Source organism: Papaver somniferum, unplaced genomic scaffold, assembly GCF_003573695.1.
Source record: "Papaver somniferum cultivar HN1 unplaced genomic scaffold, ASM357369v1 unplaced-scaffold_15, whole genome shotgun sequence".
NCBI classification, from domain to species: domain Eukaryota; kingdom Viridiplantae; phylum Streptophyta; class Magnoliopsida; order Ranunculales; family Papaveraceae; genus Papaver; species Papaver somniferum.
Window position 1 is genome coordinate 3,381,656 of NW_020624376.1, and position 72,089 is coordinate 3,453,744.

The window sequence follows — 72,089 nt, forward strand, 5'->3', positions numbered from 1 at the left end:
ATTTTTGCAAAAGAGAGTTTAGTACATTCTAGAAAGGTTCTGTGACCCGTGTTCTAGTAGGGAGCATGCCCCATTCTAGGACCTTTTGGTGGTCCCTCTAAGCGTTGTAAGCTTTTAGGTATTTGATGTTCCATGGGCGTTCAAGTTCTTCGCCGTCATATTTGAGCAATCTATATGCTCCATCTCCTGCCTTAGCTAGGATTGTTAATGGACCTTCCCATATGGGTGCAAATTTGCCTGACTCGTGCTGGTAGGGTGGGATCTCGCGCCAAACTTTATCGCATGGAATTATCTCAAGTGAACACGTTTGTTGTATTCCCGAGCCAATCTTCTGTGGTAGTTTTCTATTGTTTGGAGAGCGATCTTTCTATTTTCTTCCAAGTTGTCTAACTTGGAGAGTATCATGTCGAGGTCAGGTTCTTCTCCCATGCCTCGGTCTTCGTTGTGGGGATCATTGCCTCTGTTGGTATGATTTCCTTTGTGCCGTATGTGAGGGAGAAGGGGGGCATTCCTGTTGCTTCCCTCTTGGTAGTCCGATAGGCCCATAAGACATTGTGCAACTGTTCACACCAGCTAGCTCCGTATCCGTCAAGTTTCTTTTTGAGTATGTCGGCGATGGTCTTATTTGTGGCCTCTTCCTGGCCATTACTCTCAGGATAGATCGGTGTGGATTTGTTTTTTATGATTTTCAAACAGTTAAAGAGAAGGTCGATGTTTTTCCCTCGGAGTTGGGCCCCATTGACAGATACAATGGCGGCTGGGAAACCGAAACGACATATGATATGCTGGAAGAGGAACTTAAAGACATCGTGGTCTCTTATGTGTCTTAGAGCTGAGACTTCCACACATTTGGTGAAGTAGTTTGTGGCCACAATTAAATATTTCCTTTGTGTCGTACCGGCTCTGAGTGGTCCAACAATATCAACCCCCCATTTGGTGAATGGCCAAGGGCTTAGGATGGACTTTAAGTCCATTGAGGGTGCATGCCTCCTTTTGCCAAATTTTTTGCACTCGATGCAAGTTTTTGCCATTTGTTTTGAGTCCTCGTTCATGCGAGGCCAAAAATATCCCTGAAGTCTCGCTTTGTGAGCGAGGGACCGTCCTCCACTATCACTTCCTGCGTAACCATAATGTATTTCCTTTAATATTCTTTGCCCTTCTGCAAACGAGAGGCATCTAAGGAGAGGTCCAAGGTAGGACTGTTTGTATAACACACCATCCCGGAGTTGGTAGTTTTCATACCTTCATATTATCTTGTGTGCAATTAGTTGGTCTCTTGGGAGGTATCCGTTAGCTAGATACTTGATGATTGGTGTCCTCCAGTCAACCTCTGGTAAACGTTTTTCCTGGGCCACTGAGTCTACAGCGAGGATGTCCAGGTTTCCTTCCAAGGGAATGGAAGGGAGTAAGACCCTTTCAACTCTGACATTGGTAGCCTCAGGGTTTACTGTCATAGAAGCTATGAATGCTAAAGCGTCAACATATTTGTTATTGATTCGATTTAGGTGGCGGAACGTGATATTTGGTATCTGTTCAATGTAATGTTTGGCGAGTTTGCGGTATCGCTGCAAACATGGGTACGAGGCTTGGTACGCCCCGTCTATCTGTCTGATAATGAGTTGGGAATCACTTGTCATACGTACGTTATGGATGCCCAACGCGATGATTACTCGGAGGGCATGTATTACTGCCTCATACTCAACGATATTGTTGGTGGCGGGGAATTTGAGCCTTAAGCTATAGACGATTCTTCGGCGAGTCGGGGTTGTAAAAACCATTCTGATGCCTGATCCTTCCGGGTTACATGACCCATCGACGAAGACTCCCCATCTGCTGGGGTCCTCGGAGCAAAGTAGTTCGGGAGGGTCATCTAGTTCATCTTCCATTCATGGGATTTCCTCGATTTTGTCAGCATCGTTGATCGGGAAATCGGCCAGGAAGTCTGCGACCACCTGGGTCTTGATGGCCATTTGGGCTTGGTATTTGACACCAAATTGTTTGATTTGGGCTCCCCATTTGGAAATTCTTCCTTCTCTGTCAGCATGATCGAGCACAGGCTCTATGGGGGCCTTTGTGATGACTATCACAGTGTGCGCATGGAAATAAGTACGCAGCTTTTGTGTTGCGTAGACCAAGATAGTACGATCTTCTCGATCTTTGAATAGTTTTTCTCAGCTGACGTCAGAGTCTTGCTGATGAAATAGATTGGTTTTTCTAATTCTGTATCTATGCGAGTGAGTACTGCACTGATCGAAGTATTGGTCGCCGATAGATAGATGTAGAGATTTTCACCCGGGTTGGGTTTTTGGAGAATTGGCAAAGTTGCCAAATGTTCCTTGATTTTTTGGAAAGCTTCCTCACAGGCACTTTTCCATGAAAATTTTTCACCCTTTTTTAAGTTATTGAAGAAGTCTCTGCATTTATCGGAGGATCGGGCGATAAATCTACCCATGGCCGCCAGTCTGCCATTTAGTATTGATCTTTGTTGGGGAGGGAATTTCTACTATAGCTCGTACCTTCTCGGGGTCGACCTCAATTCCTCGTTCGGTGACTAGGTAGCCCAAGAATTTTCCTGAGGTCACTCCGAAGGCACACTTTGCTGGATTGATCTTCATGTTAAATTTTCTCATTTGTGCGAAGATTTCTTTAAGATCGTATGCATGATCTTGTGGGAGCTTTCTCTTAACAAGCATGTCATCTACATATACCTCTAGGTTTTTATGTATCCATCCGTCAAACATCTTTTCCACTATTCTTTGGTATGTGGCCCCTGCGTTTTTTAGCCCGAAGGCATTTTGGTGTAGCAGTATATGCCACGGGGAGTGAAGAAAATGGTATGCTCTTGATCTTCCTCGGCAAGGGGGATTTGGTTATAGCCAGAGTATCCATCCATGAGAGATAGCAATCCATATCCTGAGGTTGCCTCCACGAGTTGGTCGATGTTAGGGAGTGAGAAGCTGTCTTTGGGACAAGCTTTGTTAAGATCGCTAAAGTCAATACATATCCTTACTCCTCCGTTCTTCTTTGGTACGATTACCATGTTGGATATCCATGTTGGATATTGTACTTCTCGTATCACCCCTGATGCTTCCATTTTCTTTAATTCCTTTTGGATGGCTTCATGATATTCCGGTGCCACCTTCCTCATTTTTTGCCGCATGGGCTTATGCTTGGGATCGATTTTTAGGTGATGATTGCATACTTCGGGGTCTATTCCTGGCATATCTTACATGCGCCATGCAAAGACATTGGAATATTCCCTTAGAACTTGTATTAGTTTTTCTTCTTCTTCCTCGTCGAGGAGTGTTCCTATTTATACCATACCCAGATTTTCGGGTGTTCTGATGTTGACCTCTTTGGTTGGCTTTACGGCCGAGAAATTTGATTTGAGATCCCCTACATCGGAGAGGTTCTGGACGGGTCCCATGGGTGAGTCCGATGGGAGGTCTTTTTTTGTCACGAATTCGTTGCCTAACCGTCTTACCTCGTTGGTTCTAGCTATGTAGGCATCGCTTTCGGCTTGGTGTTTGGCATTCTTAGCTCGCCTCTTTTTTTCTCTGGCAGAGTTTACTTTGTTCTCTCTGTATTGAACTTCTATCCCATAGCAGTACTTTGATTCTCCGGGATCTCCAGTGATTTCTGCCACCCCATCAGGCGTAGGGAATCTTAGCCTTTGATGGTAGGTCGAGGATACTCCTTTGATCCCATGGACCCAGGATCGCCCCACGATGGCTGTGTAAGGTGATAAAACATCTACCACGCAGAAGGTGGTTAGGGTGAGAACCTTTCCCACTCGAATTTCTAACGTTATCTCACCTTTCGGGCGACTTGATGACCCGTTGAAGCCAAATATATTATAAGCAGTGGGTACGAGACATTCGTCTTTGAGATCCATTTGTTTGAATGTTTCATTGAACAAGATCTCTACTGAGCTTCGGCCATCAATCAAGATTTTGGGTATTGCCCATGGTAGTGCTTTATTTCTTGCTTCCTCGCCCTCGTGTTCGGGGAGTGCAATGGCCATCATGACCATTAGAGGATCGTTGTGGCTGTGTCCTCCTTCTGATGCCTCCGAGGCTGAAAAGCTTATGGGGAGTTTCATCCACTCCGCCATTGGGGGTTCCCTGGCTATACTGAAAACTTCATCACCTTTAAAGTTGCGCTTGTGGATACGCCCTGTAATGTTTCCTTCTCGTACGGGGGTGGTAATCGCCGAGTGTGATATGGTATTGCAACCTAGGTACTGTGTCTCACGGGGGATTCCCACACGATGTAGGGGTGCCCCGGCGAGCGTGCCCTCGCTTGTCATATCTCGTAGCGCCTTCTTTAAGCCATTACACGAGTCTGTCGTGTGGCTATGGAACTGATGGTATTCACAGAAGTCAGTTCCGTTTTCGGTTTTTTCTGGTTGTTCACCATATGACACAATTTTGGGACGAGTTGTCCTCAAGCTCTCCAATTTTTTGGGGATTGTGACTGCGAGATTCTCAGTCTCGTAGTGAATTTGGACTTCGTAGATTTGGTCCTCTTCTCGCCTTTGTTTGGGATTAACGTCTGAGGACCTTTCGGATGGACTATCCTTGTGGTCAAGATCACCTTGGCTCCCTTTAGGAAATTGATCCGATGTTTCCTCGTTTGAGGTGTCGGGGACGTTCGCGTTTGTCATCTTGTAGTTGTCCAAAGGGACTTTCCTCCTCTGGGATTTCGTCGATAGTAGTGAGTGTCACCTTCTTCTTGGCTTTACGTTTTAGCCTCCTACTACGCCTTTCGAGTTTCACCATTTTCTCACCCTGAGCTCCTTGGGCTTTCAGGATGGCTGCTATGGCAGAATTAGCATCGGCGAGATCTGAAGGGTTGTCCTTCTTGACCTTAGTGTTTACTACTTGCCTTGGAAAGCGATTCAACCCTCTTGGTTGAGTAAGATGGATGTCTTCATGTTTCTCAAAGGGGTTTCCCTCGCCTTCGGAGCTAGAATTGTCAGTTAGTTCTTCCCGATACTGGTCACCGGGTTGTCCCTCGTCTGGGACCAGAGCTTCTCCTGGCTCCATATCGTCGAGTCCTTCTGTTTGGGCTCCACCATTTTCACCTTGGCTCACGCGAGCAGATCGTCGTGTAACCATTACCTTTCCTGCAACATATGCAATAATACATAATTTGTCTTTTCTTCAGAAAAGTGGGACCCTAAGTTTGCAGATCACGTGCAATTACAAAGCCATAGTTCATACTGGACAGTTTAGTACAGGAAGACTTTGCAGTAAATTTTGGAGACATGTGAAAATGTCAAAACATTCCCTCTTTGCATGAGGTGTTGATGATGGAGAAAAAGTTGTTTTTCTCGTCCCATTTTTCGAGGTAATATCTCCTTCAACACACCATACCCTTATAGGGAAAGAATCTAATTATGAAGATTGAGTACGTTTTCCCATTCTAAGAAATATACCTCATCATCTTTTAACTTTTGATTTCAAACAAACTTTGAGATGGATGAATGATTATATACTCATTAATTCCTCCCCTTGACTTAAACTTAGACTTTTAAGAAGGAGATCGGAGAGTTTGATGATGAACATCATGAAAATTTGTCTTTTCAACTCTCATAAGGTGATTTCTTCCTTATGTAGCTTACTGACTAGCATCTCTTCCCATCTCTTTCATGGAGGAGATCGTTTGAGCACCGAAGCGTTTGAAGCTCCATATTTGCTCCGATCTGCAACTCTCCTGAGCTACTTGAGGAAGGCTAAAAAAACCTTGAAAATAACAAGAAATCTTAAAGAAAAACGGCAGAAAATTGTAGATCTGTTGATTTTGAGGTTCTACTAGACTTCTTAGATCGTGAAGATCATTTTTGAGTCCGAGCTCAACTCATTCATCTCAACAGAAATCTACTTTGTAGTGTGAAAACACTTCTCTTACAGATATTATGAAAAACAATATAGTGATATTGTTAGGGAGGTAGATTAGATCTTCATACCTCCCTGTTTCTAGCGTCAAAGTGTAGTTGCATCTTTTCTGACTACTACACCCAAGTGAAATTAAAGACTACAAACTACTAAGACATACAAGATTCAATACGAACAAGATGTAAAGAGCATGAAATGTAAAGATTGACACAAGCATATAACGTGGTTCGGCCTTGAAGACCTACGTCCACGGAGAAGAAGATGTTTTCTTATTGATTATAAGGTCTTACCCTTGAAAGTGTTACAGATATCTTCTAGATTCCTCACTTTCTCTCTATCTAGATCTCTCTCCGTAATTCTCAGTAGAAATACCATCTAATGTTACATAAGTTGTCCATCTCCTTGTACATGGACTGGTATTTATAGTCTAAATAAACTCGTGATGGCTTGATCGTCCGAGTTGGGTGAGCGGTCTTCCATCGTGCTGGTTCCCTCGGGATAGTTCTATACTATCCCTTGTGATGGCTTGCTTGGTTCTCCCTCCGAGTTATCTCGCTCTCCCCTGGATCGTGTTGGCCTTCTGTAGAGAACCTCGCGCTCTATTGCCATGGGTTCATAGTATAGATCGTCTGAGTCTTCCGTCACGATGTGCAACTACCCCTGTCCTGTTCTTATCCTTCATTAAATGCGGTCTTGCTTTTTAGACTTGACCGTCTGAGAGGATTAGACCTTTACCTACACGCGTCATTCATGTGGCGCCTGTGAAGTTGCCTTGACTGAGACAAATCCTCCTTTTTAGAGAATGATTCGGTGATCCCACCTTATCATCTCATTATGTATTCATACCTTGAGATGTTGACACGTGGTCATCAGGTATTTTACCCACACAGGTACCGTCCAAGTTATTCCTTGTGTTTGATTAAAGACTCGCTATTGTTTAAGCTTGAGTAAATCAAAACAAGTGAGAGATATTGACTCCTTGAGATACTTTAATCTAGATTGAGTCTGACTGTCTAGTTGATTCTCTAGCAAAGTATTTCGAAGTTAGTCCATACAAATTTCTAAGCAAAATATTGGGTGGTGTTGTTAGACCCCCGCTTTTTCAATTGGTATCAGAGCAGGCAAACACATTAAAGACCTCAAAAGTCTGTGTTTGTAGCGATATAACTATATGGACTATAAAGTCTCAATAGACACTTCACCAGGTTTAAAAAACAACCGCAAGAAAAGGTCTGACAAACTGGTATCTCTTCAAAAAGGGTTGGATGAAAAAATCCGGATCAACTATGGTCTTGTTGCAGAAATTGCAATTCTTAAGGATTTGATATCTGGAAATACTCCCTTTGAGAAGTTGAAAAATCTCAGTTGTTCCTCTTTCAAGAAAAGTCATAAATCATATAGTAATCAACGGCATAATGTTGAGAAAACTGATATGACAAGGAACCAGACAGACAATCTTCAAAGCATAGGCTTATGTTGTGATCCATCCGATCATATACATCAATCTTGTATGTCTTTTCAAAAGAGTCTTAACGTTGCAAGTAATCTTTGTAAGAAATCTAAACAACTGTATGATTCTCTAAAAGTTCATACAACACTACCAGGAAACTATAAATTGAGAAGTACTAGTAGTATGGGTGCCTTTGCTTTAAGATCCACATCTCCCTTTCAATGGTTTCTTGATAGTGGACGCAGTCGACATGTGACATGTGATCTCACTTGGTTTGTTTCGTTTGTTGACTATGAAGGAGGTCCTGTAACATTCGGAGATGGAAGTTGTTGCTACATTAGCAAAAAGGGAACAATCAAGCTACCCGGTGTTCCAGAACTCCATGATGTGGTATACGTTAAAGGTATGACTGTTAATCTTCTTTCTATTAGTCAAATTTGCGACAAGGGCCATCGAGTTGTCTTCAATGCGAATGGATGTGACATTTTTGACAAATTTGAGAATGTGATTTTTCAAGGAACTCGTAGTAAAAACAACTGTTATCTTCTTGATACTCAGTTTAGCAACCGTTGCAATTTGACTAAGGTGGAATCTACACATATTTGGTATGAGCGTTTTGGTCACATCAATTATCGCCTTCCAACTAAGATCATTAACAAAAAACTTGTTAGAGGCATTCCCAAAATCAATGCAAAGATTGAAGGTGTATGTGGTGCCTGTCAAAAGGGTAAGCAAACGAAAGTTCACCAAAAATCATCTCGAGATATTCTCACTAAATCTCCACTTGATTTAATTCATATGGACCTCTTCGGACCAATTCAACAACCCACTGTTGCCGGTAAGAAGTATGCTTTAGTTACGGTAGATGATTACACAAGATTTACTTGGGTTGCATTCCTATCCCATAAGAATGAAACCCTTAGTGAATTCAAGATTATTGTTAAAAGGATCTAGAACGAACAAGGTCGCAAACTAAAGAAAATTAGAAGCGATCGTGGCACTGAATTCAAAGACACCAAGGTATTTGAGTTCTTTGACGAAATGGAGATCATTCAACGATATTCACCACCAATTAATCCTCAAGCTAATGGAGTTGCTGAGAAAAAATATAGGAACATCCAGGAAATGGCCAGGGTAATGCTCCACAACAAAAACTTACCTTTAAGATTTTGGTGAGAAGCTGTCTTTACAACATGTTACTTGATCAAACGTGTGTATTTACGGTCTAAAACCCTTAACACTCCTTATGAGTTATGGTATGGAAGGAAACCCAACCTACACTATCTCAGGGTGTTTGGAAGTAAGTGCTATGTTCTGAAAGATCGAGAACAGAAATGGAAATTCGACACCAAAAGTGACGAAGGTATCTTTCTTGGCTATGCTTCTGATAGTCGTGGTTTTCGAATTTTTAATCTCAGAACACAAGTCATGATGGAATCTGCTAATGTTATCATCGACGACATTAGTAATTTTCGTCAAGAGAGTTCTCCTACTGAGTTGCCTCCAACTGAGACAATTGAGAAATTCAAAGAAATTCCAGAATCAGTTGAAGTTATCCCAACTGTTACTGATTCTAACATTTCTAGTGACGAGGAGAATAGAACTGATCAAGTCATTCCTGATGAACAAGAACGTGTCCCTCCACGACATCTTTGGGTTCAAAGGAATCATGACCCCAACAGTATCATTGGGGGAAGGAATTCTACAACCAAAACAAGGGGTCAACTTCAAAATATATGCAATTTTGGTTTTTATCTTTCGCAGGTGGAACCAAAGAATATTGATGAAGCTCTGAAAGATCCCTTTTGGGTAAATGCGATGCATGAAGAGTTAAATCAATTTGAAAGACAAGATGTCTTGGAACGTGTACCTTGTCCTCCAAATGTCAATATTGTTGGTACAAAATGGATATTCAAAAACAAGTCTGATGAATTTGGCACAATTGTCATAAATAAAGCTAGACTTGTCTCTCAAGGATATTCACAGATTGAAGGAATCGATTTTGACGAAACCGTTGCACCTGTGGCACGTCTTGAGTCCATTCGACTTTTATTGGCCCATGCCTGCTTTTTCAAGATTAAGTTGTTTCATATGGACATAAAATCAGTGTTCCTGAATGGAATCTTATAAGAGGAAGTCTATGTCGCTCAACCTAAGGGGTTCGAAAACCCTGATTTCCCAGATCATGTGTTAAAGCTCAAAAGGGCGTTATATGGATTGAAGCAAGCACCAAGAGCCTGGTTTGAGAAACTTACTGCCTCTCTTATTAGAAAAGATTTTAAAGAGGAGGAGCTGATAAAACATTGTTTACCAAATGGAGTAGGAAAGATGTGGTCATTGCTCAAATCTATGTAGATGATATCATCTATGGATCAACTTCTGAAAAATTAGCAAAAGATTTCCAAGTCTCTCTTGCTAAAGAGTTTGAAATGAGCAATATTGGTGAATTGAAATTCTTCTTAGGATTACAGATTCAACAACATAAGGAGGGTATTTACTTATCCCAAGAGAAGTACGCACGTAATCTTGTGTCAAGATTTTGTCTGGATAAGTCGTCTCCAAAGTTGACTCCTGTGCCTACTACTGGTAAATTGCACAGGGATGAGAAATGAGCAAAAGTGGATCAAAAATTATATCGATCCATTATAGGTAGCCTTTTGTATCTTACAGCTACTAGACCTGACATTTCTTTCAGTGTTGGTTGTTGTGCCAGGTTTCAGGCGGATCCAAAAGAATCTCATCTTGCAGCTGCAAAGAGAATCATATGATATATAAATCACATTGTTGGGTATGGTCTCTCGTACACTTTTGATACTAATGATGACCTTTCTGCTTATTCTGATGTTGATTGGGCAGGATGTGTAGAAGACAGAAAAAGTACATCAGGGGGATTCTACTATGTAGGTCTTAATCTTGTAGCATGGCATAGCAAGAAGCAAAACTCTCAATCCCTGTCCACATGTGAAGCAGAATATATTGATGCCGGATCATGTTGTACTCAACTCCTATGGATGAAACAGATGCTTGCTGATTATGGAATTGATACTGGAATAATGAAGATCTTTTGTGATAACTCCAGTGCGATTCGAATTACTGAGAATCCTGTTGAGCACTCAAGAACAAATCACATTGACATAAGGTACCGTTTTATTCGTGATCTTTATGAAAATGGTATCATCAGTATGGAGTTTGTGCCTTACTAACAACAATTGGCTGATATTCTCACCAAACCTTTAGACACTGAACGTTTCAACACTTGCGGCAGTCTATTGGTGTTGTTTTGGTTCATTAAAACGTTTCATTGACTCTTGCCCCTATGCTTATCCTATCTTTTGGGCAATTGAGTCTGAAACTCCAGTAGGTACTTTCCAGTTCAGTTTCTGTAGGATTGTCGTTATTGTCTTTTAGTATCTCTTTAGTGCTTCAAAATCCTTCTTTTCTTTCGAAATTAAGGTCGCTCTTGTTGTTCTTTCGGGAATGACATCAAATGGGGGAGAGTTCTTTTGAACTTGTGCTTAATGGTAATATCTTGCGGGGTGTACGGCTGTGGAATTTTATAGGGGTTATCTTGTATCTTAAAACTCCTTGATGAATGCATTTAGATTCGGCTTTATGATTGCATCAAAATTAAGTTGGTATGTATTTTTGTTTTAGTCTATGAAATGTCTCTTGTGGAAATTTCATTATGATCCCGTTCTTTTACCTATGCCAATTTTATTGACAAAAAGGGGGAGAAATAATGTAGTTCACACTACAAATACATATGGTTTTCGGATCATTGTGTAAGGGGGAGTGGTTTCCATGATCAGGATGGAGTATTGACTAAGGGGGAGTGATACATATCACCATAGTATTGTTGTTAAAGTCGTGATGCAATTGGTCTTTGATGTTACATAATGATACTATGACATTGTATAATAATAATCGAGAATCTCGATTTCTCTCATTGTTATAGCTACGGATCTTCAACAACGGTGGTGCTAAACTTACAACCTTTGGGATCATATGAGTACTTGGAAGGACGAAGATTTCAAGGAACGTTGAAGATTAGACTATGGAATAGGATCCACTAAAGTTTATTTTTTTGTATTCCATATGTATTAATAGTTTTGTCACTAAAATTGACAAAGGGGGAGATTGTTAGAGCATAGATCGGTCGACCTCGCATCCGTTGCTATATCAAGCATGTTTGTCAATGTTAGTGATCAAAACTATGAGTCATCATACAACGACGAAGATCTACCCAAGGAACCGTGGAACTTCATCAACAAAAAGGTATGTGGAGACTTGAACTTATTTATCACTCAAAAGTCTATCTATTTTATATCCTACTTCTTATGAGACAAAAAGTCATATGCTATATAGACTGGATCATACACATTTGACATTTCGAGCTGAGTATTCACTACTTATCTTTTTCTCGAAATCGTGTGTTGGTAGAGCGTTTCGCTTTGATCAAGTTTATCTTCACCTAGTGACGAAAGTCATGAAAAGTTTCAATTACTTTGAGAATTGCTCTAACGTGAAACGGTCTGTGAATAACGGCTATATAACGTCCTCTGAGAATGTCTCAATGATTGGAATGAGAGTTTACATTACATAACCATGTATTCCTTAATCCGAAGTTTTCGAAGTTTGTTGATTGAGAGAAACCGGAAGAATTGGCTTTGTCAAGTCCGCGAACTGACGGAAGTTCTCTTGCCGAGAATTTCTGCTGGGATTTTCCAAAAACTCGTTTGCGTGTTTAGTCCGCGAACCTAGTCCGCGAACTGGCGGAAGTCTCTTTGCCGAGATTTTCTGCTGAGTTTGGAAAACTCAGCCGGTTTCCTTAAGTCCGCGAACTTGTTTGTGAGCTTAAGTGGTTATGAAATAAAGATGTGCTCTGAACATGAAACTTAAATTACTAAGGAATTCTTTATGCAAACCGTGGCTATAAAGTTCATGAGCCGATTCATCGAATTGAATCATCTTTGTTTCAATTGTGTCTTGTGTAGTTACATAAGATCTCATAGCAATTGAACAACTCTCTAACTAGTTCATTTGAGTCAATTGAACTAGTTATGGTGAAGAAGAACTAGGTTGATATGAAATGCTCATATGGTTAACCTTTTGGGTTACTATGTTGAACCAACATACACGTACACGTTTGGGCATGGTTTTCACAAACCCAGTAAACGTCTACCCTAGTATGTGTGACAAGCTAAGTTTTCGATCTAACGGTTGAGAAATATTAGCTTGAATCTAAATCAGGTTTTCATCTAACGGTGAATATTGATTGCTTTGTAACTAAGGCAAAACCCTGATTTGAAGGCTATATAAAGGAGACATCTAGCATTGTGCAAAACTAATCCCCACACGTCTGTGTGATACTAGTGCGCTCGCTAGAGTCGATTCTCCTTTAACCTTTGGTTTTCTTCTCTAAAACCAGGTTAACGACTTAAAGACTTCATTGGGATTGTGAATCCAGACCGATACAACTTTTATCGTAGTTGTGTGATCTGATCTTGCATCTTCTATCGTAACGAGTACAATCTTTGATTGTTTTGAGATCGTGAGAGTTCTCCGATAGGCAAGATAAAGAAGTCACAAACATCTTCGTCTCATTGTTTGTGATTCCTCGACAAACCGCTTGTGTAGTCAAGAAGGATTGTTGAGAGGTGATTGATTAATCTAGGTTGTTCTTCGGGAAAATAAGGTCGGATTATCAATTGGTTCCTGTTCACCTGGATTTTATATCTTAAGATGGAACAAAAACCTAGGGTTTTTCTGTGGGAGACAGATTTATCCTTTGATAGACTTTTCTGTGTGAGACAGATTTGTTTATTATCAAGTCTGCGATTTTGGGTTGGAGCAACTCTTAGTTGTGGGTGAGATCAGCTAAGGGAATCGAGTGCGCAGTATCCTGCTGGGATCAGAGGCGTAGGAGTACAACTGTACCTTGGATCGGTGGGAGACTGATTGGGGTTCAACTATAGTTCAGTCTGAAGTTAGCTTGGAGTAGGCTAGTGTATGTAGCTGCTTAATACAGTGTGTATTCAATCTGGACTAGGTTCCGGGGCTTTTCTGCATTTTCGGTTTCCTCGTTAACAAAACTTTTGGTGTATGTGTTATTTCTTTTCCACATTATATTATATATAATTGAAATAATACAGGTTGTGCGTTAAGATCATCAATTGGAAATCCAACCTTTGGTTGTTGATTGATATTGATTGATCCTTGGATATTGGTCTTTGGTACGGTTCAAGTTATTCCTTGTGTTTGATTAAAGACTCGCTATTGTTTTAGCTTGAGTAAATCAAAACAAGTGAGAGATATTGACTCCTTAAGATAATTTAATCTAGATTGAGTCTGAATGTCTAGTTGATTCTCTAGAAAAGTATTTCGGAGTTAGTCCATACAGATTGCTAAGCGAAATATTGGGTGGTGTTGTTAGACCCCCGCTTTTTCAGGACAAGTCATCTCTTACAGTGTTGGGCTTCAGATATAGCGGATCTTCCTTTATTCTTCGTGCCCTTGTGAGCGTTTTAATAGTGTCCAGTTTAGGTTACACTTTCCATGTAGTTGAGTGATTAGATGTTTGAGTCACCAACTGTTATTTGACACAGGTTTTTGGAGGGCAATATCTCGGTCAAGTGATTCTTGCGTTGGCCAAAGGTAAGTACCTTGATTCTGGATATCTCCTGTTATGTCAGGACATCATCTGATGTTATGATCGTGATGGCATTACCTTAGGGCTTATATCCATGCAAGGTAGCTTAGGTTTCTTACCCACATCATTCGTTGTAGAATGGGAGGTGTGGCTAGCACCATGCCATAGTCTTGATGGGATTTTGTTATAATACAAGGATGATGGGATTAATCTATATGCACATGTAAAGTAAGAAAGTAAGAAAAGAAAGCGAAAAGACAAAATGAAAAATGAAAAATAAAAAATAAAATCAGCTAAAAATACGCAAAATGAGTAATTTTATTATCTTCAAAAGAGGGCTTGGTAAAACCCTTAGTACATTTGAGTAAGGTCTCATGACCTATTTTGAAGTAGGGATTAGGCCATATTCTCATATGTTGACCTTCTGAGCGTCATCCTTAATGGGCTCTGTATAGTTCTGGGTACTTAGTGTGTTATGGGTGCGTTATTGCTTCCCTATTAAGTTTAGGCATCTTGTGTGCTTCATCGTTGGCCTCGGCAATGGTCACTCGGGCTTCTCCTTGGGTGGAGGTTGGTTCCTCCGAATCGTGGTGGCATGGTGGGATCTCATGCATAGTTTTGTTGTTAGGGTCAGATCGCGTCTGATGGACATGCTTGTTGTGTCCACGGGTATACCTCCAGTGGCGGTTGTTAGTCTTTTGAGGGACCAGATCTTGGTTCTCCTTAGGATTAGTTGGCTTAGGTAATGTCATCTCCGAAGCGAGCTTCCTTCCTCGTATCGAGGCTTCATCTGTTTGGACTGTTGTCTCAAATCCTGTGATTGCTTCTATAGCTGTGGTGAGAACGATTGGGGTTATTTCAGCCATTGATCTATGGATGATCGGGTTGGACCGTCGTGAGTGGTGTATCCGATCGCGCCTACCGTCTCTCTGTGCATTTGTGTTCATCTGAGTCATATGAGTGATTTCTTCGTTAGTGACTCTTTGAATGTGATTTCTTCGGGTTGTATTTTCAACCCATTTTGCAAAGTGGTCTTGTACAATGATCCGCTGTCCTGTGTCGGTCCGAAGGGGATCGACGATGTTGAATCCCCTCTTGGTTAACGGCCAAGGGCTCGGTATAAATCTTGGGAATTCCGAGGGGGTACGCCTTCGTCTGCCAAACTCGTGTTTCTCTAGGTTCATCATTGTTGCTTGTCCTATGGCTTTTTCTTGGTAAAGCCAAAGATGTCCTTGCATTATAGAATTTCTAGTTGGAGGGTTGTAGCCCGAGTATCTATCCATTAGGGATAGAAATTCGTGGGCATAACATTTGTGAGTTGGTTGAGTATTTGTGGGCTGTTTCGTGAACAAGTCCTCACAAGTTCGTTGGTGTTAATGCTGATTCTTCTGCCTTTATTTGTCTCTAACATCCTAGTTATGCCAAATGTGGTTGGCTTTGGAATGGTTCGCCATAGGTGTGCTTGGACCGGTTCCTCAGGGGCCTCCTGTTGGTGCATTAGTGTCACCTTGTGGTCTGGATCAGCTCTCAGTTGGTTTTGGGATTCTCCAGTGTTTTCTTCAATGGTGCCTTCTCTTGTGTTTTTTAGAATAAGGGCGGTTCCGACCTCTGATTGGAGGTTAGATTCGCGTTCCCCCTCATCGGGGATGTTCTGTGATTGCTATAACGGCCTTGCAGGCGACCCAGAGGTTACTGTATTGCACGAGGCTGGGGCGTGATCTGAGCGTCTTGGCTCAGTAGTTATTTCTTTGTAGTCATGAACTTCAGCTAGATTATTGGCATTTTCTGGCCCTCCTTGCCTGCGCCGTTGGGGAGTTTACCTTGTTTTCACCGTCCTGGATGTCCATCTTGTAGCATTATTTTGCTTCTCCAGAGTCTCGAATAATTTCTGCGACTCCAGCTGGCATGGGGAATCTTAGCCTTTGATGGTAGGTCGAGGCTACTCCTTTGATCCCATGGACCCAGGATCGCCCGACAATAGTTGTGTAGGGTGATAGTACATCCACTACACAAAAAGTAGTTAAGGTGAGGATTTTTCCTACCCGGATTTCTAATGTTACCTCGCCCCTTAGGCGAGTCGAGGAGCCGTTGAAGCCAAATATGTTGTAGGTAGAGGGTATTAGGCAATCATCCCTAAGACCCATCTGTTTGAACGTTTCATAAAACAAGATCTCAACAGAACTACCTCCGTCAATTAGGATTTTGGGCATTGCCCAAGGAAATGCCTCTTCGCCTTCATGTTCGGTAAGTGTAATGGCCATCGTGACCGCTAGTGGGTCGTTGTGGCTTCGTCCTCCATCAGGTGCCTCCGAGGCTGAAAAGCTGATAGGTAATTTCATTCACTCCTCAATCGGGGGTTCTCTAACTACGCTGAAAACTTCATCACCTTTGAAGTTTCGCTTATGAATTCGCCCTGTAATGTTTCCTTCAGGTGTGGGGGCTACGATTGTCGAGTGCGATATTGCATTGCACCCTAGATATTGCACCTCACGAGGGATTTCCACCCGATGTATGGGTGCCCCGGCTGCGAGTGGCACCATTGGTTGCGCGATGTACTCTTGAAGCTTTCCTTCGTCGATCATATCTTGCACCATCTTCTTCAAGTCCCTACACGAGTCTGTCGTGTGGCTATGGAATTGATGGAACTCGTAGAAGTCAGTTATGTTTTTAGCCCCCTCTGGTTGCTGACCTTTGTTCCATGGATAAGTGATTTTATGCTTTCCGTCGATCTGTTTGAGGATCTCGGATATGGAAGTGTTTATCTTCGTCACTAGTCCAGAAAGGGCTATAAATCACATTTTTAAATGACAGATTAATTACGTTAATAGGGTTTCACAAGCAGATTCTGTCATAATGGTGGGGTCCATCATTTAACACAGAAAAAATCGTAATTCTAAAACGTGATAATTTACTAGGTGTGTGATTTAATAATGAACAATATATAAATATTTAGTTTTTATACGCCCCACTAGTCTTCTATTTGCATGCCCAAAAAAAGGCTAGTCACATATAGTACAAGTTGCTATAAGCCCGAAAAATAGTTAACCACCGGCTTACTTGCCATAAATCTTTTCACCTGGTTCGATCCAACAAACCCCAATTGTTTCTAAATTTACTTCTGGACCTGGTAAAGGAGAAAATGGGCCATCAACACCCCGAAACGACAACTCATTCATATATTGACTTCAACTCTCTTTCTCATTTTTATTTTCCTCTCTAAATCTAGAGCCCTAACTTTTGTTACAGGTCGGCCATGGATTCAACTATGAGATTAGGTTTTTTCTTTATTTCGACAGATTCTTCTCCCATGTTCAATGAATTAGGGTTTTTCTTTATTCCCCTTTCTGAGATTAAGGTAAAATATCTTTATCTTTTCCTTTGAATCTGATTATAGTTTTTTATCCTCAGATTATAACTGATTTGATGTTTGAAAACGAATAATATAGACGGAGAATCTTAGTTTCTGTGTATTTATCTTAGGTTTCGTGAGATCGATTTGGATTGATTCGGTGGATTTATTCTCAACATCAGGTAATAATTTCTACTTATCTTTGTTTTTTCGTTTTATGTAATGATGATTGTCGTAGAATAAGCTGAATCTGTTGTAGTTTTTGAAGGAAACGAAATATAATCTTGTTACTAGGATTGCATATGAACAGATAATATCAATTTACAAAAAAGATTGTAGTTTTTGTGTGTAACTATTGTGTGTATGGAGGTGGTGATTCTGTTGTATAAGATGTCAGGATGTGAAGGCTACTGGAGTCAAAACAGAAGTAGCTGAGTTGATGTTAAGGTCTACACTTCTCTATCTGTTCAATTTTATTTATTTTTCGATTTCCTATGGCTCAAGCAATGAGGAAGGTGTGGCTAGCAGTTATAATTTTTTGAAGCTTGGAAGATCATTGAAACCAAGTCTCTCTTAAGATATCATCGATTTTACTCTGCTCAGTGCCGGAATACATATAACTGATTTCATATTTGTGATTTGGCTTCTTCTCGAACTTCCAAAACTTCTTTTGAGAGTTTTGATATTAGTGTTGTAGGAATGGTGGATGTGTTTTAATAATTTGGATGATATGCTGTTGATGTGGTGCAGACACTTGCAATACCATGGGCAGTGCATGTCAGACGTAGGCAGCACATATAAAACCTGAGAATATGAGATTAGTAGTGCGAGACAGGTTGGTATTTTTTTTTTCCGAATTTCTATAGTCGTGGTCTTGTTTACTAGAATATCCAATTCACATATTTCTAATAATCGTGGTAATTAATTTAGGTGATCCCATGGAAAGAATAAGGAAGTTGGTGCTGGCTCATGACACAACAACTGAAAAAGAGCTTAAGGTATATGTTTTATTAGTTGCGTTGTGGTTGTCACTTGTAGGCCAACTTCCTGGTACCATTAATCTTCGTTTGGTACTCATCCATTTAGATTACTCATTACTGAGCTTTTGGAAGTTGAGAAAGGTATGATTCTCCTATGTTATTTTTTTTCCTTCACTTGTCAGCTAGTGTTCATGGACCATGATTAAAAATAAGTGTTCCAACATGTCACATCAAGTTGTACAAATTTTATCCATTGGTGCTTTATCGTCTTGCATATTTCTAGATCTACTGGTGATGTATACTTGAAAAGGGCTAAGTTCAACATGGATCCTTTATTTGCTAAATTTTGCCTATACAAGTGTTGAACCAGCTATTTATGTTCAGCAATTGCAGCCACTTGATCAGTTTCTTATATTTGCATTTGATGGGATATGGGAGCACTTTATCTACTTGTTCAGTTTGCATCTAATGGGATATGGGCCCTTGAGTTTCTATGCGACGAGAATAAGGAAAATGAAGCCAGCTGGAGATATAGATAGGGAGCTTCAAGGTGATAAGGCTCGAATTGCACTAGGACAGTTTCTTACCCGCTTGTTCAATTTTATTTTCTTCTTTCTTTTTCCTTTGTAAATAATATTTAAAATTGTATTCAGAGAGAGATTCCGTTTCACTTTGGGTGATTAATAAAAATATAATTTCAACTTTTTTTTTCATTTTCAGTGTTTGTTTCAATTTCAAATAAGAATTTTGTTTCACTTCACAATTCAGTTGAACCAAAATAAGTTTCCAAGGACCAAATATGAAATTCAGATTCATAAAATCTGAATACCGAATCCGAATCAGCAACAAGAAGATGGTGTAACATTTTGAATTTAGTATTTTTATTTTTATTAATTAAAATCGCTCTTTATGGCGGATATCATCCGTTATTGTATTTAATATATAATAATGGTGGTATTAAATAACAGATTTTAATCGTGATCTAAAGTAACGTATTTTATTTGTCATACTTAAAATGACATTTTTTATTCGTCATTCATAAAGAGTCACACCAAATAAATAACGGTTCGAATAACATATGAAAACCGTGATAAATCATGTTTTATAACAGATTTCATTCGTCATTTATAGCCCCTTCTGGACTAGTGCGTGTACACTGGATCTACGAACTTTCTCTTCTTCTGCTGGGCCTGGTCTCGCCCTTTTCATCCCCCAGTCCGATGTTTATCGAACTGAGTTGATCCGTTGTTGGATCGCCCCGCTCCTTGGGCTGGCACCTGAGGGTTCAGTGGTTCTACCACATTTGCCCCTCTACTAGTTCATTTCACCAACTTATCGTAACTACCGTCTTGAAGTTCTTCCAGGGCTATGTAATCCTCTTGGATTTCTCTTAACTTCCCCAAATTCTTTGGCATGGTTTCGTACATGCGTACGAATATAGGATCTGTCTTCCTAAGGCTATTTTTGAAGCCCAATATTGCGTAAGCTTCAGAGACTTTTCCAATCTCGGCACATAGTTTTCTCCATCGTGTCACCAGGGAGCGGAGTGACTCGTGTGGCCCTCATATATCTGGAACAGTGCGTTAACTTCCGGCCGGACTCTGCTATTATGACTATATGTTTCTATAAACATCTCAGATAAGTGAGGAAATGACTTAACTGAGCTTTTAAGCAAGTTGTTGAACCACATCAGAGCTTCGTCTCTCAGGCTAGACAGAAAAAACTTACACAACACTACATCGTAATGATCCTATTGGATTAGCGTCATGCGGTAAGTCCTTAGGTGCTCGATCGCATCTCCAGTTCGATAGGGATCATTTCCTTGGAAATGGCAATTTCAATAGGTTTTCAGACAAGGTGAATTATCCCGATTCTTGCATGACCTCCGCCAGCTTCTTGCTTTCTAGCTTTCCCGTGGCTTCTTTGTACATGGACTCGAGCCTACTGAGTCGGGCCTGCAACTGATCATTGTTTCGCATCGTTTCGTTCTTCTTCTTTCTTCCTTGAGCCCTCTCGGGTGATAAAGATACTTCATGGTTGCGATACCTTGATCGCCCTGAGTCCTTGTCTGATTGTTCAGTATATGATACAATCTTAGAACGAGTTGACTTCGAGGTCTCCCCTCGCTTGGGATTAGCGGCTGCGAGATTCTCGACCTCACAGTTGGTTTTGACTTCGGCGATTCTACTCTTGTCTCGCCTGTGCTTGGGATCAACGTCTGATGACCCCTCGGATGGGCTATCCTCCTGGTTTATAACGCCCTTACTTCCCTTGGGAAAGCGATCCGCTGTTTCCTCGTTCGAGGTGTCAGGGATATTGATTCGTTCATGATCCTACAAGTTTTCAAAAGGGTTTTCCTCCTCGGGGATCTCATCACCGGTAGCGAGTGGCACCCTCTTCTTTGCTTTACGTTTCAGCCTGTGGTTTCTCCGTTCTAGCCTCCTGTTCTGTTTCTCTAATCTTTTCATTATCTCATCTCGAGCATCTTGTGATTTCAGGATGGTTGCAATAGTATCATTGGCATCGCCGATGTTGGAAGGGTTGTCCTTCCTGGCCTCGTTGTTTGCTGCTTGCCTTGGAAAATGGTCCAACCCTCCTGGTTGGGTTAGTTGGACATTATCATGCCTCTCGAAGGGGTTTCCCTCGCCTTCCGAGCTATAATTCTCAGTTAGTTCTTCCCGATACTGGTCATCGGGTTGTCCCTATCCTGGGATCACATCGTTTAACATGGTCTCGCCTGGCTCCATGTCATCTAGTCCCTCTGGCTGGGCTCCACCGTTTCCTCCTTGGATCGTGCAAGCAGATCGTCGTGTCACCATTAACTTCCCTGCAGTATATGCAATAATACTTAATTTGTCTCTTCTTTCAGAAAAGTGGGACCCAAGATTTGCAGGTCATGTGCAATTACTAAGTCATATTTCAGATTGGACAGTTTAGTACAGGAAGACTTTACAGTAAATTTTGGAGACATGTGAAGATGTCAAAACATTCCCCACTTGAACAAGGCGTTAATGATGAAGGAAAGGTGTTTTATCAGTTCCCCTTTTTTCGAGAAACATACCTCCTTCATTACGTCATACCTTTTATAGGGAAGAGACCAAATTATGACGATTTGAGCATACCTTCCCATTTTAGGAAATATTTCTCATCATCTTTTAACTTGGATCTTGGACAAACTTTTGAGTTTGATGAATGATTATGTACTCGTTAACCCTTTTTCTTGACTTAGAGTTAGGTTTCTTAGAAGAAATTTGTAGGTTATTTTGATTTCATTTAAGGATAAAGAACAAATAGCTCTTATCAACTTTCACATAAAGATATTTTCTTCCATGAAGTCTATTGATTAGCTTTCCTCTTTCCGACTCTTTCATTGAGGAGATCGCCTGAGTGCACAAGTATCAAACACTCCATTTTCACTCCGATCTTCAACTCTCCTGAGTTCCTTGAGAAAGGTTATTGAAAGTTGTTGCTAGACGAAAAATCTAAAGAAAACTAGCGAAAAAATTGTAGATCTGTTGATTTTGAGGTTCTTCTAGACCCCACAGATCGTGTGGACCATATTTGAGTCCGAGATCTACTCATGCATCTTAACATAAATCTACTCAGCAGTATGAAAACTACCTCTCTCATGGAGATTATGAAATCAATATAGACCTGTTACTAGGGAGGTAGAATAAAGCTTCATACCTCCCTGTTTCTAGCGCCAAAATGTAGTTGCATCTTTTCTGATGACTACACCCAAGTAAGATTAAAGACTAAAAACTACTAAAACATACAAGATTCAAGATGAACAAGATGTAAAGAGCATGAAAAGTAAAGATTAACACAAGCATATAACGTGGTTCGTCCATGAAGACCTACATCCACGGGGAAGAAGATGTTTTCTTTATTGATTATAAGATCTTACCCTTGAAAGAGCTACAAATATCACTTAGTTCTCTTACTCTCTCTCTGTCTAGATCTCTCTCAGGATTTCTCTGTAGAAAGACCATCTAGTAATATATAAGTTGTCCATCTCCTTCTACATGGACTGGTATTTATAGGGAAATTAAACTCGTGGAGGCTTGGTTGTCTGAGCTGGTGGAGCTATCGTACATCGCCTTCGCTGTTTCGGACTGGTTCTATAATATCCCTCGTGATGGCTTGCTTGGTTCTCCGTCTGAGTTATCTCGCTCTCCTCCAGATCGTGTAGCCCTTCTTTGGAGAACCTCGTGCTCTATCACTTCTGGGTTGCAGTATAGATCGTCCGAGTCTCCCGTCACGATGTATATCTTTCCCTTATCCTTCATTAAATGCGATCTTCCTTTTTAGACTTGACCGTCTGAGCATATTAGACTACTCCTTACACGTGTCATTCATGTGACGTTGTAGTAGGCGTCTCGATTCAGACGAATTCACCTTTTTAGAGTATGATTCGATGCTTTTATCTCATCATCTTATTGTGGATCCACCCTTTAGGATGTTGACACGTGGCCATCGGATATTTTACCCTCACAGACTGCTTTATCTTTATGTTGTGAGGTCTTGTCGATAACTGACAACTATGCATAAATAATTTTATTTAAATATCTTTATGACGTAGTCCAATACATCATAATTACATAAAAAAAAGCCTAACTCACTGTCGTAGGCAACGCGACTGCACTTAGCCGGTTGATCAAGCCTTTAAAACGGTCGGTGTCCCTAACGGCCGAGTTTAGTCTCGGGATGGTTTGCCAGAGATGCACCCACAAAACCTATCCAATACTTGTTGAACGATTAATCTTCATCACCATTTTGATGGGGATTATGTGGTGGTTGTACCACGCATAATTCCGTAAATGTATTTTTAAAGATGACGTAGCATTCGTAATACTTAAACTCTCTCCTGGTATTTATAGCGTACATAGTAGTCGCAAGAGTTTCCTATAGTCAGCAATAATTTAGGTAAGTAAAAGAAACAAAAATGGATATGAAGTGGATAGATGGACAAGATACACTTACAAGTCTTTCAATGGTCAATAAAGGAGATCTATTATGTTTCTCATAAATATCTTTTTGGATGCGTATGTATTGGCTCACTCCTTTTTTTATTACACCAGCCCTACTCTTTATATTTGCTTCTGTTCTTCGATGAACGTTTATAAAAACACCTCTATAGTTATCGAAAACCTGTCTCCAAACTCTAGTTGCCGGTACCAAATGATGACGAACCTCCGGGAGAGTAACAACATCTATCCAAGCATTTATGATGGCTATATCTTCTTCTGTGGTATACAAAGGCATTATAGATTCTTTTTAATTACTGACAGAAACGTTAATACAAGAAGATGAAGATATTTGTTAAGGAGATGAAATTTGTAGGAGAGGAAAATATATTCTTTTCTGTGTGTTGATTGCCTTATGGACAACTGAATTTATAAGGTTTACATATACTGTTAAATGATCGTCATGTCTTTCAAATGACTGAATGACCTAGCAGAGATAAAGTGACTTGTAAGTTACTGAAAAAAATAATAATTTTAAAAGTAAATAAACTAAGTGATGGAATGGTCTTGTCTATGCCTAGATGAACCAGACTGATGGAATGACAATACAATAAGTGTAGCACAAATAATATAACACAACACAATATATAGTTTTATTAAACCATGGATCAATTTCTCAGTCATCGCGGTTACAATTATAGCATAAGTACCAAGGCTTTAAACCTTTATGTGACCCTATATGACGAGTGCTATCTCGTGAGGGTTTACACAGAGGTGTACCCACAAAACCTATCGTAACCAGTATCCATTTGAATTCATGAATCACTTGAAGTTTTAATCTCTGTTAGGAAATCTGGGAACTTGGTCTTTAGAAATATAAAAACTTTCCGGTGGGGAAACTCAACGCCTTTAACTTGTCGGTACTTCAAATCAGCCAGTCTTTCCTGTAAGCAAAAAAAACAAAGCTTTAATATCAATGTTTATCTATTAAAACAAAACATCTACAAAAATTTTTATATTTACCATAATTTGAGTTGTTATGGATTGGGGATCGCGGCAACTCACGACAACTTCGTCTTGGTAGGCATAATATAATTGCATTTCCTCCTGAATTACTCCATATCTGTCATTTAAGTTATCCATGGTTCTTTGTCAGGAATTTCCAAACTCTAAATAATTATCCCACACCATCTCCCAAAAAGTTTCAGTTGGTAAGAAACCAAGCACAACTTCACGGCGGGAGCTAATTTTCACCCAAGATTTCATAATGACCAAATCTTCAGATGAATCAAACGCAACCATTTTCAAAAAAAAATCAGGGGAGTGATATGTTGAAGGACGATGGAACAAAGGATTTGTTATTTGGCATGAATTATTTAGAGGCTACACAGCCTTTTAAAGGATTCTACGAGATGAAAAGGTCTCTATGGATAAGTATGAACCATCCTTTTATTAAAGAAAAATAAAATCAATTTTAATGCAAAAAACAAACAATGTCAGATGTCATTATCCATGGATACTGTAGATTTGAAAAGAAATGTCACTGCACATCTACAGACAAACAATGTCAGAAGTAGTTATTATTTATGGATACTATAGAATTTAAAAGAAATGTCGTTTCCCATGAAAATTTAAAATCTATTGTAATAAAGAAAGACATAAAAGTTTCATACATATTTAAACAGAGTTTCATACATATTATAAAAGAGTTTAATACATACTAAAACAACAACAAAGTCATACAACTATGTATTTGGGAAGAAATCAAACGACCTTTTTTGTGTGTTCTCAACCTGGGTTTCAACAACAAACTCCGTATATGTATTTAAATCGACACTACTGTTGAATTAAGGATTTTCTTCTTGACTCAAAGCAGGGATTGAGTACTCAAGACTAATACCGGTGTCCCTGACAACTGGGTGATACCCTGTTCCATGATCATCCAAAGTAGAAGTAGATTGACGCTTACGACTACATTCACCAGATCCACCTAAGCCCAACATACGAAATGTCCCGTGCAGAGAAGCTTCATCTTGGGATTGGTTAGTGCTAAAAGCACTAGGAGATGTAACGCCAGTATCGGAAGGGCCATACGTAAAACGGTCATACAATAGCTTCTCGAGTGCATCATTATTTTCAAAACTTTGTTGTGCCAAGCCTTTCCACTGATCCTGTTACATTATTGATTGGTAAATAAAAAGTACAAGAATAAATTATATTTATACTAATAAATTTAGAAAAATAAGGTGTATTAATAACTAACCTCGGTGCCATGGATGTTACTCCAATCACGACGATGGGTGATATTTGGAAGATGATGTATTTCACATATTTCATCCGAGTTGACATAGGGAAATGACCACTCTACCTTAGGAAATGTAGATGGCGTCTCCGGTTGGGTATAGACAAATGTTTCTGCAAACTGATTTGGAGCAGGTACATTAGGAACGAAACGAGAGCTTCCAATGTTACCGATACCAACCTCTTCGTGGTTTTGAACACGAATCAAATATGGAAACAAAGGCCCCATGCTGACAGTTGTCCACCAACTTACATATTCGGAGACGGACAATGAATTGAAAAATCAGGAGGCGGACAAGGAATTGAAATTATACCTAACACCTGCCTCAAACATCTCTCCCCAAGATAAAGGACCTCATCTTTCGTTTCGACTACTCCCCTCAAACATATTCTCTTTCGACTAACCTCTCTTGCTAAAACTACTTCCTCATCTTCATAGTGGGCATTGTGTACCCATGGTTTCCAAACAATTGCTCCAGGTGACACTCTCAGATCCATCTGTCTTTTAGCATTGTTCACAGAATGTTTCCTGGAGTCTGATTGTTGCACACCCTCTTTATGGGTTGATTTAAACATATTAATCACATGGTACATTTGTTCTGGTACGAATGATCCAAATTTCAGTAATGGTTGACAATTACGAAAGTAAATATAGTACCAATACTCTAATATCATCCACATTGCTGCCATGTTATTATCAACACCACTAGAAACCTTGTCCAAGTTGTTTAACAATCTACCATAAATAAATGAACCCCAATCAAACCTACCAAGATTTAGTAAGCTTTCTGAATCTCCCAAAACAACCAACCATGCTTTTGAAGCGTTAGAGGAAGTCGTTCCGGTGAATACTTGACCAATAACCCAACGAAGAAAAATCCTAGTCAATTCCTCCCAGTTCTCAGTGTTGTCCATGAGTTTCCTACTGTTTATATAAGATGAAAGGTGAGAGAGACGTACAACTGAGGATTTATTATCCCAGTTTTTTTTAGAAGTCTTGGCTTCTCCGTGGGGGCGTTGGGCATCATCTCAGTATTTGCAGATGGACTATTTAGGTTGGCGATCACACCTCTAAAGTACAAATCATCTCTGGCTAACCTCTTCGAGTAATTTATAGGCTCACCTTTACCTATAGGAATTCCAATTAACATTACAAAGTCTAAAGGTGTCAATCCTATTTCAAAGTCCGGGAAATGGAAAGTCTTGGTTGTATGCCACCATTTAGCTACTAGAGCATTTGCGAGTTGCACATATTCTTAAAATTAAACGAAAATATAGAGAAAACCCCACAATTATCTAGTACCTGACGTGCGCGGGGATTATTCCATACAACGATATCATAATGATCCTTAATCCTTCCCCAACTAGTCCTTATTTTCATCTTCGGTGCATCTTTACCGGATATATGGCCATCTCTACCTTTTACAGACAAATTTTTGGTCCGTCGGGTATTCCATATGATTATCTAAATGCACCAAACAAACAAATAGAAACGTATGAAAATCAATTATTGAAAATCAACTAACAAATGTAAACCTATTGGAGGAAAAACTTAACTATATACTCAAAAGCATATCTTACTAACAATTTTTCATTCCAACGTTTCTATCAATTGTGTGTTATACAAATTACAAGACATGCAACATCATTAGGATAATTAAAACCAAATTTCACTATAAATCAACCGTGTTCATCAATAACTAAACAATCAATCATATTCATCAATAACTAACAAAAATTTATCATGTTAAATTTATTTTAAACAAATACAAAGGAGTAACTAATAGTTGTGGAATTCATTTTGTGTTAATAATCTATCAATTTTACCAAATTAATCCTAATTGAAAACAAATATGGAAACTAGGGTTTAAGGTTAAAATGGTTTACCTTTAGGGATTTAGTGGTTAAAACCCCTTTAAATCATAGGCAAATTCGAATTCACCCTTCCTTCAACAAACCCAAACAAAAAAAATGGAGAAAACAATGGTGTTTGATTTTTTACTGAGTGAAAGAAGATGAACTGAAGGGGAAAAAAAGAAAAAGGGCGAAGAACAAAACTTTGTCGAGTTTCTGTAACTTTTAGGTGAAATTGTAGAACGGTTAACGGTTAGCCGGTTCAACGGGAGTTGACTGGTCAAGATAGGAGTAACGGTTAATGGATAACCGTTTTCACCAAAACGGGCGATCAGTGACCGTTATTTGAAGAACGGTTGATTGTTGTCCGTTTATTTTTTTTCTTAAAACGGCTAACGGTTAGCCGTCCCTGGATTTTTTTGGGAAAAACCGCAAGCGCCAGACCCTTCCTAGACTGATGTGTAAAGATGTTTGGGAAGTGGTTGGGAATGCCCACTAGACCCGGTCTAACCCATCGACACCTTCTTCTTCTTTCCTTCTTTTTTTTTTTTCGTTCTTTTTCTTAATCTTCTCTCACAGGCCACATGCAATCACATCACTTTGAAGAGTTTGATGCTGATGGTTAATTTAAAGAGTTTAAGAATATGTTGATTAATGATATGGTGTGAATCATCAAACAAATAAGATGAGCTGAAATTTGAGTTTGTTTATATAAAATTGCAGAATTGAAACCCTGGATTTTTCTAAATTAATGATGTTGATTTCTTGTAATTGTTCTATTAATCATTAAATTTATGTGTTTCTGATTCTACTATTTGACATCTCTAATGGGTTTATATGAAATCTTGGTTCAATTTTATGGTGTCAATCTACCGTCAATTTTATGGTGTCAATTTATGATTTTGTTCGATTAATCATAAAATTGTAACTGTGTATGGGTTTGATTCAATTTACTGTCATGGGATTGTTTCAATTTGACAAAAATGGTGGTTCTGCTAGCGGGAGAGGTGGTGATTGTAGTAGGTGAAGAGAAATGATTAATGTTTTATTAGAAGGTGGTGGTGGTTCTTGTCCTGATGGTGGAGGTTACGGTGGTGCAGGTTATGGTATTGGTGGGGAAGAAATGATTAGTGTTTATGGTGGTACTGATGGTGACTGACTGATTGGAGGTGTCAGTGATGTTTTCTCTAAACTAAAGAAAAATAGCTGAAGCAGAAAGTGAGAAACGATACAGATGAGGAGGGTTATTTTCGTCCTTTGAAAAAAACGGACGTAATTTGAAATCTTATTATGAAATTAAAATTTTTTGTTAGGTTTCGTTTGACAAAAAAATGATTATAAAAAGGTGTTCCTCCCTCCAGGTCTTTCGGGCCTTCCGGTCGGTCGGCCCAATTATCAATATATATGGAGGTTGTCAATATTAGAAGTGTAAAACAGGCCCGCCCAGCACAGTCCACCTCACGAAATCACGTGCTTAGCGTGTTATATGTAGTGCTATGCTTTGCCGGGGATTATGATATGTCGTGATATGTCGTACGAGAAGGCATGCTATTCTGGGCTGTGTCAGAAAAAAAAAACGTGTTGTGCAGTGCTGTGTGGGCACTTTATTTATTTTTTTCAATATAAATTTTTTCCAAATATTTAGATATTATATGTGTTATTATGAAAATAAGTCAACATAATGATAATAAAATGTCTATAATTGGCTACAATAAAGGCTCTTTTGTGAAATATACACAAAATGTGACGTTCTTTCTTAACGTGATGTGTTGTGCCATGCCACGTGCTTATCCGTATCACGTGCTGTGCTCGGCTACTAGAGTCGGTCCTGTATCTAGAAGGGCCCTGTGCGGATTTTTTTTCGCAGGGCCTTTTATAGTATCGAATGTTTTATAACAATTGTAAAAAAAAAAGCTTCAATGTTTTTCTTATAAACGAATTTGCTGGAATTTTTTTACACTTAACCAGTATATTAACGGGTATTTTAAAAAAAATTATTCAGTTGAAACCTTTTGTTTGTTGATATACACCTGCAGGAATAAGAATACGCAAGAAAAACTCAAATGATATCGCCGCATGTATTATATCTAAGGTCTTGGGAGGTAATAATAATACCATAAATAAAAAACGTGTCTAGAATAAAAAACAATGAAGAGACTAGCACGATGGAAGATGCATTAACCAACACTAATTAGTTCAGGAGTTCGAATTTTCGAATTCGAATCTCTTCAAAGACAAAGAAGATATTTTTTTTTGTGGAAATTAAAAGGTCCTCGACAGAGCTGGGCCCTGTGCGGTCGCACATCCTGCACACCCTCTGGCCCAGCTCTGTCGGCTACTATGCCAATTAGTGAAACCCAGCTCATCCCATAAAACTAAGGTGTCATGCCGTGGTGGGGTAAGTCACGTGCTGGACTGGGCTGTACTCAAATTTTAGCGTGATGTGCCGGGTTGTGCTCATGCTGGCACAACCCAATTACACCTCTGAGACGTTAATATAATAGGGTACATCAAGAGAATGTAAATGTGTTTCTTGTTTTGGTAGTAGTCTATACATATCCAAGATTTGGAGGTGATGGATAACCTAATTAAGCCATACCTTGATAGAGAGTAAGAATCTAGTTCATGAGCATATCCATTAGGATAACTCCTCCTGCTCTGAATAATCACCTTTTTGGCTCTTCCAATGCAATTAGCCAGGAGATAAAATTCATTGAATAACACCACTACCCATCACCTTCAAATCCACTGTAGCAGAAGATTCAACCAGTGATCAAAAAAAAAACATATATATGATAATAATAAAATAAAACTGAAACACAATATCAAGATCAAGAGATGACTCAGAAGCGTTGCAGTAGAATGTTGTTGCTAGTTTGTGGTAGTGGCAATGGCGATGGTCGCGTGACAGTCATTGTGTTCCTTTAGGGCTGGGGTTTCAAGTAGGGGTTTTCAATTGGGTTAGGTTTCCAACAATAAGAGTTGGGCTTGGGTTTTCGTGTTCACATATTTTTAGCATATGGGGATAGATTTATTGAACCCTGTTTTAGGGCATATAGGAAAATTTCAGGACATACTGAATAAAGACAAAAGCGGGTTATAGAGAGGAAGACCGGGAGAAAGAATAGGAAAAATACGAAGAAAACAAAGTGTCCTTTCAAGATCGCTTTCAATCTCAAGAATAAGTCCTTCGACAAAGATGAAGAATATTGGGTTATGAATAAAACTATGGATCTTCGTCATAACCACCCACGTCCACGTGACCTTCACAGACATGCAAAAGTCGCGCGACTCAAACCCAACGAAATGCATAAATTAAATAAAATGACACAAGCATGTATGACACCGTCTAGGATTCTTAGTAAATTGAAGGAGGACGACAAGAATAACAAGTCGACTATGCAAACTATCTACAACGCAAGAAATGAGTTGAGAAGACTCAATTTACAAGGTAGGATGATGATGCAACAAGTGATGTGGTTAGGGGTGAAGCATAACTACGCTTTCCAAAAGAAGTTGGATGACTTCGATCAAGTCATACACCTTTTTCTTCCCCACCCAGAATACGTCCAATTGGATCTATGCTTCCCACAAGTTCTTATATTGGATTGCATGTACAAGACTAACAAATATGAGATGTCGTTGATGAACATTGTTGGGAATACATCGAAAAAGGCACCATTCATCGTGGCTTTTTATTTCTTGAAAAACGAGAAGAAATAAAATTACATTTTGGGGTTAAAACAATTGAAGTTAATCTCCCGAAAGAAGGGGGTCCCGGAAGGTGAAAAAGTAAGAAAATGAATAATTTGCAAACTAGAAAAGCCAACAAGGAATTATTGGATACCCATAGGGATCTATACGGTGTTGAGTAGCATGATGCAAGGTATATGAAAAGGCAAAGAAGGAAATTGAGAAGGTGATGAAGGGGGAAGAAGTGAAAGTTCCAAGAAAACGTGGTCGTCCGAGTATTCAAAAAGCCGAAACAAGTAACAAATAGGTCAAGGAAAATAATCGTCCGTCACAAGCAAAGGATAGTAAAGAAGACGTCAAGGGGAAGAGTAAGATGTATCCTTCACAACCCAAGATAAATGAAAAAAGGCCCGTACATGAAATTGGTAGGATGAGAGGACCCAAAAAAGATAAGTCTGGTGACTATTCGCGGTCAATCAATTTTATATACGATAACTACTTGGGTAGACCTACCGCCGGCAATTCATGAGCATATTATAGCAATGGACGACATAGAAGCTGATAAAAATTGTGCATATTACGTCACGGCGGAAAAACTTGGTCCTTTTAAAAAAGGGAACGATCTGGTACCCCAAGAAAATGAAGTCAATTATATTAGGCAACGATGGTTACAAACCCTACACCGGAACAAAGACTTCTACAAGACAATGATGGGAGGTGGTTCAAAAGGAGATGCAGGGGTGACATTGAAGTACATTTCACTCGAATGTCGTTTACATGGGGATTGCATCATCATACAAGAACATTGGATGTCAATTCCCATTTGAGGGTTTCTAATAGCGGAGGCATTCGATTGCGTGATATATTGCTTCGGGTGGACGAGTAATAGTTTTACTTACACGCCTCCAACAAAACCTTGTCATGATGGTGTAAAAGATAGAAGACTTGTTATTGGATTTATTCAAAATTATCATTTTATCGGCCTCAAACTTAGACCTGGTTGCCCATTACCTCCCTTGATAGGTTCATCCTTTTGGCATAGATTTGAAAATAATTACTCGATGGATTGGTGTGCAAATTATGAAGCGGAAATGGATATTTGAAAAGCTTTGAATGTGCCACTCACAAGTGGACAAGTAAATCTATGTTCAACTGATGAGGATGAAGACGATGGGAAAGAGGTTGGTGAAGATGATGAGATCCTTCTAAGATCTCCATAAAATGATATATGGAGGATTTTTTTGGTTTGTAGCGGCGCATTCAATCTATTTTGTTTTTTTTTGTTTTTTTTTTTTGCTTTTAGCGGATGGTGAGGATTATATAACATCAGAAAGGCGATTAAATGTTCCCTCGAGACACTAATGAATGGATTATTTTTATTTTTATGAAATTTGTTTCTTATTTTCTACAAACATTACAAGATAAAACACATGATATGCTTCTGCACAAACATTACAAAACGAACCACTTATATAAAGACCATAATATAAACCACAGGATATGGTATGGAACAAACATTACAAGCCTAACCACTTATAAATACCATAATATAAACCACGTGATATGGTTCGGCACGAACATTACAAGCCGAACCTAACAAAAAATAAAACCCAGGATTCCCAGTCAGGTTTTGGCTTATTATAGATTTGACGTACTTGCCGAACCTGACAAAATTTTAAACCCAGGATTTCGATTCAGTTTCGGCTTATTTTAGAGATAATATACCTGCCGAACCTGACAAATTCCAAAACCCAGAATTCCCTTAAGTTCAGCATATTACAGAGATTACGTACCTGCCGAACCTTGGTGAAAATTTCCTTCAATTCGAAAGTTTTTTCCTCTCATACGATAAATGATTACATTCCAAACTACATTCCCATTACATAGGAATATGGTAGCATTACAAAAGAAAACCATATAATATCCCAAACGGGTTATGAGAAACTTTCTAAGGATGTGGTAGTGAGCTTCGTATTTGAAATTTTTTCATTTCCATCTTCGACATTCTTCTAGAGGTCGCACTTCAATCTCGGAGGTTGTTTCACCCTTGATTCGATATTGATTCACAACCTGAACTAAAGATATAAAGTCGGTAACCTTTTTTTATAGATTCAATTCGGCAAAACAAGGATGCAGAATCCCGATTGTGAGGAAAACCTATTTCGGTGGAGAATGCCTCATGAATTCGAACAAAGTAGTAGATACTAATCAGACCCTTCACTCGTCGCTCTTCACCCTTCTTTGGGTAGTGTGCTACATAGTTTGTGCAAAGAGACAAATCTTCATCTAGAGTAAACTTAGGACTAGGGGGTGCTATATTTTTCAGGAGATGTGCTTTCTAATGTGAAACAACAGGTAGGTATATATATAAAATAGGTTTACAACAACTATATTTTTCAAAAAAAAAAAGAGTCGTTACTAGAATGTCATTTAAAATGTAAAGGTTCGGCTTGAACTATGTTTATAGTACAATCCGAACATGTTTAATCGATGGCTATATTTTTCAAAAGTTTGAAAATTCTGCTAAATTCGAGATATTATAAATTTAACTTATAAGCCGAACCACATCCTGTGTTTTGCTTAAATTTCACTTACTATTTTACTTAATTAGAAACTTTGATCACACTACTAATATCGATTTACATAATCGTGATAAATGGATCTCGACGGATATATCTCTGACGAATCTCGGGGACTAGTTCTCTAATAAATCTCGGAATTCTTCTCCCCAACCATGTATAACACATCATAAGCTCGTATCTTCCTCCATGGCAGATTTCCCAGAGGCGTTGAATTCTAACATCCTTAAAAAAGAAGAACTCGCAAGTTAGTATTCAAACAAAAGTATACCTTATTTCTTAACATAAGCGTGGTGGAATTTCTAATACTCACCTTCTTTCCATTAGTATTACTGATATGATATTCATTGACACATCTTAATATTAGGATGTAATTTTGCATAGTATAACGGATACTCTCAAATCTTTCAGCTAATTCCATCCACTTACGACGTTTTGGATTCCCATATAACTCAAACTAGGATTCTTTAACTCTTTTCTAAAACATCGAATAATGTTCATTAGGTCGTTCACGATAAGTTTGAATGAAAGCTCTGACAAGAATTTTTTCATCTTCAACGGTGAATGGTTCCATTTTTGAGTAGAAATGCAAAATAAAATTTCGTTTGGAGGAACAACAACTAGTTTACTAAAATAATTGTTAGAGAGGGAAAACACTATATATAGAAATTCCCCAACAGATCAATTGAAAAAAAAAAACTAGTCGTTGAGGAAGTTTCATTTGTAAATATGAAGGTTCGACTTATACTGAAAATTAGAGAACCGGCCGAACCTGGTAAAATTATGGTGTCTAGAATTTGTCAGGTTCGGCTTTTAAGGATAGTTACATAACAAGCCGAACCTGACAAATTCCAGATAATAGTTTTGTCAGGTTCGGCATACATGGAGATTTATAGAACTATCCGAACTTGATAAATCCAGATATTGAACTTCTTAATAGCACGATTAAAACCGAAAATTCAAGATATCCATAACACGATTAAAACATAAGAGTCAAGTTGTCGATAACACGAATAAAACATAAAAGTCAAGGTTCACAAACCAAGATAAAATTGTACTTAATAAAACACAAAAGTGAACTTGCAAACATAAAATTGTACGATAAAATGAACTTGCAAACATAAAAGTTCATTGACCACGGCCCCTCTTTCCGGTTCCACGACCACTTCCACGGCATCCTCTTCTTCCACCTTGACGTTCATCTTCCGCCCCGCCGTCATCGCCGGTTGGGCCGCTACTACCACCTTCGATTGTGCCTTCACCAGCATGTCGATCCTTCTTCTTCGTCGGCCTTTTCGTGGGTACTTGCGATCTTTATCCTTTATTTATAATAACATCTCACTCGTCGATGAGAAATTTTTGTTCCTCAGCCGTCATATGTGTTTTGCAACTAAGTTTCTTCCTCATTTTCTTCAATATTTCCTTACCCGCCCCAACCTAATTCTATTTGTCAACAACTTATAATTATGAGTAACTTATATTATTTTATATTTATGTTATAACAAATTCAAGAGTATAAATTGATGTAATAATTACCATTGTCTTGAAAGCTTTCGAAAGTTCTTCATGAGTAGACTTTTTGGAGATGATGGTGACCACTTCCTTGCCTTCAACTTATCAACTATCCTATGACTTTTCTTATTGGTAATCCAGGGGTGAGAAACCTGGTTGTAAGAATCCATGTAGCCTGGATCAACTTCGAAAGGACGTCCGCCATGGGATAATGCCCACATCGCTAGTGTTCTGGGTTCCACTTCATGTATATCTTCACCGTTGAGCCTATTTTTGTGATTCTCCATTAGTACAACAATGAATTCTGATACATGACGACTGATTAAACTAAAACGATGCGACAATAAGTGAGAATCACGCCCATTGATGTTCCCCGTTTCAGCGGCGAACATTCTATAAACTTTCTCCCAGAAACACAACGTCGATTCAACTACATTCCTATCGACAACATATTGTGTGTGAAAAACAAAGTCTCTACAAATAGCTAAATTCTCTTGTTGAGTGAATCTAATACTACGAAGTCTGTGAGGCATTTTTGTAGATGATTTGAGAGTGAAAATGTGTAGAATGTTTGAATTTGGAGTTGAAATGAGGAGTATTTATAGAACTCAATATTATAGCTGTTGGGTCACAAGATTTTTCAGTCGTCCAGATTTAGCCGTTGCAGTTTATGGGAAAAACGCGGGAGGGTTCACCAGAGACGCTGGCGTGGGATGGAAAAACTGGCGAGTTTAAGACACACGCCAGCGAGTGTGCCTCAACCGCCCGACGTTCCATCAAACACGCGCCTGTTCTTCCATCTCACTCAACAAACCCAACAATTTTTTTGGTTTGTTCATCCGTTTTTCATGTTTGTTGAGTCCATAGCGGGATCAAAATGAACAAACTTCATGTTCGTTGAGTCCATAGGAATTTATCTTACTATTGCATGATGTACCCACATGTTAATACTTCCAATGCTAATAAACATGTATGTACCCACGGAATAAACATGTACGACTTTGTAAAGCCGTTGAGTCATAGGTGTACTAACATAATCCATTAATTTAGATGTATTATTTTTTTTCTTATCAGCCAAACGTAATTCATTAATTTAGATGTATTATTTTTTTTCTTATCAACCAAATCAAAATGTCGTCTAATGTTATAAAGGGAACTCATATCAATATACAGAAGTTACTAATAGATAGCCTCAGTATACCATGAAGTTTTTATCATAACCACCTAATACTTATATTTGTAGGGCCAAATTTTATATATTAGTTTTCGGCTTAAGGTAGTGTAATTAATACCTATATTTAAAGGGAACTCTCAAAAATCCCAACTCTTTCACGTAAATTTGATTTTTCTACCCATTCACCACTAATAATTTAATGTTTAATCAATTCTTAAAATTCATAATTAATCAATTCTAATCATAATCATTTACACTAATTATATAAGGGTAGTGATGCCATTATCAAGAATGGTGGATGAGGGGTGATGTTGTTTTTTATTTAGTGACCCTATTTTGGCATTATCTAGTATGCCTCAAAAAAATCTAGTATGCCTCTTCAAACCGAAGGTTAACTCTACTAGGTTAGTGAAGGCCCAGTGTGCCTCAAAAAATCGTTCTTCTGCTATAAGGGTTCTATTTCCTTGTTCAAGAAGCCCATGTATATTAATAGCCCATCTCCTCATTCTTCTAGCTCTTTTTCGGACGAAGCTACTCCCTCGGATGTAGCTGTCTCTGTATCGTCGGATATCAATGAGCCTGCTGCTGAGTCACAATCTAGTAACTCTCAAATCGTGGAAATAAGACACGAATCAAATAGTGAGTCGGTGACTTTGGATCCAGACCTACCAGCTGAGTTAGAGGAAGGGGAGATCCCCAGTTCAATTCCTGTTTGTTTGGAGGAAGCTTCCCCTGCGGGTACCTAAATCCTCTTCCAGATTCTGGGTTGCGGTCGATAGCTATGTAGTTAAGAGAGACTAATGTTAATTCTCCGATTGATCCTCCGACGGATATCATGGTGGATACAAAACAAATTTCTTATCAGGTAAGCAGTGTCTAAACTCCATCAGATTCATGTTTTCTAGGTCGCCAATGTGATCCTGTCAAGTTAGATAAGGCTAAAAAATATTTGGAGTACAAATTTGGTACTTTGTTTGATAGGTTAAATCCCACTGGGATGGTTTTTCCTGATACTAAAGAAGAATATATAGAAATGATTGTCAAAGGGATCCAACTTCATATTGATGCTTTCAAGGATCAAATTCAAGATGGGGAAGAGGTCAACAGTTAATGTTGTTCCTACTTGGGGTTAATTGGTTATTCTTTTATGTTTAATTTAATTTCATGGAATGTCAATAGCATCAGGAAGAGGAAAAGAAGGGTCAGACTTCATGAATGTGTGAAAATTTGGAAACCAGACATCCTTTTCTTGCAAGAAACGAGGTTAGAAGATTGTGATGCTAGAATTATCAGTCAGATATGGGGTAAAGGAAATTGTGGGTGGTGCGCAATCAACTCAGTGGGTTTTTCTTGTGGCATTCTAATCATATGGAACAAGAGTACTATAGAAATGAATGACAGTATTATAGAGCAATTCTCAATTAGGTTAAAGTGTAAAATGCTTTTAGATGAGCGATCTCCGGGATTTATGCTCCTTGTGACGTTATTCAACGTAAAAGATTATGGGAGGAATTAGCTTTAAGTGAAAAATCAATGGAATCTTCCATGGTGTGTAGGTGGAGACTTCAATGAGGTCCTAAAGATGAGAGAAAGAGTGGGTTGCAGGAAAGTCTCGAGGGGCATGAAACAATTTATAAAATTTTTGGACACAAACGAATTAGTTGATTTGAGAATGTTTGGGGCTCAATTCACTTGGAAGAATCATAATAAGTTGGACCGGTTTCTTATTTCTACAGATTTCGATGCTCATTATCCTTCTATTTCTGCCCATGTGTTGGGTAGACCTATGTCCGACCATTCTCCGATTAATCTCTCTTGTGAGCAGCAAAATTGGGGCCCCTCCCCCTTTCAGATTTCAAGCTATGTGTCTGCATAACACAAATCTGCATGAATTAATGAAGGACTGGTGGGAATCATACTCATTCAGTGGTTCAGCTAGCTTCGTTTTGGCTAAAAAGTTTCAAACTCTCAAAGAGAACATAAAGGCTTGGAACATAGACGTTTTTGGCAAGGTTGATAGGCAGATAGAAAGCATCTTAGCGGAACTTGCTACTTTGGACAGCATGACTGATAATGGGAGCATCACTGATCTTCAAACTGAGCGAAAGGTGCAGATCCAACATGATTTTGAAGTTCTAGCAGATAGAAGGAACATGATGTATCTTCAAAAGAGTGGCAACTCTTGGAATCTAGATGGTGATAGAAATACGAAATTCTACCACAAGATTGTTAAAATGAGGCGTAGAAGAAACACAATTCACTCACTGAAAGTAAACGGGCAGCTGTCAAAGGATAAAGATCTCATTAAGTCTTCCATAACCAAGTACTTATCCTCTTTGTTTGCGAAGACGACATCTCCTAAGCCCTCTATTGTTGGTATGAAATTTAAAACTCGAAATTCAGCCATATCTTCTGGGCTGGAATCTGAAATTTTGGAAAGTGATTGCTTAGCGGCTCTTAAAGGTTTGGGTCAAGATAAGGCTCCCGGCCCCGATGGATTTCAGGTGGCAATTATCTTGAAATGTTGGCATTTTATGGGGTGCAAACATAATGAAAGTTTCAATAAGGGGGACTTTAAATTGGAGACTCAAAAACACCTTTTTATCCCTGATTCCTAAGAAAGATGTGGTAGAGGGAGTGAAAGACTTTAGACCGTTTGGGTTGATGAACAGTGTATACAAAATGATTTCGAAGGTGCTAGCGGAAAGACTAAAAGTGGTGCTTTTATCTCTTATTTCTCATCAGCAAGTTGCTTTCTTAAAAGGTCGACAAATTCTAGATTGTGCTCTAATTGTGAATGAATGCATAGATTCTAGAATTAAAAGTGGTAAACCAGGGGTGGTGTGCAAATTGATTTCGAAAAAGCTTTTGACCACATCTCATGGGAGTTTGTGGACGAAGTTTTGGAGAAGATGGGGTTAGGCGGTCTTTGGAGGAGATGGATTCAGGGCTGCATCTCCAATACTCCTATCTTTGTTCTTATAAATGGTTCGACTCACTCGAAATTCATCACAGGAAAAGGGCTAACTCAAGGTGATCCGCTCTCTCCTTTTCTATTCTTAATAGTTTCCGAAACTTTAAATATTATGTTTCAGTTAGGTCATGAAATGGGTCACTTGGGAGGGTTAGCAATGGATCAAAATGGCTTTAAAATTAGTCATTTGCAATATGCAGATGACACTTTGGTCTTCTTGGATGATTTTTACAGAACAAATGGACTTTCTTAGTTATTATCTGCTTGGTTTTAAAATGGTGTCGGGTCTTCATATAAACTTCGCTAAATGCAATCTTTATGGGATATCTAGTCCTATAAACCTATAGGTTGTGGCAGACATGTTGGGCTGCAAAACTGAAAGCATACCATCAAGCTATTTAGGTTTTCCTTTGTGAGATAATTCAGCCTCATCTCTTAAATGAGAGGAGATTGTGGAAAGATGCAAAGCCAAATTATGCTCCTGGAAAAGATCCACCCTTTCAAAAGCCGGAAAGTTAACACTAGCAAAGAGTGTTTTAGCGAGTATTCGATATACATGCTCTCTCTTTTTACAGCTCCACCTAAGGTGATTAAATCGATTGAAAAAGTGATTCGGGATTTTTTATGGGACCCTTCGGAGAGGAAGAAAGGTCACCATTATGTGGCATGGGATACATGTCACACACCTTTGAGAAAAGGGGGTCTTGGCATCAAATCTTTGAAGAGTATGAACAAGATATTGCTACCAAAATGGTGGTGGCGTTTCAACAAAGAGAAGACTGCCTATTGGAGGAAAGCCATAATCGCAAAGTACGGGTCTTGCAACTTTGACAAGGAAACAAAGAAGCCTAAAGATCCTAATGTCTGTGGTGTCTGGAAAGGTATATACTCTCAACTAATCTTGGTACTACTCTCACTGTTGGTGACGGAAATACCATCAGATTTTGGGAAGAAAAATGGGTGGGAGAACAGTCTTTTGCGGCAAAGTTCCGAAGCATATATGCAATTTCTGTCTCAAAAAACTGGACAGTGAAACAATGTGCAGAATTGTTAGCATCTGGAGGGAGTTGGAATCTGGGTTTGACCAGAAGACTTTATCAAAATCAGATTGAAGAAGTTTGCTCATTGCTTGCTCTTATCGAAAACAAGTTGGTAGGAACTGGGGAAGATGTCTTATCTTGGTCCTTCAACAAGAAGGGTCTATTTTCGGTCAAGTTGGCTTATTCTTGGTTAGAAAAGAAAATGAGGTTTTGTTGCCTAATCTTAGTGTATGGTCAAGATCTTGTCCGCATAAGGCAGGATTCTTCTTATGGCAGCTCTATCATAAACAAGTGGCAACAATGGATACGTTACACATAAAAGGAAGATTGGTGGTAAATGGTTGTCTGCTGTGTTGGAAAGATGGTGAATCTGCCACACATTTATTATTTCACTGTCCAACGGTTATTTTAGATCTTATGTAGGTATGGATTGGGTGATGCCAAATTATATCGACTTAATTATCAAAGGCTGGAGAGTTAAAGGTTTATCTACTACAGGTCAAGCTTTGTGGGAAGTTCTGCCCACGACTATCACTTGGACGATATGGAATTGCAGGAAGGATTTGGTCTTCAATAATGTTAATTTCGAAGTGGAACAAGTGATTGAAAAAATGAAAGCGCGGGCGTATTTCTGGTGTAGGAATAAAGAGTCTCTTAGTGGTATAACGTTGGATAATGTAAAGTCAAATTGGGCCCAATATTTTGTTTCTTAATCTCTTTAAGGGTGTAGTCTTTCTTGAGTTTCAATTTGCTTGCAAGTATCTGTAAGTTGGCTCCCCTTGGAGTTTGGTTTATTTGGAGTTGGGGTTCTATAACTTTGGTGGTTCACTTGGTTTACTCCTTTTGACCATGCGAACCTTTTTCAGTCAATTATAATCTTTGCCAAGGGAAAAAAAAACTATAACAATGTCAACAGATCCCATCCTTTATAAAATTTGGTAAAACATATGTAATTTTTTTGTAAACTTTTCACAAAATCCAATATTTTTTACATAAAATTGGTTAAAAAGATCAAAATCAACAATTCATGGATGAAAAGTACAATTAGATTTTGAAACTGTTTAAATGGATAAAAACGTAAAAATAGCCAGGATGTAAACAGTTTCATCCTACCCATTTTCAAATACTTTTTCTTATTTTTAATTTACATCAGGATGTAACCAGTTTCATCCTTATTATTTTTTAAGTTTAAGTCAGGATGAATCCAGTTTCATCATTGCTATTTTTTTATTGTCAATTTTACCCGTATTAATTTTATTCGTCCATTTGAACCATATTTTAAAAATATTTGGACAAATGACTCATTTTCCATATTTTTTATAAGAAAATATATAATTCAAAAATCGACCATCCATCGTTTCTTAAAAACCAAAAATGAGTCCCGATTTGGTCCACGAGTTAAAAACCTAAAGTCTGACTCTAAACACGACTGATATTTACAATCTTCTTTACTAATTCCCGCCTTCTAGGGTTTTAGTTCTTCTCCTCCCTTCTCAGTCCAAAAGGGGGTTTTAGGTTTCTGAATCTACAAACTCAATATCCAAACCCTAGAATCAAAAATCAACTCAGCCCTTTCACTTCTTCTCATCATAATCGTGAAAATGGATACGGAAATGGAGACTTCTCCAAGTTATTTCGATCCAGAAGATCTTAATTCCAGAGATACATTCCGTCGATACGGGTAAGTAATTTATTTTTTCCGATTTTGATACATAAAACCCTAATTAACAACAAAGAAAACCCTAAATTTTTTGATTGATTTTGTTTAGGAAAAGGAATTTTTCTCCGTACCAAGAGAGTAGACCTAATGGGGCATTACTTATTGATGAAATTAAACAAGAAATTGAGGAAGTAGGAGGGGATTATTGTAACAGGTTTGATGGAAGAATGGGGATGACGCCGTTTAAAAGACGATTGGGTAGTGTTGATGATGGTGATGATGTTGGTGGGGTTAGACGAGTTAAGTTTGAGGAGGATGTTGTTAATGATGTGTTTGGTGTTGATACTGGAGAATCGTCGACTTATGCCGTGTTTGCTTCGTTACTTGATCCTGCAATTCAAGGTGGTGTTTCACATTCTCTGCTTAATTTGAGATTAAGGTTTATTGTTTTTGTTTGTTTGTATATATTACTTGTTTTAGTTGGATAAGCATTTTAGATTCATTTCTTTAGATAAGAGTTTAGATAGTGATAATGTTGGAGATTTTACAATTTGGAAAAGGCACGAAAGAACTGTATGACACACGAGAGCTGCAAAAAGGAACTGAAAGTATACCTGGTAGTTGTTCTTAGGATAGTGTGGGACGACAAGAAAAAATAGGGGTTGAGATCGCACCGAGATGTCTGGGTCTAATAGATCCGGCGACATATTTTACTTTTAGAATCCCAGCAGCGGTATTTTGGAGTTGGAGTATCAATTTTGAACTCTATCAGTTAGTCGGTTTGCCTTATTCTAGCGTTTTCATGCTGATGGAAACTTGAAAATTTGTGTAAGTTGCAAGTACTACTAATCACCTTGAGATTTTTCAGTAGACGTATGATTACCAGGGCATAGGTTTTAGGATCTACTGACGAAATAATACTTTCTGGCCTTTCCCTGATTATCCAATTTACTTTCAATTGAACATAAACGCTTTTGTATCTGGTATATGAAAAAGTGAATAGCTCAGAAGTAACTTGAAGTAAAAAGAGGAATGGAACGGTAAGCTGTTAGTGCATGCCCTTTTGCACATATCAAGAAGAGATGCTGATTATTTAAGGTAGGGTCATATGTGATTGGACCCTCACACTTGGAAATCAAATTACATGTGAATTTGTAACTGATCTGTCAAGCATATCGCGAGTGCCATTTGCAGTTACTGAAATCCTTACTCTATCTGCTTGAATGATCCCACTTTGTCTTTATACTATTCAGATGTGTTGTTTTGAGAAGGTTCATTTATAACTGACGTATCTCGTATTGCAGGATTGATGCCTTTCCCTGACCTTATATTGCGTTTTGAGGAGTCATGTCGAAATGTATCAGAGTCTCTTAGGTGTGTATTGTATGCCTAACTGCTAAAAAGCAGGTCAGGTGGTATGAGTTGATTATACACTGTTGAACTTGTTTTAAAAACTCACACATCCGAGTTGCTTTTTTTTTGTTTTTGTTTTAACGCAGAGGTTCTTTGTCTCCATAGTGTGCCTTTTAATGTCATTTTCGGGCTACTTGTTGTTCTTATCAGATGGTTAAGATTAAGTACCGAAACGCAGTCTGCTTTTAACGTTATTTGGTTCCATTTTCTGCACTACTCGTAGGTATGGAACGAGCGGAAGGCATCGAGTTGTAGAAGATAAGTTGATAAGGCAAAAGGCTCGTTTACTGCTTGATGAAGCTGCTTCTTGGTCTCTTCTGTGGTATCTATATGGAAAAGGAAAGAATCTCTATCCATTTTAATTATATGTTGTTAATCTAACTTTTCTAATTATGTACATAACTTTCTAATTTTAGTTATGTAAATACCTTTTTTCTTGAAATATGTTTGACAGAAGCTTCTTGCTCTTGGTTGCTTCATGTCTTACATCCTTTTTGTTTGAATTTCTCTGAAATTACTTTTGGCCATCTTGCAGGGAATGAAGAGCTTCCACAAGACTTGATTCTGGTATTATTTCTGTTGTTAGCATTTCAAAATTCTTTCCAACATGCTTTTTATCTGGTTAAGCATCAGGTGTAACGACTTATCTCTTAAACTATATGTCGTCTTATGACAGTCTCCAACAACTTCACACCTGGCGGCATGCCAGTTTGTCATGGTTGACCATGAAGCACAATCATGCCTTCGAATTGTCCAATGGCTTGAAGAGTTGGCCTCTAAAGCGCTGGATTTAGAGAATAAGGTAATAATCTGGTGTTTTTTTTTTTGTTGATGTTGATGCTAGTCTATAACCCATAAGCAAATCAAAAAACAAATCTAGTCCATGGAAATAAGATCTGTTATCTATTCTGAGTCTGACAGTGCGTGTCAGGGGAATGATTTGATTAAAGTATATTATTTCATACTCAACTACAACATGCATGATACGTTTCATTAAAACAAAACAAAAAAAAAAACCTGAACAAGCCACGATATTTATAGAAGTCATATTTATGTTGCAGGTCAAAGGATGTCATGTTGGTACCCATCTCCCAAGCTCTGGAGTTTGGCATCAAACTCAAAGGTGTCTAAAGAAGAGGCTTGCTGATGCTTCCATTATTCAACACTTGGATTTTGATGCTCCAACACGTGAAATGGCTCAAATAATGCCTGATGACAAAGTATTTTAAAGTTCATGTTAGTCCCATCTCTTTAGATATTTATCATTCTGCTAAAGCTGATTTTATTTTCTTGCTTACATTAATCAGAAACAAGATGAATCACTTCTAGAAGATGTCTGGACTTTATTAAGAGCAGGTAGACTGGAGGAGGCATGTGAGCTTTGCCGATCTGCTGGGCAGGTATGTAGCATGTACAAGTCTCAGCTAATTGAATTACAACCATTTTCTTTCGTGATGCAAGGTTGAACTCTTCCACCTGATGTGACAGCCATGGAGAGCTGCAACTCTATGTCCATTTGGAGGATTGGACTTATTCCCCTCAATTGAAGCTTTGATGAAGAATGGGAAGCATCGAACTTTGCAAGCCATTGAGTTGGAAAGTCGTGTTGGTCACCAATGGCGTCTATGGAAATGGGCTTCTTATTGTGCCTCTGAGGTAGGAGTCAAGATTTTCATGAAGAAGTCCTTTCACCTTTTAGTGACACTTGTGTCCATATGAAATGCTTTCATGTCTTTAGCAAAAAGTATTAATGAATTTTTGTGATTTCTTTTTTATTGTTTTACTCATTCTAGTATATCACATGCTCATGCAGAAGATGGCGGACCAAGATGTTGGGAAATATGAGACAGCTATATATGCGGCCCAGTGCAGTAACTTGAAGCGCTTGCTTCCTATATGCACGGACTGGGAGGTATATTTTTATTGGTTGATTGTTAGTGGACCTCAATATACCTTATGATTGAATATTTCGCTGTGTTAAGTAAATCTGTAGCCTCAGAAGTGGGAGGCAACTGAAAAGTTAATTCAGATGAGGCTATATCCAAAGATCAAGGAACGACTGATGAGAAGTAGCAGGTTTTACTTTTGTTAGATACTTGTGAGATGATGCTTGGTGAAGTCTTACTTTGATGTGGCTGCCAAAAGCCACTTCACGAATCCTATGGTTCTGTAGATTAGGATTAACTCATAAAACAGTTTTTATCTGTTTACGTTGATACAGATTAATACAAACGTGAGATGATGTGTCTGGCATCAGACAGTTACACACTACTACTACCATATTTAAACAAATTTGGACCAATCTCTTTTTCCTCTTTTATCATTTCCTCTCATACTTTGTCATGTATTTTTTTATTTTTTCTCATCTTATCTTTATATTAGTTATTTATTTTATGCTTTTAATGTTGGAAGTCCTTTTGATCTCCTGGATTTGTAGTCGGCATGCTGGGCAATGTCAAAGTCATGGCTTGATGTTTTGGTGGATTTAGAGTTGGCCCGATTAGAACCTGGCAGACTGGAACAATTGAGAAGATATGGGGATGAAATAGACGAAAATGCTGGACATGGAGATAAGGCCCCTTCACTTGGTACAGAAAGCTGGCCATGCCATGTTCTCACACAGCAACCACGAGATCTTCCTGCCCTTCTTCAGAAACTCCATTCAAGGTATGACACTTTATTTGAAATATTTGGACCACTTTTACTACCGTACCACCTTGATATTGTTCTGTATCTGATTTCATAACTTTCTAAGTGCAGTGATTTGGTACATGAAGCTGTCTCCCGGGGATGCAAGGAGCAGCATCGGCAAATTGAGGTAATAACCTCAACCTCTTATTGTAGTTCTGGGTTTGGAATATGGGATGTTATCAAACTTATTTCAGTTGTGATCTTGATATTCTGCAATTCTGGGTGATATTATGTTCTTTTCTAACTAACATATAGAATTTCAAATCTCTTGATAAATTCACACTTGTTTGTTCTATTTAGGTATCAGTCTTTTTTTGGGTTGAATATATGACACTGCACGTCATAAAACTCATGTTGCTCATCGATTACGTTCCTCTTTTTCATGATTCTCATACCTGACAATATCTAACTGGAACAGATGAATCTCATGGTTGGAGATATTCCAAATGTTCTGGACCTTCTGTGGTCATGGATATCATCTTCAGATGATGATCATTCCGGATTCAGGTAATTAGATATGTTCTGAATTCAAGGAACCAAATATTGTGTTGTCAAAACGCTACTCACTGGTAGCTGTTCCTTAAAATGTGCTTCAAAAGGACCTTCCATGGGCATATTATCGAAATTGATCTTTGTTTAGGATCTTAACCATCATGTTGGAAGTGAAAGTTCTAAAACCCTGGTTTGGAACTTTTGTGTTCCTCCGTACATCTTGTCCCCTGTTTTTAAAAAACTGTATTTTCGTCTTTGAAACCTTAAGTTGGCCGCCATTTAATGTATCAATTTTGTTTTCAGGCCTCATGGTGATCCTCAGATGATTCGCTTTGGTGCACATCTAGTGCTTGTTCTTAGATATCTTTTGGCTGGCGAAATGAGGGATACTTTCCAAGAGAAGCTTAGGACTGTCGGTGACATCATTCTCCAGATGTGAGTATTATTGGGTTCTGGGTTATGTTGTATTGCTGATCTGCAATTGGTTTTAACGCCAAATTCATAAATTATTGCTAGCCAGTTATTATTTTCTTTTTCAAAATATGGACTGCGATATGCATATAAATAAAGGAAAAACTTTTCTGGTGTCTTAAACCCTAGGCAATCATAAACACGGACACATTTGGATAATATATATGAAATGCCTGTCACAGGAAGTAGTTTTTATTTACGTGTCTCTTTTTGGGAAATACAGGTATGCGATGTATCTGTTTTCGACGCAGCATGAGGAGTTGGTAGGGGTTTATGCTTCTCAGCTTGCACGCCACCATTGCATTGATCTTTTTGTGGAGATGATGGAAGCCCGACTGAACGGAAGGTGGTTTGTTTATCCTAGACTAAACTTATTGAATGTGATATCTAGAACACAATGGTTACAGTTATAGTATTATGTCATGTATAGTAAGAGGACTTCTCACGAATCCGAGCCAGACTTCATGTTCTCCTGTTTAATCTGCCCATTTCTTCTAGACAATCATAGTTCAAACTTCTAGACAATCATAGTTCAAAAGATGATTAGGATTTTCCAGTCTGGCTCTTTTTTAGACATCTCCATTATTAAAGCCATTAACCCTTACTATTTCATGTTTTCTTAGATGCATTTTATTCCTATTAACAGGGTTGACGTCAAATATAAAATCTTCCACTCTGCAATGGAGCATTTACCATTTTCTCCCGATGATACAAAAGGAAGTTTTGAGGAGATTATTGATAGGTAAATAAATTTATTTTTCTTCTCTGGGCCGGAGAGCAAACTGCTTCCTATTCAATACGTTAGACCAATGCAGAGTTTATATTTTCTGGCAACAGGGTTTTGATGAGGTCTCGAGAAACCAAACCTGGTAAATACGACGACGAAACATCAGATGTTGCTGAGCAGCACAGGTTGCAGAGTCATCAAAAAGCTATGGCTATTCAGTGGCTCTGTTTCACGCCCCCATCACACATCAGTTACGCCGAGGCTATCACAGCGAAACTTCTTTTAAGAGCTTTGATACATAGGTAAAGAATCCTACACCTTGATGCTTCTCATTTATTTAATAGTTTATCGTATCTCCACTCACTACCTCTATTAAGTGATTTATCGATTCCTTAACTTCAGAGAATGACTCATTATGTTGACCCTATTATACTCCTTTTATCATTTCATATATAATGACTACCATGCCGCGTCATTCTTTTGTCTTTGAGAACACTAATTCTTTGGTACTTCTGCAGTAACACACTGTTTAGGGAATTTGCTCTGATTTCCATGTGGAGAGTTCCGAAAATGCCCATTGGAGCACACATGCTACTCAGCTTCCTTGCTGAACCTTTGAAACAGCCTACAGAGAATCTCCATTCGCTTGAAGACCATAATGCGTCCGAGAACTTACTAGAGTTTCAAGACTGGGTATGCATTCCAAACTGTCTTCAAATTGTTCTATCCCTGTGTTTTTAATTATTTTACTCGGAGATTGCAAACTATCAATTTCTGTTGTTCACTTGAACAGAGGGAGTACTACTCTTGTGATGCAACATATAGGAATTGGCTTAAAATAGATTTGGAGAATGCGGAGATTCCTCCCGATAATCTTTCTTCTGAAGAAAGAGAGAGAGCAATTGCAGCGGCAAAAGAAACGATAGACTCATCATTAACATTGCTACTAAGTGAGTTGAAGGAACCAACTGTAATTTTTCTTTTTTCTATTTGAAATTATGGATGTAACTCTCTCATAATTTTCATAGGCTAGCTTAAAAAACATTCTACCTCCGTTTCAGGAATAGTGATACTTGCACTATTTCATTTTTGCCTAAAAATAGGCCAAATTGAAAAAGTGAAAGCATCACTTCTCCTGAACTGGAGGGAGTATGATTTATGCGACCTCTGTTTATTCTGATTGCGATTTTTTTCCCCTGAATAGGAAAAGAACCATGGTTGACTTCCTCCAAAAATCACATTACCGAATTGTTGGAGTCTGTATACCTCGAATTACATGCAACGGCCATGTTATCTTTGCCAACTGGAGAATGTATGTGTCCAGATGCCACTTCCTGCACGACATTGGCGAGCGCTCTTTATTCTTCTGTTAGTGAAGATGATGTCTTAAAACGTCAGCTGATGGTATGTGCTAATCTCCCTTTTTCCCTTTGCACTTGAAAACAAATGTTGCTTGATTTTGATAAATGAAGCTTAGATTCATCCTCAACCCTTCTGCACTAAATGGTGAGAGCATTCAGAAATCCAAGGTCATCTAAGATCCAATCCAAGGTCATCTAAGATCCAACTAGTGATCCCATATTGAATCTTCTCTTGCTTAGCCCTTAAGGATCAGAATGTGTAACCATTGTTCCTATTGTTGAATATATATCAGTATATTATTTTTAAATTTAATGAATTCCAAAATTTGAATATTTATTTAAGCTAATTCCTTCCTGTGATTTTGGACGCATTTAATTTCTTTCTCTTTCCAAGTTGGTGATGCTTCTTCCTGATGTCTGTGGGCAGATTAATGTTTCCATCTCCCCTAAGGACAAGTATTCTATTGAGATAGTGCTTCGTTGTTTGGGAATCGAAGGTGATGGAATTGGTCGGCATGAGAATAATGATGGTGGTGTTCTTGCTACTGTCATGGCAGCAGGCTTCAAAGGTATAAACGCGAATTCAGGCTTCATTTTTGCCCTATATATGGTAAACCAACGTGGGGACAAATTTGTTTGTTCGTTGTTATTGTACAAAGAAGCAGATAATAATCTTCGGTATACAATCAGTTAATTGGAAGTTAATAAATCATGCCTCAAATGTAACAAATGTTCTTAATGGTTCAAGCAGGTGAATTAAGCCGATTTCAAGCTGGAGTTACTATGGAGATATCTCGATTGGATGCTTGGTATTCAACAAAGGAGGGATCTGTCGAAGGCCCAGCAACGTATGTTTTGCATGGCCTTTGTCGCCGATGCTGTCTTCCTGAAATTGTTCTCCGTTGTATGCAGGTAGTATTACATTTTTCAGTGGCAAAATTATCTCTCAGTCGTCAAGACGCGGAATTGCTAATTATGCAGAATTATATGGCAGGTTTCTGTTTCACTCGCGGAGTCCGGTAGTATACCAGAGAACCATGATGAGCTGATTGAGTTGGTTGCTTCCACCGAATCCGGTTTGCTCCATCTGTTTAGTCAACAACAGTTGCAGGTACCTCATACTCAATCCTAGTCCTGTTCAATACTATATGAGTAAAGCCAAAAGAGAATGAGTGATGAAGCATCAATGGATACCATTGTAATATTATTTTCTTGACACCGAGAGTTGTCACTTGTACTTTTCGCCAATGCTCCAAGATATGGTTGGCTCAATGGGTGTACAGGTCAAGAAATGAGAAACAGTCATTTTTTGAAGTCTTGCAGATAATTAACCAATAACTGTTGTGGGACTGACATTCCTTTTCTCCCAGGAATTTTTAATATTTGAAAGGGAGTATTCAATATTCAAATTGGAGCGGCAAGAGGAATTCTCTATGGAGGATTCTTAGACTTGGATTGCAAGCTTATGCCATCCTGTAGGTATTACGTATAATTGTTTTCCTATCCATCGGTACATCTTTTTTATCACTTTTTATCAAAGTGTAGACACTTGGTGTTTACTGAACTTGCAATCCTCGGTGCAAATTATCTATTTTCTATTTCATTATTTTGCAGCAAAAGAAATGGAGCTTGGCTTGTTATTCTTTTAGCAGAATCAAGTATTTTGACTACAATATTCAGCAGCTCAAGATAAATCTGAACTGTTTGTATGCAGAAAAAGTACTGAAAGCATCAACTTTACTGGAGACCTAAAATCTCTGCTTCAAGAATTTGGACATGATACAAATTTGTAGCAGCATCAACAACTCATTAATGTGGTTGGTTTGTTTTGTTTCTTCATGGTGTAATTTTTCTGCTCATTAGTATCAGTTGAAGGCGATCACAAGATAAGATCAAGAAGCGGTGTATTAGTGTTTGCTGGTTGCCATAGTATTTGTACTTGTCCGCAAGAATGGAAGGGAGGGTACATGTTTATACTGGTAGACATTTTTGGTAACGTAAATGGGTATAATTGAAACTTCTTCTGTACAGAAACTTGACATACATTTGCCGATTCCTAGTTCATGAACAAAAATGGACATTCCTTTTGATAAAAAAGAAGAGTCCTGAAAAGATGAAATTTCCATATACGACTCCAGAGTCCAGACGGCGGTAAAATGGAGAAACGATTACAGATAAGGATAGAGGAGCTTTATTTAGTATCTAAAAATGCAAAATTAATTAAGAAAAGTATTTATTCTTGAAAACAACGAAAACACAGAATATGGGATAAAATGTAGAATTAATGTACAAAAGATGAGTTAAATGCCAAGAAAAATATATAGAAATATGCACTTTTTAGCACTCATCACTGTTGTGCTCCTTACGTCTCTGATCCCAGCAGGATACTACACACTTGATTCCCTTAGCTGATCTCACCCACAACTAAGAGTTGCTACGACCCAAAGTCGAAGATTTTAATAATCAAATCTGTATCACACTGAAAAGTCTACAAGGATAGATAAATTTGTCTCCCACAAATAAACCTAAAAGTTTTGTTCTATCTTTTAATAAAAATCAAGGTGAACAAGAACCAATTGATAAACCAGACTTATATTCCCGAAGAACATCCTAGTATTATCAATCACCTCACAATAATCTAAATTATATGGTAGCGAAACTAGATATTGTGGAATCACAAACGATGAGATGAAGATGTTTGTGATTTCTTTTTATCTTGCCCTATCGGAGATATAATCTCAAGTCAATTATTCAATTGAACTCGTACGATAGAAAATGGCAAGATCAGATCACTCAACTACAAGAGAAGTAGTTTCGTCTGGCTTCACAATCCCAATGAAGTCTTTCAGTCGTTAATCGACAGGGTATCGAGAAGAAACCTACGATTAAAGATGAACCGACTCTAGAAAACCAACTAGTATCACACAGGAGGTGTGGGGATTAGTTTTGCACAGTTGCTAGACGTCTCCTTATATAGTTTTCAAATCAGGGTTTGCAATCTAAGTTACCCTGGTAACAAAGCATTCAATAATCACCGTTAGATGAAAAACCTGATTTATCCAAGCTGATATCTTTCAACCGTTAGATCGAAACTTAGATTCTCATACACAAATTAAATGTATTCATTTAGGTTTGGTTATCCATATGAGAGCTTTCATATTAATTGTATTCATCTTTCTCATAACTAGTTAAAATGACTCATAACAACTAGTTCAAGAGTTGTTCAATTGCTTAGGTATTTATACATAGACACAATTGAAACAAACTCGGTTTGATTCATTTGAATCAATTCCTGGACAATATACCCACGGTTTGCAATGATTGCATTCCTTATAATTTATTGTTTTAAGTCCATGAACTACCGATTTGAGAAATAACCAGCTTGGGTATGCGTACCCTAGCTACCAGATTTTGAGTTGGTTTTAGTTTCCAAAATCAGCAGACTTTTTCGGGTGAAAAAGTTCCGCCAGGACGCGTAGGGTACGCGTACCTAAGGTGACTGGTTTTTGACTTCGTAAACTTCAAACTCAGCAGAATTTCACGGACATGAATTTCCGCCAGTACGCGTACCCAACCTGTCTCCTTCACCAATACCGCATGCACACATATGCACGCACTTGGTTTCCGGCACATGGATTTATACACTAATGTGCGAACACACTATATGCTTACATCCATAGGTGGTTATATATTCTCAACTCTACATTTCAATCGCTGAAACATTCTTCTATAATGTTATAACATTCGTTAGACATAAAGAATCGACTATCGTCATCAAAGCTATTTTCAAGATTGAAACGTCGTCATGACTTTCGTCAGGGTAAAGATGAAGATGGTTAAAGCAATAGCTCAACAAAACGTATTTCGAGAAAAAGATAGGCGAGTAAACTCGGCTCGAAATAGCAAATGTGTATGTATGAAAACTATCATACTTATACGACTTTTGTCTCAAGAGTAGGAGATAGAGTAGATAGACTTTTGAGTGACAAGATGAGTTCAAGTCTCCACATACCTTTTGGTCGAATGAAGTTTCACTGGTTCCTTGAGTAGTTCTTCGTCTTTGCAAGATAATCTCCATGGAGTCTGGAGCTCAACTATTCCTAACTATCCTAGACCGAGACTTAGTCATAAGTATATTATAAATCAAGACATATAGTTTTGATCACTCATATTGACAAACATGCTTGACATAGCAACGCATGCGAGTTCGACCGAGCAATTCTCTAATCCCCTTTGTCAATTTTAATGACAAAACTATCAATACATATGGATTACAAAATAAATAAAACTTTGTAGCTTCTCGTCCGCATGCTTGATCTCCTTGGTGCTTCAACGTTACTTGAAAACTTCGTCTTTTACAAGTACTCCCATGATTCCATAGATGTTCAATTCAGCATCATAGTTGTTGAAGTTCGGTAGCCATAACAATGAGAAAAAAAATCTCTCGATCATTGTTATACAGTGTCATAGTATTATTACACAACATCAAAGTTCTCATATCACAACTTCGAAAAAAATACTATGGTGATATGTATCACTCCCCCTTAGTCAATACTTTCGTCTCAACATGAAAACCACTCCCCTTTACATAATGACCCGTAAAGCACGTAAATCATATGTATCTGTAGTGTGAACTACACATTAATTCTCCCCCATTTTGTCAAAAACATTGGCAAAGGTACGAAAACGGGATCCTAATGAAATTTCCACGAAGACGCTTCAAGACCAAAGAAAAGTACATATCAACTTGTTTAGATGCAATCATAAAGCCGAGGCTAAATGCATTCATCAAGGAGTTTATAAAGATACAAGATAACCCCTAAATAATTCCACAACCGCACTCCCCACAAAGATATGGAAATTAAGCGCAAGTTCAAAAGAACTCTCCCCCATTTGATGTCATTCCCAAGAGAACAACAAGAGCGACCTTACTTTCAAAATAAAGGAAGGATTTTATTGGACACCAAAAACCATAAAGAAATGATTTTCTATATCCAAAATTCTCAATTAAAATAACCACAAGAGAACCCATGATTAATTTAATCGGAATACACAACCAAAATAACCACAAACGAATCTATGATTAATCTAGTTGGAAATGCTCGACATAAGAGAGCTTACGGAGCTACGACTAAGTTCACCATAAAATAATGATTAACTCAATCGTCTTATGCTCAACACAAGAATGATTAGATGTAGCAGACAGTTAATCTCTTGGCAGGGAGACGAAGATAAAAAAAGAGATGGAGAAGAAGAAGAAGAAGATGAACTACTTTTCTACTTTTCTGAAGAAGAGAAAGATAAGGCACAACTCGTAAAGAAGAAGAGATATTTATCGGTAATAACGAAGTCTCTTCTTCACGATCCATTCATCCATCTCATCTCGATCAATGGCTCAAATCTCAAGCATCTTCAATCGTTCATCTAATTACATATGCATCATTAATCATGGGTAGCGGCGTGGGTCCCTGAATAAGGCTAAAATAGTAAATATTCAGAGACGGTTTTTAACCGATTGGGAACTTTTTCGTGTTTTTTTATATCCTAGACGGTCTTGATTAGTCAAGGGCCAAACTACGGTCAATGAGAGTCGCGGATGTGGGTTGGGAAAACCCATTTTCCACTAGTGAGTAGTTCTTCGTCTTTGCAAGATAATCGCCTGTGAGTCTGGAGCTAAACTATTCCTAACTATCCTAGACCGAGACTTAGTCATAAGTATACTAGAAATCAATACATATAGTTTTGATCACTAATATTGACAAACATGCTTGAGATACAACGCATGCGAGTTCGACTGAGCAATGCTCTAACAGTTGATTTCTTCCAGAGTGTTATCTGTGCGGACAAGTTGCGTTTGTTTGGATGTTATTTAGACAAATGTTTCTTTTTTGTACTTTTGTGCAATAACTAGTTTCTTCATGTTTATTGGTCTTCGTTGTTCTGCTGTAGCACTGTCTCTGTACTATCTCTGCCACCTTTTTATTTTACATTCTTGATTTTGTGAGATGGGTAATGATTTTGCTTGTTCGGCATCTTTTTCTTCATGTGATCAGTATTTTGTAGATATGTTTCTGCATTTTTTTTTGTGCAAGTGCCAACTCCTTCTTCCATTATCTGTAGACGAGCTGTTGAAGTCTTCTCCCTCGTATTTTTCGAGTATCAATGTTTTTAAGGATGTTGATGTAAATTTTACGTAACCAAAATAAATAATTAAATAAAACCTGATTATATCTGCAAGGGCACATGCATGTCAATTGTAGTATAAATAGCAAATGCGGGTCATTGTCCACGAAGGTTTGAATTAAAAATGATTTCCCTAAAACTAATTTTGAACTAGCAAAGATGATTTTTAGTATAAAATATATTTGATTAAAAGCAAAACTAAAACGAAAAGACGATAACAATTTCAAAAACAACTAAGGCTATGGATTCCATCATTAATCATTTCAAGTGGTTTATAAAATATAACAATCCTAGTAATTCTAGCAAATATAATTGACTATATTTTCCTTGCCAAGATGGTGAGATTCTCAAATAATTATTATAATTCACAGGCGTGACAAATTAAAAGACTAAACTTAAGAATGAACCATCAAATAAAATTACAATAAATTTAGAAGATCACTTGTTTCAGTTAAAAATAATGCAAAAACTCATAACAAAATTAACAGAATTACCACTTAAACACTAAGTCATGGCTTGCTCTTTTGCCTTAGCTCCGGAGAAGTTAGCTACTCATAGTGAAATAAGAACATCTTATTTTAATTTTATTAGTAATAAAAATAAAAGTTATAGTACAATTGTTTGATTATTGAAACTCCAAAACTAATAGCAGATATTACAAAGAGATGAAAAGGATAAAGGCAAAAGTTTATCTCTCTCCAAACTTACCTGCCATATATATATATATGGGTCCTCGAAAATTCCATCACTTATAAAATAAAATATTGGTTTCAACATTGTATAATTATGTCAAAATTTGTTTGAAGCTAAATTTGGTTTCAACATAAACGTGTTATTTCATCAACACAATATTTTCTGGTGATTCAACATTTTGTATAGTAATTGAAAATTAAAATGAGGCTGAAGTTGTGTTGGTAAAGGATCATGCGGGGTGATGTTAGAATAAGAGGAGTAAGTGTTGGGAGTGGTGGTGGGAGAGTGAGGAGGCGGATATAGACATGGTGGTGTTGGAGAAAGATAAGGATGTGTTGATGACGTTGGTGGGGAAGAAGGTGGTGGATCCCGAGCTGTTGTTGATGGAAAATCAGGACATTTGATGGGTTTGGTGGTGGTGTGGGATAAAGAGAAGGGGGTGTTGGTAGGGAGGAGCAGCAGGTTATATTGGTGGAGGATCTGGACATGATCGTTGGTTTGGTAGTGGTACGGCGGTAGGAGAAAGTTCTGGTGATGGTGGTTGGGGAGGAGGTGGCGGAAGATAAAAGAAATAAAAGAATGAGAGAAGAAAGGCCAACGAGAAAAAAAATGAAGAAGTGAAATATTTGTGCGGGAAGGGCAGTGGTTGTATTATTAAAAAAATTAAAAATAACTAATTTAAATTATTTCATAAAATTGGAGTTTTTGTTTTATTTTTGTCGAAGATGGAGAGTTCTTACAGATCCAAACTTATAGTTGGATTTTTTGTATGGTTACCACCGTGTTCTACACCATTTCATGTATATAAAATGGTGGATGTTGGAACTAATAACCCCACGTTGATCAAAACACCAGCCTTCATACTCAGTATATGACATGAATAAGGCTAACCTCACTCATTGTCAACAAATTTTGGGTTGGAACTTGGAAGATTAGACATGTTATATATTGAGCATGAAGGCTAGTGTTTTGGTCAACGAGACTATTCTTATAGTGGAGTAACTGGAGTTGAGATTCAGATGGAAAAAGATTGCACATAACTTAATATTTCCATTTTTGCGGTCAAAGTTAGACGTACACTCGTACTATAGGCATCTAGCGAGCTCACGGATGATTTTTACAACCGTTGTCTTTTGAGACAAGAAATATATGATTGATTACGATTTAGGAGTTTTAACAACTTCGTTAATTCCATGTAGTACTAGGTGTTTGTGCATGAAGTTACCTTTGCAGCTCTCAACCAGCTAAAAGAACTCATGGATCTCCGTGACCTCTCTTTTCTTTCTTTTTCCAGCATTAAATTCTTTATTTTCTGTCATAATCATCAGGACTAATGGGATGAAGATTTCATGTTTTTTTATATTCGATGGAATAACTCGTGATCATTGCAGGGTCCCTACCGGCCGTGCATGATACCCTGCTTAATAAAAAACCTATGTAAGAGTCTGATTTAAGCCATGACTGACTCGGTATATATGGTATGCCATCTTTTTGTATGTCTGTTCTTAATTTGGTAAAGTGTGTTTAATTATGGAACTTCCAACTTGAAGGTGTTGTGCGCCCTTCTTCTTGGATTTTGTTTTTTTTGTTTCTTTTTTCCTTTTAAGTTCTTAAATTAAATAATTAAAAAACTAAAGCGAGAGATCACTCACTTAATTAGCTGTTCAAACCAGAAAACATATTTAGGATCAAAAGATTATGCTAAAATTGAATAAAAGATTTGTTAGCCAATCATCCACCAGCTAGTCTAATCAAGAATCTATTATCATAGGATCAAACTTTTACTTTGTGCATGAGTTTAATAATTAATTTCCTAATTAGAGTTAACCTTTAAACACGTGGGGCCTAATTAGCACTTCGCCGGGGCCTTAAACCATCTTAAATACCTCCATCATCACAATCACCACTGCAATAAAACTAGATCTTCCCACTCTTAGATAAGCTTTGAGATATCGTGAGTAGATCATTATATTTTACTCAACAACTAGGAAGTGTTTTTGCTCAATCTACAAAAATCCTATACTGATGATTATGACATTATCATCATCGTCGCACCAAACCCTAAAGACAGGTATCTTTATTTTCTTGCTTGTAGTATTGCAGCAACACTGTTACTCAGCATCCGCTCGCAAACTAGAATTACATACCTCCGTATCTGGAATACAAGAAATCAGCTCTTTGAAGAGCATAAAGTCACCTCCATCTCCTACTATAGAAGAAAGTAGACAAACTTCACCGATCATCCACCGCTCCAAGAAAATGATGGATGCATTTCGGCCCACATCCCCTGGTCACAGTCCCGGAGTTGGTCATGGAGAAACTCCTGGCCAAAAGGTATCACCATAGGGGGATAAATACCATTCTCTCTATATATATATAAATATGCATGTCTTAATTAATTAGGTGTAGTTAATTAAGGTTTTCGAGTTTTAGGGAAAGTGAAGGAATATATGCTTGGTTAATCAGTGAAAGAACTGATATAAGATTTGCTGATCGATGCACGTGAAATACACAAGCTGTCAAGTCTTGGAGTTTATATCTGTTTACATGATCAAGACAGGATCATGGTAAGAGCCGAAGCTATGCAACATGAATCATATAAGGTAATAATAGCGTATTATTACTGGCATGATGAGCTTTGGGCATGATGCATGGGATATATGGATCATCATCATATATATGTTATTGTGTTTTGCGGTATTTGTAGTGTTTTTTCTTTCTTTTTTTGTTTTTGCTTTTTTTCCGTTGCAATACTATTTGAATAATGTTGTAACTGATTGTAACAATTTAAATTTATGATTTCTTTTTTTTTTCTTTTGAACTCTCTACTAGATTTGCCACTTATATGAATTTAACGTTATCTCTACTATCTCCACTTACATTTGATTTTGACAGTTGATACAAATGTTTTATCTTACATGATTATCCATATATTGTTAATGTTACACTACATAATAGAAGGCCTCTTGGGACAGTCAAAAAGCGTCCCAAAAAGTCCTAAAACCGTCCCAAGAAGCATTTGTGACGGTTTTGTGTCCGTCTCCTATTTCACCGTCACTAATACTTTTTTGTCATACTTTCTTTTAGGGACGGCCTAAAAATAACTTTAAATTAGTTATCCCGTGACCTATAGGGACGGTCAAATCATGAGCGTCCCAAATAACCATCTTTAGGGACGGTTTTGAAAAAATGGCCGTCCCTAGAAGCCACCTGTTTTGTAGTGTTACATACTTTTCTTTTCCTTTTTTGTAAGCACACATTTATTAAAAGAAAATTATGTTGTATTTAGTATTTATGGAATCATGGAAAATAATTTAATTAAAAGAAAATTATGTTACAATTACACGGGGTATTTAGTTTGTGGTTTTCTTGTGGTTTGGTTGAATTTCAGGTTTAGTAACTGCTTTATATGCTAAAAGGAAACATCTTGGGAATCTAGTTAATTATATGCCAATTGATGCAACATGCACCCATGCCTCGATTTTTCACCGGCTAAAATTCATATGTTTCTTAACAGCATGCGTTGTGAGAGTCTCTCTCTTAAGCGCACAAATATTTGTTCATTCTTCTTTTGATGATTGCTTAAAGAGATTATCTTAATTAATGCTAATATTAATCGTCCACAACAACTGATCAATATCCTCATCTTTTTTAAATGTTTCAACTGAACTTAATTTATGGTCAAAATATATCTTAAAACCTAGGCCAATTAAATTTGTGATCTCTATATTCTTTTTCCAACCGTAAATATGTCTACCTATCTCTATATCTATCTATCTATTTATCTAATCTATCTATTTATCAATCTAGATGATAATTGAAACTCAATACTTGATTCTCATTCATTCTGGCCCCACGAAAAATTGATGTGGACAATTTTGATTTGAGTATTGTAAAATCAGTTTTGCTACACACAACGTTGTGTACACCGAGAGGGGATCCAACGGCAGAAAGATCACCCTCTCTGCATCGGGATATGGATGGGCAGAAGTGGGTCCCACTCCTCCCTCCCACGGTACACACCGTTGTGTGTCTATCATTTTTGTTGTAAAATAGTGCTTTCTCATTCAATGGACCCACATCTATTAACAAAATGAATATCCCTACACCCTATTTACACCATCCGTTTTCAATCTTCGCCCCACTTCTATTAGACGGTTTCGACCAACCGTTCCCACTTCTACTTTAACATTTCTAAACTATCCCTACTTCCTTTCTTCATCTACTTCAAACTTCGAATCAAACTACAACTACCCCCACTTTCTCCCCCACCTCCTAAATAAACAGGAAAGAAGTCCATAATCAAAACTAACCCCGTCTATCTCTTACTGCTCAACATCTTCTTCGTGAATCAATTTATCCCCAAAAGTTGAATCCTCAATTAATACTCAAGTATGTTTTAGTTTCTTCAACTGTAGTTTGGAATGAGATGTATCAATTTGATTGTACTAATTGTGGGTTTTTCAACATTCAGTCAATTAATATGTTTAGTAAAATAATTACTAAATTTGATGCATTATTTCTCTTACTACATTTGCTTTACTGCAGGTGCGTTACAAGGAATTTTCTTTAAAAGAGCTCTCTTAGCGGTAAGCATTATATGGTGTTCGTTTTTGGTTTTTATGTTTATCTCACGCACGGTAACGTTGAGGCTAAGATTTAGGTAAGCATTCTTCACTTTTTCAATTTTATTTTAATACCCAACGTCATTGTTTTCGTTGTAAAACAATTGAATTCCTCAAAGAGTAACGCTGAGGCTAAGATTCATGTAACTATTCTTCTCTTTTTACTTTATTTCTTTTTCGTTTTCCTTTTAGTTTGCTGTTTTAATTTTGTTATTTTCAGTTACAGGGCATTATATGTAGAGGGAGGATCCCTTGACGGGCCCTTATTTGACAAGGCATTACAGTCCCTCTTATATGTATCCTCTTTCCAAAGATTGTACATGAGAGATATCAAGAAACTCCTAAAAAGACGGTAATGATTGGATAATTGAATTAATTGCAATGGAGGCAAAAGAAAACTCAATTAGATACTCACATTCACTCACTGCAGTTCATTTAATGGGGGTTTAATGACAGTTGCAGATGGGTCTGAAATATGGGTGTCCAGTGAAAGATGCGATGACAGGATTAGCAGTACAATGTAGGGGATGGAACTCGATTGATGGTGAATTGCATTTGCTTATGGCTATAGAGAGCTTGCGGCAAGGTATTATCCCTTTAATAAAAGAGATAGCTTCGCAAACTACATTTCATATTTACATTCATCGAAAAGTAGGAAACCATAGAGCTTTGAGTTTAGATTCTCTTAGTATTTAGTTATTCTAGATGGTATTCAACATTATACTAATCAGCTTTTACATAGAAGTTAACACCTATCAACAGCAACATAATGAGCAAAACTTTTGCTGCTGCGGTAACTATAAGTTTGCTTAATGTGTTTGTATAAATTTCTGATTCAGTATGCATTGAGGATCACAGTTTATATCTCTACCCGTATATATGTATTGAGAAACGCAGTAATCTGATTTGTGTTTCACATATATCTAAGGTGGATTGGCATCCATCTACTTAATCTTTGCAGCTTCATAAGCACCTGCCACTGTGTATATGAATACTAATCCACATTTGGATACAAAACAAGAAAGAATAAGAGAACAAATCGTAGGAAAACAAGTTGTCATGCTCCCATGTTTCCTCCACCAATAAATCGAGTTTAGTCAACGTTAATATTGTGGAAGAGGTACCGTCTCTTCTCCGCAAGTAAGATCTGTTCAGTATATATTCTGATAATCTTGATTGTGGAAATGGAATCGGTTCATACATTTATGTTATGCAGGTTGGGGATGCGACATTGGTTATGTATGCAGTTTTGGTCATGATTCATCTGCATTCCTATAACTTAGGATGCTATTAGAGCAGATCCAATGATAACGTGTATATGCCTTGCTCTAACTTACAATTTCAAGCAAAGATTTTTATTACAATATCTTATTTGCTCATCTATAAATATGCAGTGCAAGTAAGCAACGGTTGTTGGGCAATTCAGTGACACCATTATTTGACCTACTAATCACACCAATTTCGAGTAAAAAAAGATCAGTCCAAGAGCTCCTCGAAGGATTCTTTTGCCAGTTTATCAGAAGTGTTCCGAGGACAAAGATCCACATTATAAAGCCCTTGGATGTAATATCATTGGGACAACGGCGTTTTGGTGGAAGACAACTTATTTGGAAAATATCACCCATTTACTATCTGCACCTCATTGTTCGAATTTTTTGTAATATTATGAAACAACTGTTGCAGTCCATTTAAACTAATAGTAATGTCACCCCTGATAATACCCAAATGTTATTTGAAAACTCCACTTTATCATATGGCTCATGAGTCCTTTGATTCTTCGCTTAATTTTCATTAATTGTGTGTGTTTGGGTGGACACCAACCATGGTGAGTTTTCTTACTTACGCATAATTGTGTGCCTTGCGATTAAATACAACATGTGAAAAGTGAACAAGCAAAAGAATAAACTAATCATTTTGTGCGGAGCACGGGTTGCTATCTAACCTTCCTCTATATTTAGAGACCCCCAAGAAGCCACATGGCGTCCCCACAATTAATCTTGAATCTCATGAAGCCACATCAGCATTAACTTCCCTGTCATCGTCATCTGATTGGCCACCACTGTAAGGCACTACTTCATGAGGCGCAATCCAGTTGGCAACTTGACGCTTTCCTTTCAGGATGCACGAGTAAACGAATTGTCGCAAAACAAAAAGTCACACACAAACTAAATACAGTCGCAACCCCTCAGATACAATCACAATCGTATCACATCGTTTGGCAAATTTTAAATAGACAGATTAACCACGTCAACTACCAAAACCTAAGTTTACATTCCCAAAACCCGGAAAAATGGACGACGGCCAGACACAACAAGAGGTGATTGAAGAGGCGAATACTTGGGGATCCAGCAAGTCCCGACATTGGAAACTCTACTATCTGAAAATATTCTGCATCAACAAAAAAAAAAAAATCCAGAAATGAGCAACTCAAAAATATGGTGTTCACCAAGGATAATATATAGTGCCTCATGTTGTAAAAAGGCAACACTTTTTTTAATTGAAAGTCTCAAACAAGGCTTCTATGCGAATAGATATACAAAGAAAAGATCATGCGGTAGTTGAAGAAACTTGATGAAGGCAATCAAAAGAAGATAAATCTAAAGCAGATGAAGTGAAAACTTGCAAAGAAAGTCATTACAACAAACCAAGCGCAGACAAGTTTGCTTTTCATTCATCATAGTTTACAGTGGAAATGTTTTTAGATTAATAAACGTAATGTTTTCGGACTGATAATCTTGTAGATACAAATTTTATACGATAGATAGAGATGAATCTAAATTGGGAATACGAGAAATGCAGGAGATTTAACTTATGTAAAAAATCCGACTAACGTTAGCATCCTTTACAAATACAGTACAAGAACAACAATGTTTGAGATGTAGCTACGTATGAAGGGCAAAAGAATTATCATCCCGCCATCATAAGGCAACCTACAGTAAACATGTTGAAAACAAAGGTACTCCCTCGGTTTCAAAAAGACCGTCCTCGGTTCCATTTTGGTCTATTTTATAATTCTGTCCAGCTTCTGTTTATAGTCGTATTTTTCCAATGAACTCTCTAATATACCCTTAATTTATTTATTTTCATAAACTCATTTTTAATCGGACCCGATCTAAAATATTAAATGAATTTGTATAACTTAGGAAACAAATATATACTTCATTTTTTTTAAGAAATATATATTTGACTCCAAAAATTAAATACCTTATAAAATTTATACTTTATAAATTCGATATTTTTTAATTTTTCTTTTATATATCGTATTTATAATCCTCTTGCAATTTTAGGTAATTAACTTTTAGAGCTTTCATTTTTATTAAAATAAAATAGGTAAGTAAGTAAGGGCAGTCAAGTAAAATACCGTGATCTTCTTAATATTTTCACAAGCGGACAGTGTTTTTGAAATAGAGTGAGTATGTACTTTGGGAAGATGGTAATGGAAAGAGAAAACAGATTAACGCAACACAAGTGGAGTCTGAAATCTAGATTCTTCGGCGTAAAGGTAGAAACTAATACAAAACTTCTTCAACTCAGTTTCCATTTCATTTTGCACTGTCATCATTATCATTAGACCCATCTCTTCACGTTAGACACATCTCTTTGCATAAATCTTCCATAACATACATAAATCTTCCATAACAGACGATTAATACCCAAGCGTCCCTTCCAACGGATATGTTTGCTGAAATGGGTGGTGTGTAATTCATAGAAAAAGATGAAAAGACGTGAGTACTGATACCAAACGATGGCAAAGATCAGTAGTTAAAATAATCATAAGATTGGCACATTGTTACCAGACGATGGCAAAGATCCAATACTGAGACGTCGCCTCAACTAGAGAGGAAAACAAGGAAGAAGCTTACAACGACACGCGGCAGAACAAAGACCTAATGAATGCCTCATTATAATTCATTCAGGGAGGTTGTGTCTTCCAATTTTATTTGGTTAAAGAGTCCAAATTGAGATTGGTTAGAAAAAACCAAAATAAAATCAGAGCTCAACTTTACAATGGTTTGAAAAATGCAGTCATGTCAGGTTAACACATCACCTGCTTCCGTTAGAGACAAGGACTGTTTACCATCTTCGCTTAGTGAAGGGCCAAGATACATGCTACAACACTATGATGATGCAATAGCCACATGCATATTTATGGGACTTCATAATTTCCGTATGTGACCCGATGTGGCCATAAATATAACTGCCTCCGAGTTTGATGGGTGGAAAAAAAAGACGGAAGACCCACATGAAGGTTGCAAGATTAAATTAAATCATCTAATGAAGGACTTTGGGCAAGGTTCGTGCAGGTGTGTAAATTAATTATCGAACTTAAAAATAAGTAATGCTACGAGGATGATGTCTTACCTATCTATTTGTTTCAAAATTGCCATTGAATTACAGAAGCGAGGGCTTCGTCATGCACAAATTTTGTTTTTCCTATATATCACAAAGATAAGCCGCTTCACGATGATATAATTGTACCAGCAAAACTACGAAATAAAGCTGCGGAGCCAATGGATTTGTGGCTGAGGTCAAATTAATAAAGTAAGGTCAGTTAATGCATGTATTCTGCACAACCAACTACATACCTTCGATGTGTATGCACCGGGTTAGAGGCTTGTATGTATAGAAAGATACCCGTGCTACCCACCATGAGCAAGCTTTCTCAATCATTTCATTTCTATTTTGATTTCTTCTTTATTCATCCTAAATTTTATAAGAGAATAGTGGAGTGAGTAAGAAGTGTACTCTGCCGCAAGATAGAGTACACTGTCTACTTTATCACAGTGGCATAATTAGCGTTTCAACAATATTTTTTACTTCCTCCGCACCAAATGTATATGCGGAGAGACCAATTCTCTTAGATCAAGAAAATTACCTTGAATTTATTATTTTTCATGTTTTACCCTTTGTCTTATTACTAACACAAATTTCTATGTACAATAAATAAGGGTATCTATGATCCTATAACTAGGAGACCAACCTCTAAATACCCTCCTGTATCCTATTTTTGACAATTCTTTACTTCAATAGCCTGGAACTGCCAAGGTCTAGGGAAAAAATATACTAAGAAATATCTTAATGATATGCTGACCAAATTTAATCATGATATCTGCTTCATATCTGAAACCAAATAGAAACATGGTAAACTTTTAAATTCTATGAAACAACTTAATATCCAAAGAATTTGGCATGTTAATCCTGGAGGGGCTAGTGGTACAGCTGGTGGATTAGTAATGATATGGAAGAACAATCTTGATGTTGAAATTCTAGACTGTTCAATTAACCATATCAATGCTAAGATACATCCTACTAGTGGCCCTCCCTGGCTCTTCACTGGTTACCATGGTAATTCTAATAATACTCAGTGGAAACTAAATTCTTGGAAAGTTTTGGAATATACTGCTTCCAAGAACTCCCTCCCTTATTGGTTATTGGTGATTTCAACTTTATCTTACATGACTTTGAAATATACAGTACCCAACCACTGGACAATGCTGAAGCTAATATTTTTAGTAACAAGATTATTGATCTGTATCTAAATGATTTAGGCAGCACTGGCTGCCCTTTCACTTGGACAAATAAGAGAAGTGAGCCTGCTCTCACTGAGCAGAGATTGTATAGAGGATTATCCACTGAGTCCTGACTCCTCCTATATCCAACTCTACTATCACTAATCTTTTAGCTATTAGCTCTGATCACCATCCCATTTTTCTTAACACTAATCCTCACTGGAGTACTGGTAAAATCCCTTTCAAGTTCTTTGGTCCATGGCTAGACCATAAGGATTGTAAGGATATCATCTTTGAATGTTGGCAGAGGAACTTGTCCGGTTCTAGCGCGCTTCTAATTGCTAGAAAACTCAAAGAGGTCAAGCTGAAACTCAAAATCTGGAACAAAGAAGTTTATGGAAACATAAAGACAAACATTGAAGAATGTAAGCAACATCTGCATTGGCTACAAGAAAACTACTTCAATCAGGACAGAAGTAAAGCCTTACAAACTGCAATGAAAGTTCTCAGAGAATGGCAAGACATTGAAGAAAAATTTTGGAAAATCAAAAGCAGAGACCAATATATCAAATTGGGAGATAAGAATACAAGTTATTTCCACAGAACTACAAAAAGCAGATTAAGAAGGAACAAGATAGATACCATCCAAGATAGTTCTGGAAACTGGATTGAAAACTACCAAGACATAAAGAAATGCTTCACCAACCACTTCTCAAAAATGGCTACTTCAGAATCCCATTCTATGAATACTGAAATCCTTAACCTCATTCCTACAGTCATAACCACTGAAGATAACAAAAATCTCAATAGAATTCCTGAAGATCGTGAGGTCAAAGCTATTCTCTTCATCATGGCCAAAGATAAAGCTCCAGGACCAGATGGATTCCCACCTAACTTCTTCCAAGCAAATTGGGACATTATAGGAGAGGACCTAGTTAAAATGGTCCAACATTTCTTCAAGTCAGGATACCTTCTCAAAGAAATGAACTCAACATTCATATCCTTGATACCCAAAATTGATAACCCTACTAGTCCCAGCCATTTCAGACCATTAGCCTCTGCAACACCACTTACAAAATCATATCCAAACTGCTAGCCCAAAGAATGAAACCATATCTCAACAAAATCATATCTCCCTACCAATCTGCCTTCATACCTGGAAGATAAATAGATGATAATATAGCCATTGCCCATGAAATTATTCATCACATGAGAACCAGAAGAGGTCTTAAAGGCAACAAATGAAGTATCGATATCAAGATTGATATGTCTAAAGCCTTTGACAGAGTGGACTGGAAGTTTCTTCATACAATTATGGTCAAAATTGGCTTCAACTCTGAATGGTGCAACAAGATTATGCAATGCATATCCACTACTTCTACTGCTGTCCTTCTAAATGGTTACCCTGACAAATTCTTTAACCCTACTAGAGGACTCTGGAAAGGAGACCCCCTTTCTCCTTACCTGTTTCTTTTCTGCATGGAGGCACTATCTAGAATCTTATCTCATGCTGAAGATTTGGGTCTCATCTCTGGAGTAAAAATTTGTAGAAATGCCCCATCCATAAACCATCTCCTTTTTGCTGATGGTTGTATGGTCCCTGTAAGGAAAACACTATTGAAGCACAAAATCTCAAGGATATCCTCAACATTTTTGGAGATACTTATGGCCAACTCATCAACTTCAGCAAATCAGGAGTCTTCTTCAGCAAGGACATTGATCCAGCTCTTATGCCTATTATCTGCAAGCTGCTTGGAGTTCAAATTCTTCCTACAAATGACAAGTATCTAGGCTCTCCTTTATTTACCCATAGAAGCAAGATCCAATCTTTCAAACCATAAGTGGATAAGATGAAGAGAAACATGTCTAGCTGGAAGAATTCCCCACTGAACCCAGCTGGAAGAGAAGTTATAATAAAATTTGTCACCTCTACAGCGAGCATCTATCAAATGAATTGTTTCAGAATCCCAAAGAAAACCTGTCAAGATATGAACAAACTACAAAGAGATTTCTTCTGGGGAAAGAACCTGGAAAACCCCAAAGGCTACTACCCAAAAGCCTGGACAACCATTTGCAAACCTAAGGAGCTTGGTGGAATAGGTTTTATGAATATGGAGCTTTTTAATAGTGCCATGGTAACAAAAGTAGGATGTAGATTGGAGCAGGACAAGGATTCTCTCTGGTACCAACTGATGGATGCCAAATATTTATTGGGAATAAATGTTCTCAGCATGAACACCAAAGCTAAAGATGGAGACTCCTGGATATGGAAAGGGGTTTTAGAAGGTATTCAGAACATTCAGCAACACTGTGAATGGAGAATAGGAAATGGCAACAAAATAAAAAATTTGGGAGGACTTCTGGATACCTACTTCAACTGACAAACTCATCAAACCTGCAAACTTCCCCAATGATATCCAACTGCTAGCTCACCTAATGACAGATCAAAGGGAATGGAATATTCAGCTCATACAACAAATATTTAGTTCTGATACTGCTCAAGTCATCATTAATCTTGATATTCACCCCAGAGAAGAAGACAATATTCACTGGAATCTCAACAGCACAGGAAAATTTTCTGTTAAAGCACTATACAAAGACAAAATAGAGAATCTCTATAGAAATGATCAAACAACAAGAGACTGGAGAGCTATATGGAATTTGGAAGTGGCAGCAGCTGTCAAAAATTTTCTCTGGAAATGTGCTCATGAAATTCTGCCAACAAATGCCAAAACTGCAAGCATTCTCCACTATATTGATCCCATATGCAAATTATGCAACTGTGGGGAGGAAACTATGACACACATGTTCCTCAACTGCCCTGCAGCCACTGAAGTATGGAAGCAAATGTTAGGTGGAAATCATGGCTTATTTGATCACCATACTGTTTTCATGGACTGGTTTAATGACTGGTTTCACAATGCAAACATCAGTCATAATGTTTGCATCTATGCAACCACTTGTTGGTTCATTTGGAAGGCTAGATGTGATCTAGTTTTCCAAAAAATCTCTCCAAATGCTAAGAATACTACTCTCAGCATTCAACAACATCTATGTGATTATAACAGATTCCCAAGATACATTGCCATGCCTTGAATACTCAGGGGAATTATGTCATTGAGAATGAATCCCGTATAGCTACTCCTGGAACTCATGTTGGGATCCAACAACACAAGCAGAGCTTTGGTTTCTTAATCAAAATCTGTACTATTCAGGATCCCAACACTTATCAGTTTTTCTCTGCCCTAACTATTAATGATTTTGCAGGAAACTATGTTGATAGCAGAGGACACACAAGCCAGTGGGGAGCATAAGGAGCCACAGGAGGAGCATACTTAGCCTTTCAATGGGCAGAGGAAAAGCAGCACATGAACAAAGAAATATATGCTGAAACAAGTGAAATCCTGGAGCACTTCAACACTCTCTACATCCAAGCAATCAAAGGAAGATTCAGTAGAAACTACCACAAGGAAAAACAGACATCGAATGAAGAATCCCTATTACATATCAAACCTGTAACTTTTGTTTTACTGGGTTTTAACCTGTTACATAGAACCCAAAATCTCCAAACTTTGAATTTGGCTATAACTTGTAAGAACCTTAGCAGTGGGTCTAATGTTTGTCTAAACAATGACCACACTTGCATTATTAGCAATCCAAATCCTTAGGTTCTGCCTAAGTTTTCTTAAAAAAAAAAAGATGTGAAATGTTTAAAAATTATGTCTATAATTTTCCATTATTTAATTGATTGAGTGATGTTAAATATTAAATAAAACGTGTGGTTGAACGAATTCTAAGCAAGTTCAATTACTCCACATTTCACGTATATGTTGATCAAACATTACGAGCAAATTAAGCAATAATATCCGTGGGAGCTGCTAGAATCACCGAGTATTCTACCGAGTAATGTCCCGATAAGGGATCCAATTTAATCTGGGCCCCTCCTCTAGCATCTGGATGGGTGCAGGTAAAAATGGGTTCATGTTCCATGTTTTTTCCGGGATATTACTTGGGAAAAGTTGTCGATAAGTTAAGCATTTCCATAATATCTACATCCTGATTCCTGGCATCCTTCATTTTATCAACCACTCACTTTTCAGCCTGAAACTAAAATAATATACAAGCATTTAAAATCCACGGAATTGAGTTTCAAACAAATTTTTAACAAAATTTCTCATGAAATTAAAAAAAAGAAGAGTTTACCACACCCAAAGTGCTTTCTCCACTGTTGCTTCCTTTTTCTTTCAGAAAAGCTAAAGATGAATCAAAATTGACGGACTAATTATGGACCAATAAAGTCTAGTTCTTGATTACTGTTTTGGTGTCTTATTAAGATTTTAAAAAGGCCATCCCTATTAAATCCTGTGGTGGAAGGAAGGTGGACCAATCTAGTACATCTGTATTGATCCACCCCTGTCGTTTTTCTTTTTCGTTATTCATGCAGTGCATGAGATGACAAAAGGTATATTCTTTTGTGACAATTCTGCATTTATCCTTTCAAAATCCCATGAGAGATCTAATGGTGGTCGAGAAGCATCCCTCGCATTTAAAATAAGGAATAATTTGATTTTTAGATAGTGGATCTTACCATCCCTTTATATGGTATAGATTTTGAAAAATCTCATGATATGCCAATCATTTTCCAAATTCAAATTCCATTTCACGTCCTAGTTCAGAAGATATTAAGTTTTCAAGCTAACATTCCCAGAAACAATTTTGACAGAAAGTCGTGATAGCAGATGCTTCTAAATTTATATTTTGTTAATTCTGGAGTAAACCTACTCTAGCCTATTCTAGGAAAATGAAAGTATGTGGTGTCTAAGAAATCACTGTGACACACTGACACTTGGCACCTGTAAGAAACCTTTAAATCCTACCTAGTAAACGAGATTATGCAGACGTTAAGAAAAATACCATGTTTCCCATTCTATATAATTCTATGTAAACGCGTTGCTATTTCTTTCTGTACTCATTTTGATTGTTATAGCAATATAAATAAGGGTTAATATAAATAAGGGTTAAGTGGCAAAATGTTCCAAAATGGATCTTATGGTTATGAAAATGTCCCGGCCGTTAGTCGAAAGATTAAAATGCGCCAAAATGATATCGAAATGGCCCAGTCGGTTAAAGTTGCAGTTAGACATGGTTAGGTGGTCAAATTCAAAAACATGTGGTCCGCGCGCGTGATAAGATGACATTTATACCCTTTTTCCAAAATGGTGATTGTTTTAGCTTCTTGGGCATTTTACCATCGTGTACTAAACAGGTTACACGTGGCACAAATTCAAAAATGGACAGTCGCGGATGAGGATGTGAAAATGTGAAATGATAGTTAAGCGTGTCCTACTAGCTAGGATTGCGTCACATATGCCATCAATTCAAACCAACGGCTACAGATTAAGTGGACGTCAATTCAAACCATACATTCGTAAAAAAAAAATTGTCAACTCATGAATTAAAAAATAAAACCATGTTCTGAATCCATACTTACTAAATAAAACTATAGATTCATAAACAAAAGACAGTTAAAATTCTTAAACATAAACTAGCTACTAGTATATCTGTCATTAAAACTTCATAGGTCCAGAAATGCTAAAAAAACATAATTGAAAAGGAGCCCAAAAACTGACATTACTGATATTTAGAATTAGGCTTTCTAACCCTTTTTGATGATGGTTCAGTAATGTTGATTGTTTGGCTAGAAATCTTAACAGGACCATTATAAGTCTGATTAAAACAGGAAGTAGAAGGTGTAGAAGAAGTAGATGGATGTGGCACCTTCCTTTTAGCACCAACATCAGCTGCAGTAGAGGAGGACTGTGCAGTTGTCTTGCCCTTTTT

The 72,089-nt window shown here is 37.8% G+C and overlaps 4 protein-coding genes and 1 long non-coding RNA gene across 10 annotated transcripts in view; 4 read left to right on the forward strand and 1 right to left on the reverse strand.

The window, feature by feature from the left end:
- Positions 1-38,303: 38,303 nt before the first annotated feature.
- Positions 38,304-39,635, forward strand: LOC113335701. The gene is made up of 2 exons (XM_026581719.1): positions 38,304-38,947; positions 39,245-39,635. Exons 1-2 carry the CDS (start codon positions 38,304-38,306, stop codon positions 39,633-39,635), a joined length of 1,035 nt encoding a protein of 344 aa, XP_026437504.1.
- A 2,226-nt stretch (positions 39,636-41,861) lies between these two features.
- LOC113335742 (nuclear pore complex protein NUP107-like) lies at positions 41,862-51,334 on the forward strand. Of its 2 annotated transcripts, none has more exons than XM_026581756.1 (25): positions 41,862-42,103; positions 42,192-42,484; positions 43,387-43,456; positions 43,719-43,834; positions 44,031-44,062; positions 44,172-44,297; positions 44,557-44,715; positions 44,803-44,895; positions 44,984-45,151; positions 45,309-45,407; positions 45,933-46,162; positions 46,256-46,313; positions 46,605-46,693; positions 46,982-47,113; positions 47,373-47,495; positions 47,796-47,891; positions 47,987-48,178; positions 48,395-48,569; positions 48,670-48,826; positions 49,081-49,280; positions 49,665-49,806; positions 49,989-50,149; positions 50,232-50,348; positions 50,608-50,716; positions 50,852-51,334. In XM_026581756.1, exons 1-24 carry the CDS (start codon positions 42,024-42,026, stop codon positions 50,683-50,685), a joined length of 3,186 nt encoding a protein of 1,061 aa, XP_026437541.1. In that variant the 5' UTR covers positions 41,862-42,023; the 3' UTR covers positions 50,686-50,716; positions 50,852-51,334. The 2 variants fall into 2 exon arrangements, with proteins under 2 accessions (XP_026437541.1, XP_026437540.1); XM_026581755.1 differs by having other exon boundaries at positions 50,608-50,712.
- An 8,955-nt stretch (positions 51,335-60,289) lies between these two features.
- On the forward strand, positions 60,290-62,508 carry LOC113335799. 5 transcript variants are annotated; one of them, XR_003353502.1, is made up of 6 exons: positions 60,290-60,505; positions 60,662-61,090; positions 61,195-61,324; positions 61,667-61,858; positions 61,955-62,052; positions 62,133-62,508. It is a non-coding gene; the product is annotated as an uncharacterized LOC113335799 (long non-coding RNA). The 5 variants fall into 5 exon arrangements; XR_003353503.1 differs by having other exon boundaries at positions 61,700-61,858; XR_003353504.1 differs by lacking the exon at positions 61,955-62,052.
- Positions 62,509-65,897: 3,389 nt separating this feature from the next.
- Positions 65,898-68,629, forward strand: LOC113335702. Its single transcript, XM_026581720.1, has 6 exons — positions 65,898-66,173; positions 66,288-66,354; positions 66,422-67,208; positions 67,535-67,784; positions 67,856-68,031; positions 68,212-68,629. The coding sequence occupies exons 1-6, from the start codon at positions 65,898-65,900 to the stop codon at positions 68,627-68,629; spliced, it is 1,974 nt and encodes a 657-aa protein (XP_026437505.1).
- Positions 68,630-71,703: 3,074 nt separating this feature from the next.
- Positions 71,704-72,089, reverse strand: part of LOC113335784 — a 2,332-nt gene continuing 1,946 nt past the window's right edge. The window contains exon 2 of the mRNA XM_026581823.1: positions 71,704-72,089. This exon is cut by the window's right edge and continues 161 nt beyond it. Coding sequence (XP_026437608.1) covers positions 71,880-72,089 — 210 coding nt within the window. The 3' untranslated portion in view covers positions 71,704-71,879.

Bases quoted from the DNA above. Each gene is read 5' to 3' on its own strand.
- LOC113335742 (XM_026581756.1), top strand. From the start codon at position 42,024: ATGGATACGGAAATGGAGACTTCTCCAAGTTATTTCGATCCAGAAGAT. The intron at 44,716-44,802 runs GTATTTTAAAGT...TACATTAATCAG, and splicing joins AAATAATGCCTGATGACAAA to AAACAAGATGAATCACTTCT. The intron at 44,896-44,983 runs GTATGTAGCATG...CTGATGTGACAG, and splicing joins TTTGCCGATCTGCTGGGCAG to CCATGGAGAGCTGCAACTCT.
- LOC113335702 (XM_026581720.1), top strand. From the start codon at position 65,898: ATGAAACAACTTAATATCCAAAGAATTTGGCATGTTAATCCTGGAGGG. The intron at 67,209-67,534 runs GTCAGGATACCT...AGCCTTTGACAG, and splicing joins ATGGTCCAACATTTCTTCAA to AGTGGACTGGAAGTTTCTTC. The intron at 68,032-68,211 runs GTATCTAGGCTC...GAATTGTTTCAG, and splicing joins ATTCTTCCTACAAATGACAA to AATCCCAAAGAAAACCTGTC.
- LOC113335701 (XM_026581719.1), top strand. From the start codon at position 38,304: ATGAAGGACTGGTGGGAATCATACTCATTCAGTGGTTCAGCTAGCTTC. The intron at 38,948-39,244 runs GTGCAAACATAA...GTGGTAAACCAG, and splicing joins AAATGTTGGCATTTTATGGG to GGGTGGTGTGCAAATTGATT.